Source organism: Xenopus tropicalis, chromosome 6, assembly GCF_000004195.4.
Source record: "Xenopus tropicalis strain Nigerian chromosome 6, UCB_Xtro_10.0, whole genome shotgun sequence".
Classification (NCBI taxonomy): domain Eukaryota; kingdom Metazoa; phylum Chordata; class Amphibia; order Anura; family Pipidae; genus Xenopus; species Xenopus tropicalis.
The window spans coordinates 54,806,055-54,871,435 of NC_030682.2; the positions used below are offsets into that span (position 1 = coordinate 54,806,055).

The 65,381-nt window shown below is 37.7% G+C and overlaps 1 protein-coding gene across 1 annotated transcript; it reads left to right on the plus strand.

The window, feature by feature from the left end:
- Window positions 1–220: 220 nt before the first annotated feature.
- Window positions 221–49,059, plus strand: LOC116411739 (transmembrane channel like 2). The gene is made up of 18 exons (XM_031904576.1): window positions 221–547; window positions 5,992–6,138; window positions 12,489–12,579; window positions 20,879–20,960; window positions 24,296–24,402; window positions 25,482–25,580; window positions 26,195–26,337; window positions 26,804–26,951; window positions 27,233–27,421; window positions 28,585–28,764; window positions 29,962–30,117; window positions 30,872–31,000; window positions 33,958–34,025; window positions 38,290–38,529; window positions 40,866–40,991; window positions 43,481–43,559; window positions 44,801–44,924; window positions 48,911–49,059. The coding sequence occupies exons 1-18, from the start codon at window positions 366–368 to the stop codon at window positions 49,057–49,059; spliced, it is 2,439 nt and encodes an 812-aa protein (XP_031760436.1). The 5' UTR covers window positions 221–365.
- Window positions 49,060–65,381: the final 16,322 nt, after the last annotated feature.

Consider the following 65,381-nt stretch of genomic DNA (forward strand, 5'->3'; position numbering starts at 1 on the left):
TGTTCCTTTTTGGTGATGCCTGTAGAAAATTGTTTAAGCATAGAAAAGACTTATTCAAATGTTTAATCCCCACATGCTATTTGCATCTGAAATTATTGATCCCAATGTGTTAAGGTTCAGCACTGACTTTGAGCTCAAGCACCCCACTGGAAAAAAATCACTTGTTGATGTTTAATATATTTACTGTATTCCTGGTAAACTATTTCATAGAGGATGAGGATGAGGATGAAGACATAAAGAGAAAAAGAAAGAGAGGCAAAAGACCAAACCAAAGAGGATCCAGAGGGCATAATGACAGTGAAGAAGACATTAGTGATGAGGAATCAACAATTCAAGTCAAGAGAAAAGGAAGAAACAGATCTAAAATGAGAAAAAAAGATGACAGCGACGATGATGACGACGATGATGATGAAAGTGGTAAAAATAAGAGAAATGTCAATAGAAATAGAGGGAGGAATACAGGCAACAGAGGACAAAGGGAAGCAAAGAAAACAGGAAAGAAGAATGAGCAGAAGAAAGATGCCCAGAAAAAGAAAAAAAGCAGCAGGTAAAACTTTTACATGGGGTATAGCTTGCTGATTGACTGATGTGCTTGAATGGGGGTGCAGAGAATACTTATGTTTCCCCCATTGGGAGTATGTCAGCCCACAAATCCATTAGGAGAAACAATTTTTAAGTGACAGGTGACCTTTAAGAACTCCACATAAATACAGTATATTACCCCTATTTTCATTGGAAATTTCATTATTTTCCTTTCATATTTAATAGATCCAATCAGAGGAGAAGGGAGCCACATAAGACCAGTAGGCTGATCTACACATCAAAATCTGGTCATATATATATTTATCTTTTTAGCACTAAATCTGATTTCATGAGATCTTATGGAATGCTACAAGATTGTTTCAGGCCCATTGTAAAAATTAATGAGACAAATAAGTATTTCTTTTGCACATAAATGTGACACTAAAGCCACCCAACTTCATCTTTAATATGCTACATTCTGTGCATACTCTGCACTTGCTTCCAACAGTTGAGTTGTGTCATATAGAAAACTTCTCAGACTCATTTACAAAGATGTAGCATCTTACTTGGATGCTACACAGTTGTGCCCACTTTGTCTGTTTCAGGCCTGTTTCTGTGCATTGCCAGCATGGGCACAGATTCAGTGATCATTTGCTCATCACCAGAATCAGCAAATATTCTAGTTTTAAGATAATACTAGATAATATTAGATATTATTTATTTTACCTTATACTTTAGGTATTCAATAAGGTGTTTTGCACAAGGTAAATGCCGGAGCTCTTCCCTTTTCTTCCCCTCTGCAGCCTAAAGTACAATGCTTGAGCACATATGGACATGACTGAAGACCCTTAACGTCGATATCTTATCAATTCAATTCCCAGTTGTATGTTAGTTATTATCATAAGTACTTGGTATGAGTGCAACAAAGCGTCTGAAAATGCTTCAGTTCACATTCTACTTATCTAGGCCTCAAGCAGCCACTGGATCTCCTGTCTCTATTCTTACATCTGTTGTGGATTAGACATATAGATTTATCAGTGGCTGAAGCCTTAGCAGCAAAGTATTTTGTGGCAAAGAGTCTTTTCACACATAAATTGTCCCAGATTGTGATTTTATAGACTTAAAAATGTTGTTTGTCTGTTTTATTCATTGTGCAGAATAAAAAAAATCATATAATGTGCAACATAAATGGCTAACTTTAGTTCATAAGAAACCAAGTACTGTGCTACCCTTGGGGTATGCCAAGTTCCCTTTGTAATAATACATTATTGATTTAAGAGTACAATTGCTTTTTATAGGTAGATTTAAAGGGATGTTTATGATAAATGTTCTCCATTGTGTTTGCACTTTTGGTTGTAATCATTAATGGTTCTCTCAGGCATTTTCCACATAGTAAGAATTTATCCAGATCTTTTATCCCCCTGTATAATAAAAATCCATTACCAGTGTGAGAGGCAAGGTCAGCTTGGCACCGATACTAAAAGCTATTTTATATAATCTTATAAGGAAGAGCAGGCCATACCCTATACAAATATACCCTTAGCACAGTCTGTGTCTGAGTTCAAAGTCAGTGCTTTCAAGTGCATTCTACTGCGATACCAAGACTGCTTGCTCAGAGGCTACTGTACAGTAGTGTATAAATCCAATGATGCCAGCCTTTTGAAGCTTAATAATAGAGCCAATTTTCTAGTCACTGTCCACAGGTTTTGTTTTTTCTTAAAGCCTCCCAAACCTATCAATAGCAATCAGATGCAATAATCCATAGCAGGGCTACTTTGATACTCTTGCTGTTGTTACAACTGATTCAGACATCAGAATGATAGCAGTATTACAGAGGTATACAGGGCTTGTAAAATTTGTTTTAAAGCTTCCAGTTGCAATCATAGGAATCTAGGTGTTGTCATGTTTTTAATGTATTGTTTGATATGATAGACTATTACAAAAGGTTGTAATCCAGATTTATAACTGTAAGATTTTTGTGCAAGTGAGGTAAAGGTTAGCTTGTGGAGGTGAGGGAGGGTGGTATTGTTGCTACTTACCTTATCCATGCTATGTCAGTCAGAGTTGTTGCTAAACTGCAACTTACCAATGCAGGATCTATATTCTTAAAGGGATCTGCATTCTTAAATTTTCTATTGACACTGCTGTGGAAGGTATATGTCCACTTTGAGCATGACTGCTTAGTAAAACTTGTTCAGCAGGTCCGGACTTGGATTCAAAATAGGCCTTCTAATTACATAGAGGCCCAAATAGCCCCCCTTCAGCCAAATTAATAGTGACTGTCTATTGCATTTTACAGCAGCCCTTCTGACATTTGTCCATGAGTCCACAGATTCCCAGACCGGGGCGTGAGTGCCAGGGACCCAAATGATTCAAGAGTACCTTCCAATGAAAATCCTGCCGGCCGTATTTACACCTAACTCTCTGTTCTTGGTGTCATGCAATTGTCACCAAAGGCCATGTTTTTTAGTCTTTAGTAGGAGATTATTGTACCTGGAGAATACTCTTATTTCAAGGTGCCTTATTTGGAAGGCTGAGGGGGACCAAAGTGTCAGTTCTAGAGAAAGTTACACCTCTTTTAAGAAACCCAATCATCATTCCTTTTTGGTGCTAGTCAGAAACCGTGTTGGTAGCCAAGAGTAAGCCTTAAACACTTGTGTGTAAGGTGGTTTATCATAAAAAGGTGGTAACAAGTTTAAGTACAAATTCATTTTTATAATTTTAATACACTTCTTAATCTTTGAATTAAGGGTTAATTTTAGGAAGTCTTTGGTTGCCCTTAAAAAGACTAGACTTGGTTTTAGAACCTAAAGAAGTGTACTATTCTTATGCAACCAAATGGACAGAACACAGAAATATAAAGCAAATCTTGGTTCTGTATAGATCTAGGATCGGAAAATGATACGCTCAAAATACCTTTTATTTAAAAAAGGAAGCATATTTACTTGTATACCTATTTATTGCATTATTGAAATCATGACATTGTGTCTTTGTCCCTGTTGAATATACAAATGGAACATATTATAAAATTCAGACTTTCCTAGTATTTTTGCATCAGCAACCTAGGTCAGAGTAAGCATTGTAACTTAGCAACAGGTTTTTTTTTTGTCAAGAATGCGTCTAGCAAATTCTAATTACGCGTTGGTGTGATAATGAAATGAATATTCCATTTAATGACTAAAAAGTATATTTTCTACTTTGCTTTTGGTTTATTAAAAATATACAAGCTATAGCAATAATTTTTCTTTGCCTATTAAGGAAAGACTGCAGTTAGACATATCCAATTATATTTGAGCACATTTAACTATCTTTAAAGGAGTAATACTGCCTTTTGTACATTGCACTGCATTTGTAAGTTACTCTTTTTGTTTTAGCACCAAACACCTAGCGCATCAAGCACTATGTCTAGGCACCATGGGCAAGTCAAAAACCTATCTTAAAAGTACTTAATGTTTCAAGTGATGATCTGTGGATCCAAGAAAAAGAGTAAGACAGATAGAATTCATATAAGATTCTCATTGGCAGATTCTCTTGCATGCATAGAGCCACTGGTTGGTTGTGAAGAGCTAGTTCAATGGGAGAGTTGTGTTTGATGTTTTCTTTCATGTGGAGTAAAGTATTAATAAAGCATGTTATCCAGCTTATGCCATCATGAATAGGGTGTATGAGTGGTGCACCATTAAATATTCTATATATAGAATGATGACAAACTGAGCAAAGGCAAGACAAGGAGAAAAAACACTATAGGATTACTATATACATGTAACATGTTTTATTTATCAGGACAAGGAATCACATTTTAAAGGACATGTAAACCCCACACACAAAAATTTAATCAGTGAACAGCCTCTCTGAAATCCTTCCACCTACCACACTGGTTGTCCAGAGGTTAATAGTAAGGTTGCAACATCTCCTTAATCACTTAGATTTCCTTCTCCTCCTGTAACCCACTTGGCCCCTCCCTCCTCTCCTGAGCTCAGCGCAAACAAAGCAGAACTTTTATCAAAGACAGTTCTGCCTGTGTGAGCCTGTATTCTTGATGAAATGTATGCTGAATAAGGGGCTTTGGGGCCAATTCACTAAAGTCTGAAAAATCGAGCGTTATTTTTAGCATGCGCTAAAATATTATCACTTCTTATATTTGGAGAATTAACTATCAATTCACAAAAAGGACGCTTGTCTGAATTAAGAAGCAATTTTATTGTCATTGTTTATGGGGTGATTACATATTTTTGAGCCATATTTTACAGCATGCGATATATTTATGCGTTATTTCGTAGCATTCGATATTGGTGCTATTACGCACGTAAGCAAGGCAACGTGAAATGTGGGCGGTGACACTCCACCATCTATCCCTCCAACTTTCTGAAAACTTCCTGTGCCAAAAAAATGCAGGGAACACAGAAGTTTGACTATGCCAGGAACAGCATGGCTTCTGGGTGTTAGTGGCTGCAGATAAGGTTACAGTACCTCATACAGGCCTTAGATTGCTGCTCTATTTAACCTATAGCGCCTCACTATTTCCTCCTCTGATAATCCCTCTAGAGTTGATCTTTCCCTGAAAACTCGAGGATGCATCACTCTAGGACAATCACATACTTGATTCTCATCTTCACAATAAGTGTTAATGACCTTTTGTGAATCGGCCCCTTTGTGTGTGTATGCTGTTTGCAGATTTAAATGTATCTGATTATGTATCAGAGGAAAAATGGCCGCCGGGTGAAAGTTGCTATTTGCTTTAGGAAAATGTGATGGTGCTGGCAAGCGGAGGGATATATGCAGTACAAATGATGCCGATTGAATGGGGGAGACGTGCCCAACTGATATACATTGCAGGTAAATATAGGCTTTACATGTCTTTTAAGGGTGGAAAGGTAACAATAGCAACAATTTCTTTACTGAGAAGATTCTCAAACTTGCCATAAAATACACAAGTATTTCTTGAACTTAAAATGTAATTTAAGGATACATTTAATAGTAGATAGCTTGCTTGGCTGGTTGCCATTGTCATTATCTTACATATTATTATTGCTTCTACTCTGTGCTTAAAAATGATCCTTCCTGTCTGAAATTGGATATATGTCGAATGGTGGGTAAAATATAGTAGCATCTCTATGGACTTAAACATTTGCTTATTTTCTAGGTCGGGTGCTCAGGACAGTTGGAGAGCACATACTAATGATGCCTCCTGGTCACCTATTTTGTTGTTCCAGAAATTGCTCTGAGATATATTTTTTTGTCTTTTTTGATTGCATCATTTGATGAATGTATGATACTCGTATTCCACATCATTTCAGATATGGTGGAATTTATTTTATCTTATTATTGAGAACAACAAGTGCCATAACTAGTGAGTTAATACTTGATACTAGATACTTGCAGGGTGCTAATACACTTTCAGAAGAATTATGTCATTATAGAAGGCCTCCAATCTCCAAAAAACATTTATCAATGTCATGTTTTTTACAGCGATTCTTCATCCACTTCTTCTGATGAAGAATCTCTGAATGAAGAGGAAATGGCAAAATTGATGGAAAATGTGGAGGAAAAGAAGAAACTGATATCTACCATTAGAAACAAACCATGGCGTATGAAGAAAAAGCTCTTAGTCTTAAGGTAACACTTAGGGGCACATTTACTAAGCAATTTTCAGAAAAAGTTTTTTTTTTCCTTCTCCAAATGGGTTTTTGCCAGTACTCAAGTTTTCTGATATTGTTTCTCGAAAAATTTGAAAAAATTGAGTTTTTCTAAAATAACTCCCATAATTCGTGATTTATTAATGTTTAGCTAACTATTTTTGTCGAAACAAAAATCAGCAGGTTTGATCTGTTGAGTACCATTGAGTCCTGTGGAGGGTAGAAGATGGTAGAAGAATAGAATAGTCAGTGACAGTCTGACCTTGACACATTTTCATGGAGAAGTTAATCCCGTCATCAGTGTCTGACTGGGAACCCAGGGGCCCACCAGAAAACCTTAAACCCTAGGCCCGCTTTCCAAACTTTTTTTCCTCCTTTCGTTACCCAACCTCTTTATTCTCCTAGGGGCACATTTACTAACCCACGAACGGGCCGAATGCGTCCGATTGCGTTTTTTTCGTAATGATCGGTAATTTTGCGATTTTTTTCGGCGTCTTTACGATTTTTGTGTAAAAACGCGAGTTTTTCGGCGTCTTTACGATTTTTGTGTAAAAACGCGAGTTTTTCGGCGTCTTTACGAAAGTTGCGCAAAGTCGCGATTTTTTCGTAGCGTTAAAACTTGCGCGAAACATTGCGCCTTTTAAGTTTTAACGCTACGAAAAAGGCGCGACTTTGCGCGCAAGTGTTACCGCTACGAAAAAATCGTGACTTTGCGCAACTTTCGTAAAGACGCCGAAAAACTAGCGTTTTTACGCAAAAATCGTAAAGATGTCGAAAAAATCGAGTTTTTACGCAAAAATCTTAAAGACGCCGAAAAAATCACAAAAAATACGAAAAAGTCGCAAAATGTTCGTTTCCAATCGGAATTTTTCCAATTCGGATTCGAAATCGTGTCTTAGTAAATCAGCCCCCTAGTCTTTTTTATTTAAATGCTAGCATCTATTCTTCCATATATTGCTCCTCTTTTTTCCCATTCAGAAATAGGGAATGGCCATGAAACAGGCCAAATGGTCCAGTTTCCATCCAGTTTCAAGGAGAAGTTAATCCTCTCATTGTTTTCTATTCCAAGCAGTTTCGAGGGGAATAATGCCCTCGTTGTTTTCTATTTCACACATTTTCAAGGGGAAGTTAATCCCATCACTGATTTCTATTTCACTCAGTTTGAGTTTTCAAATGTAAACTCAAAATTCTCATACAAACAATTCAAGCATTATTGTGACATTATAGACATTTTATAAATACAACAATGATCGAGTTTAATTCAAATTTATACCATGTCGAGTTTATACTACTTTCAAGGCAGGAAGAAAATGAATTTTAGTAAATCAGTCCCTTAAATGTAAGGTTTGACTCACTAGAGTGTCTGAATTTGCTGTGTGAATAAAAAGACATAGGCTAGCAGTAGGGTACTTTTGGCAGTCCCTGTCTGTAATTGATTCAAATCCCCTGTTTTACTAGCTTCATATTTGCAGGAGGTAGAGTCATTTTTTAATTTTCCCCTACACCATGTGCAATGTAGTATAGAGTTATATAATATGGGGCTTTTTGGTCTACAGTAATTTAAGGGGTTGTTCACCTTTCAATTACCTGTTAGTTTTAGTATGTTGCAGAGAGTGCTATTCTGAAATAATTTGCAATTTGTGGTTTTTAAATTATTTAGACTTGTATTCAGCAACTGTTTTGAATGTTACCATCTACCCTAGCAACCAGGCAGTAGTTTGGAATGAGAAACTGGAGTATGACTAAGAGTGGATGGAAATAGAAAGATAAGTACTAAAAAGCAACAATAACAATGAAATTGTAGCCTCAAAGAACAATATTTTTTTAACTGCTGGGATCAGTGGCCCCCTTTTGAAAGCTGGAAATCAAATACTTCAAAAACAATACAAATAAAAAAATGAAGACCAGTTGGAAAATTGCTAAAAACTGACCATTCTATAACATACTAAAAGTTAACCTAAAGGTAAAGTACCTCTTTAATTCTTGTAGGACCAATCCACTGCCTGAAGTACACAGTTTAGCTTTTAACATGAACTTGCATGTTCTAAATTATTATGGGTATTGGGTTGCATAACCACAATTCTCCATATCCCTCCACCAGTTCAACCAAGGGAGGAATGCTGTGATTGTGAAATCAAGTATCTATAATACCAAAGGTCTTCTGTCCCTGTTCCACACAGCATTAATTCATGTTTTCTTTTAAATTTGTGTCAGTTCTGCATGTGAGTCTTCTACAGACAGAAAACAAATCCCAACCCCAGCATTACAGTGCCAGTTAGAATAACAGAGAAAAGCTGTGGCTGTGCTGTGTAACCAGAGATCTGGCATGTCAAGTAGCTGTGTTGCTGATAGAATTAGATTGAGTTTACAATTTTAATTAAGGGACAGGCAAATGCAGTATTGTTATCTAATCACTTCTACACTATTCCATATACCCCATACATTTATAAAACACTGTGTGATAATTTACCTTGAACCAGATGTCAGATAACCTTGATTTTAAATAGTGAAGTTTCTTCATTGTACAAACAGCACAGAATTTTGAAAGTGTGTCTTTGTGTGTGATGCTAAAAGCTATCTGCATGGATCTCCATGGTTATTAGTTACTCATGCTTTTTATATTATGTGCAAGGAATACTACCGTTAACAGAAAGGAAGCTGCATATGATGAACCCAGAGAACAAATTCAGCTGCTATTAATACAGAAACCATTAACCTACCATTAGAATAGGCTATACATCCTTTTCATCCTTTCACAATAGAGGTAGCAAAACAAATGCAGACGTTTAGTTTGGTTATTTTTTAAGAATATTACATTGTTATGGTTTATTTTATAGTCATTCAGCTAGTCTGCGTATTGAAATACACTGCGGCTTTGCAATAGGAATGTGATATATACTGTAGATACCACAAACTTAAAGGAGAAGGAAAAGAAAATAACCTTTATAAGAAAGGTCTATGTAAATAAAGCCATAAGCACTCACAGAAACGCTGTACTCTAGCAAAAGAAGGATTTCTTGTGTACACATGTTCTTCTGTGTCAGACTTCCTGCTCTCAGAAAAATCCTTCAGGGCACCCTCCTTCCCCTCCCATCATCTTTCGCTCCCCATCCCAACTGTGCTGTGTAACCTGAGCTACCAGCAGTAAAGGTGTCCATACACCTTAAGATCCACTGGCTTGGCGATGTCGCCAAGCGAGCAGATCTTCTCCCAATATCCCCCACCTACAGGGCCAAACGATCTAATTATTATGGTGGGTATAGGCAAAGTCGGTCCAGGGACCGCATCAACGAGCCGATGCGGTCCCCAATCCGACTAGATTTTTTAACCTGCCCGATCGAGATCTGGACGATTTCAGGCCAGATATCGGTCGGACGGGCCCATCGGTAGTGCCCATACAGGGGCCGATTAGCTGCCGAATCAGTCTAAGGGACCGATATCGGTAGCTAGAATCGGCCCTTGTATGGGGACCTTTAGGGGCTGATTTACTAACCCACGAATCCGACCCGAATTGGAAAAGTTCCGACTTGAAAACGAATATTTTGCGACTTTTTCGTATGTTTTGCGATTTTTTCGGATTCTGTACGAATTTTTCGGATCCAATACGATTTTTGCGTAAAAACGCGAGTTTTTCGTATCCATTACGAAAGTTGCGTAAAAAGTTGCGCATTTTGCGTAGCGTTAAAACTTACGCGAAAAGTTGCGCATTTTTCGCGTAAGTTTTAACGCTACGCAAAATGCGCAACTTTTTACGCAACTTTCGTAATGGATAGGAAAACTCGCGTTTTTACGCAAAAATCGTATTGGATCCGAAAAATTCGTAAAGAATCCGAAAAAATCGCAAAACATACGAAAAAATCGCAAAGTACCGATCATTACGAAAAAAACGCAATCGGACTCCATTCGACCCGTTCATGGGTAAGTAAATCAGCCCCTTAGAGTTGCAGCACAGAAGCTACTTTTTTTCTACAGATTGAATATAGTGATCTAGCTTGCACTATAGTGACTAATCTATTGGCAATAAAATGCCAAAGTACCTTGCCTTCTAAGGGCTAATTTACAAGAACAAGTGCACAAGCTAAATGTACAAAGCTACATTTTGAAAGTGAGTCAGCATTTTTTTATGCCCAATGCTGTGTTTTTTCACAAAATTCCAATGTAATTGCAGCCGTGAGGGGGACATGCATCCAATGCAACAAGATGTGTACAATAACACTTGTTCTTAGATAACAAATTGGACACAACTGCACTGAAAATTTTGGGAGCTGGTATTTGATCATTTCCAGCATTCCACATAAAAAGTTATTCCTGCACGTGATTCTTTAGGCATAAGTGCACTGTGTCTATTGATCTTGGAACAGGAGGCAGGACTGCCACAGCAACTGCAGACATATTTGCACAGCTTCATCTACAGTTGCCCTTTACTGATACATCTGCTGCACACATTGCATTGAGAAAAACACTAATATGTATCTTAAAGCTATTCAATTGAACACAGAGCCACGGAATTCCCCCCTAGTGCTCTGTATCTCCCTTTGATAAACATGTCCCTATGAGTGTCTTTGAAGACCTTCTTTTAAATAAAGCCAATTATGCCATGGTTCTCTGTTTTAACATTTATTTATCAAAAATTAACATCATAATTAAAATAGAATAAGGGTCAAAATATCAGAATGAATGTATGTAACACCGAGGAAAAAAATCTTAACACAGACAGGATATCCATACCTCAAAGGATAGCACACAGATTTATTTCTGGCATTTTGCATGATTTTTTTTCATATTAAAAAATGGCTTGTAATTGGCAGAAACTATACGAATTATAAAAAACATTGCAAAATAGTGTTGTACAAGGTATAGGAAGGGTTCTTAAAATGTCTCTTTGAATTAAAACAAATGCTTAATACCATTATTCAGCTCTCATCATAGCCATTCTTTAGCTTCTAGACAATGTTGGTTGTAACAAATTGCCCTATATTTATATAAAATGGCTTAAAAAACTTCTAGCTTCAGTGAGTGAGGCTAGAGTTCGGATACCCATTAATGGTTATATTAACATGTAATTAACAGGGGTTTTACTAAATCATATCATTTACTTCATTTACTGTAGATTGCTACAGGGAAATCTACTCTTAATATAATATATATGTTTACTTTGTCCCTTATCATTCATTAAGCTCTAACAGTATAATTAAAAAGACTGGAGAAGTAAATTACTGTATTTAGATGCTGAATTTGTTTTATAATATGTGTAGTCATGGAGACATTATAAATGTGTTGGTCATTCTGTTGTAAGGATTGTTTTAAAATAGGTTATAATTACAGAAACAGGATCAGACAATAAAGTCTTTGGATGATTATGCACCAAAAAGCTTTCTAGAGGAAAGACACAAAGGTGTCTCTTGAATATATTATATAAAAAAAGGGTCTTTTACATGGCGACATTCCATGTAAATCAATCTCTGAAGCAATTCCACTGGCAGATGCAACAAATGGGTTTAATAAGAAGATGAACAGCCAAACAAGTTTTTTTTTCTAAGGCTGATGCCACACGTTTTTACGCTGCGTATTTTCTAATTCTCTCAGCGGTTGAAAAACGCCCGATATCATCATCCATAGAAATAACTTGAAAAGACTCGAAGCAAACCACACAATGCAGAAATATGCTAGAAAACGCCTCAGCATGGATTTTTCAAGCGTTGGCCGAAATACGCCATTGTTTGCACAGCAACCTATTCCTGTGTATACACAAAGGCAGCTGCCAGACCTAGCGGAAATACGCGGTGTTTTTTACTATTTTGCTATATTAGCACCATGGAAACGGGATTTGCTACATCACCAGTACTAGGCTGAAAAACGCCATAGTCAGGGGCTGTGTGGCTTGTGCGGCGTTTTTAGGCTGAGAAAATACGCAGCGTAAAATTGCCACGTGTGGCATCAGCCTAATAAGAAAATATCCACATCTCCACAATGACCAACAGGGCACACTGCTACGCACCTTTTGTGGGGGTCTGCTGTTTAATTAGCTCCTGCATTTTAGATTTTGACACCCATTCAGCATATGAATAAAGTAGGGTTTGCATTTAGAAACAAATTATAATTGTACAGTAATAGGATCTGAAATGCTTGGGACCTGGAGTTTTCTGGATAAGGGATCTTTCCATAATTTGGATCAATACACCTTAATCTACAAAACATCATTCAAATGTTAAAGAAACCCTAGCTTTCTGAATAATGGGTTTCTGCATAAGGATATGTAACGCTGAAACAAAGCAGAAGTAACACAAAATATTTTACAATGTAGCTTTTACTATTATTTTTTATTTTCAGGGATGCTCAGAAGTTTGTGGAGAAGTTTGAAGGGGCTTTGGGAAAGGGGAAAGGAAAAAAATTCTATGCATATAAAGTAATGATGTTAAAGGTAAGTAATACTAATTTTTTTTTTAATAAGAAGATTCCACAAGGCTTCATATCTCTGAAAGGAAAAGATTTCAGCAAAATATATTTGTATTTGTTTCCACAATAACCATGGCAATATGCTGCTGTGTTATTTATTTAATTAGGTTTCAAAAGGTGGAAAATATTCTGCATTAGAAAATATCACTTACTGTACATGTTCAAGGATATCTAGGTTTCGTGACTGGGAAGGCCTTGGGAGGTGTATGTGACCTCATTGTATCCTTGGATTATATAGAAATAATGTTTGCAGTGTACACAACCCCAACCACAGCATACAGCTCAAATAGAGCTTTCCAAAGGTAATCATTTGTTCTTGAGGGTTGCTTGCACAAATACAATACCTTCATAGCTAGGAATCTGTACAATACTCAACTATACCTCGGCAAACAGGCATACTGTGCTGGTCAAAACATAGAGCATATAAATGCAGCTATTCAGTCCCATACATTCTGTACTATATATCATATATATCTGTACTATGTTAGCTCTTGGTAACCCAAGGATTAAACCTCACCAAACAAGCAAATCTTACCATGTATGGCCACCTTTAGTCTTATCTCTTTCCTTTCCTTTATCTTCAAGCCTTTAAGTATCACTTTTGAGTGATAAATGTTTGAACTTCTTTCCCTTTATTGATATTTTTCTTCATTTTACCTGGCTTTCTCACTGTCTTTCCAGTTTATTAACCTTTGTTATACTACACTGTTCACATACCTCCCAACATTTGAAAAATGAAAAGAGGGACAAAAAGATTTGGTGTGCGCAGCGCAGAAATTTTTTTGACCACGCCCACCTTTGTGGCCATGCCCCAATTAACACACCCCATTTTTTTCTAAAAATACTCCAAGTATATAGTTTAAATAATGAGATCAGATGCAAATGTGCTATACCCTCATACTGTATTACCTAAGGAAAACAATATAGCAACTCCTACATATAAAATACGTTGTACAAATATAGAGATAAGGCAGTCAGTTATAAGTGAGTTATAACTATGTACCAGATTTTCCCCCCATACACAGTGCTCCCAATGGCCCAATAGACAGTACCCCCCATACACAGTACCGCAATACACAGTGCCCTTCTTACACGGTGCCCCCCCAATACACAGTACCCTTCATACAGCGCCCCCCAATACACAGTGCCCCCCAATACATAGTACCCTTCATACAGTGCCCCCCAATACACAGTGCCCCCCCCAATACACAGTACCCTTCATACAGCGCCTCCCAATACACAGTGCCCTTCATACACAGTACCAATACAGAGTGCCCCCAATAAACAGTGCCCCCCAATACACAGTACCACCCATACACCGAGCCCCCCATACAGTGCCCTTCATACACAGTACCAATACACAGTGCCCCCCAATACACAGTGCCCCCAATACACAGTTCCCCCAATACACAGTACCCTTCATACAGTGCCCCCAATACACAGTGCCCTCCCAATACACAGTACCCTTCATACAGCGCCCCCCAATACACAGTGCCCTTCATACACAGTACCAATACACAGTGCCCCCCAATACACAGTACCACCCATACACAGAGCCCCCCATACACAGTGCCCTTCATACACAGTACCAATACACAGTGCCCCCCAATACACAGAGCCCCCCCATACACAGTACCCTTCATACACAGAGCTCCCCCCAATACACAGAGCCCCCCCAATACACAGAGCCCCCCAATACACAGAGCCCCCCATACACAGTACCCTTCATACACAGAGCTCCCCCAATACACAGAGCCCCCCCCATACACAGTACCCTTCATACACAGAGCTCCCCCAATACACAGAGCTCCCCCCAATACACAGAGCCCCCCCCCAATACACAGAGCTCCCCCCCAATACATGCTCCTACTTCTTCTTCGCTTCCTCTCCTTATGCGGCTCCATGTGCGGCGGTGCCAGACCCTTTTATAAGGTTGCGCTGTGTGACGTCAGTACGCACGGGGCGCAACCTTATAAAAGGGCCTGGCACCGCCGGAGAAGCCGCCACATAAGGAGAGAAGCCGCGCAAGGAGCAGGAGCGCTCGGCTTCAGCAGGTGCATCCTGCTATCGCGGATCGTTCCATGAATGTTACAGAAATGCGGGACATTCATGGAACGATCCGGGACAGCGGGATACACTATAAAAAGCGGGACTGTCCCGCCCAAAGCGGGACTGTCCCGCCCAAAGCGGGACAGTTGGGGGGTATGTGTTCAGCCTTCCCTCCATTTAAACTTTAATGGTTATGGTGCATAGGGATATTTATCGCTAGTGAGTAAATTTGCACTACCACGGACAACAAATCTCCTAAAAAAGCTTTCCCACCAGTAATAATGTAAATCTCTGTTGGGAAAACATGTCCAAAGTCTTTTGAAACTTCCACGGGAGTTATTAACATTACTGCCATTGCAAAGCATTTTCAGTGCTTTATTTTATATTTAATAAAAGGCACTAAGTTTGCCAAGGTGTAGTAACCCATAACAACCAATTAGAAGGGAGAATTTACTAGTCTAAAACTGGTTTAAAAGCAAACATCTTATTGGTTGCCATTACATTTGGGGGTTAGAGTCTACAATAGAACATCAAAACTCTTCAGATTTCTTCCCCCCACTTTTCTGGAATACATTTCCCCTCTTTTAAACTTTCTCGTAATTCTGAAGAATTCAAAAATTGCATAAAACATACTTCTTTCCTTGATATTTTTCCCAGCCCCAAACCTTTGAGGTCACTTATGACCTGGAAGACAGGGTGAAAAGTGCAAAATAGGTCACAATCCACCATTCAGACGTGCAAGTTTGCCCTAAGGCAAGTTGTAAGGACAGAGCTGGCCTGTGCTAACCAACACTGTGTTCTACACCTTGCACCATACCTCCCAACTGTCCTGATTTTTAGGATAGTCCCGATTTCAACAGCTTAGCCCGCAGTCCTGGAGTCATTTTTTCCCTTTGATCTCCTGCACTGAACCCCAAAAAAGATACAAAGTTTCTCAAACTTAATTAGATAAGTAGGCTTTTGGCAGAAAGCCCAGAATACTCAATGCCTGCACACAGATACAACTGTAACTAATAAGATAAACGGGTATCTTGGGGGAACTGAGACTTGGCTCTTAAAGTGCAAAGTTTGTAAAATAGGGGGTGTGGCCACAAACAGCCCATTTGTTTTTATGCCACTTTACATTTTTTAAATGTTGGAAGCTATGCTTACACTGGATTTTTAACCAATGCAATATGCAGGTTGCAGCTAACACAAATACTCCCTGCATGAAAACTATATTATTATGTACTCTATACTGTATGCTTTGCTGTATTTACACTTTACTTCTTATTAATAATAATATGCAAATACTGTTCTTTGCTGCAGTTCTACACTCCATGAACATAGATGCACCGTAGATGTAGCAAAAAGACTGAAATATAATTAATTAGGCCATTTTACTTTTAGTGCTCAAAAATGAGGCCCACAAATTGTGCTTTGCTTCTCCACCACAAATTACAGTTTTCTAAAGCTCATAACAATCAGTCTCTGTTGAGGCTAATTCTCTCTGGTTATTTCATATTTAGCAGTTATGTCATAAGCACTCCCATTTATGCCTCCCTGGGAACCCTGTACCATGCATCCCCCCAGTATACAGATTTTGTATTTTGAGTACGCTGTCAGGATTTTTGACAATGGACACATACAGTGACCCCAACATCTGTTCTAACAACAAAAAAGCAGATGGCACTCAGAACTACAAACAAGGGTAAAACCCTTTTTTTTAAAGTTTATTGCGGAAGTGCAACGTTTCGGGGCAATATGACCCCTTTATATTGCCCCGAAACGTTGCACTTCCGCAATAAACTTTAAACAAAAAGGGTTTTACCCTTGTTTGTAGTCCTGAGTGCCATCTGCTTTTTTGTTGTTACAGTGTTTTTGGGGGGTGCCGATCCCCTCAGCAGTGTGCACCGGACATAGAATTTTGGAGCGCTAGGGTGTGCGGATAAGGTCTCTGTGGCCCAACATCTGTTCTGTCATCACTATACATTTTTTTCAATCTAAATATCTATTATATGCAGTAATATATTAGCATTATTGCTGAATATATGTAGCGTGCAATTAAATCACTTTAAAATTGACTGCCTTTTTTTCTCAGCTGGGCTTATATTTTCAGTATTTGTGCACTTGTACATCTAGCAAGCTTTTTACTTGCAGTGACTAGGTTATTGACTTGTCTATGTGTAGCTGAATTTCCCAGCAGGCATATTACTGGGATGTGACCATGCTCTAAATTTAACGTACGCCATTCTTAAAATATACATAGCAATATATAGGTAGTTGTGTTTTGTTTCTCAGATGTAATAACATTTAAAGGAATGCTAGAATGTTACCAGTCTATACTGTATTTTGTATTCAAAGCATGGACTTAAGGCCCTGAAGTATAGAGGAGATTACATTATAAGTTATATGCAGTCAATACTGTAATAAATTAACAAAACTTTAATGGTTGCTTGGTATTTAATCACTGCCTAACATACATTTGAAAGGGAAGTCAATATCTATGCAGTCAGTGAACTCATTATTTATTTTAAGTTGTATCGTCTGTAGTGTAATTTATTCCATTTCAGCACTGAGGCCACGCAGGCCTAACGGAAGTAAAAACTGAGAAAGCAACCAAATCAATTTCATTAGTCTTTAGAGTGGGAAGGCAGTGGTAGAAGGGAATAGAAATCATCATAACATGAAAACAAAGACAAATAAATAATAAAAACACATTCGAAATATTTGACATCGTCAAAAATATATATTTTGCCAGTATTGACTCTTTAAATTACAAATAGTACAAGAAATATCAGGGTTTGAGTATGTAGTGGCCTCAGATAAAATTATAGTAGCCAGAAAAAAATGTATGATGTCATTGATGATGTCACTTCAATAATGTCACCTGTTCTGGAAAATCAGATGCAATGCAGTCCAATTCAGATGAGTTTAGAAACATGCTATAATTCCTAACTAGGAAAAACGCTCCAACAATAGTAGAACCAACATGCTTACAAGATTAAACAGTTATATATATATCCAGGGGTAAGGAGTGTTAATACAAACTGCTTTGTTTCACTCTGCTTGGGCATTTGGTTATAGATTATTTTACACTAGAAAGCTTATTGTAATGCCATGATAAAAAAAATTAATAAAATAAATAAAACTGTTTTTTGATGTTAATGCGTTTCAGCACAATACATTGCAACAAATATCTGGAACATTCTGCCACAAAATGTGTCAGACATTTGGAAGAGGGTCACCATTTAGGAACGCCATGAAGGATTATACAGTATAAAAGAATTTGTAAAATGTACAACAGATATTCTGTTGAAAACAATGGCTCAGTAAATTCTTCTTGCTGATTGGTTGCTATGGGTACTAGACCTGGAACAACCTTTTTTGTTACATACCCTGACTGAATGATATCAGGTGTGTTTAAGGATAAGGTATTTAAGACAAACCTGGAGAAAAAAAACATAGTTCAATCTAATCTAATAATAATAATGGGATAATGGTATGGTTATGCAGTAATACAGTATCTTTTCTCTTAAAAGTATGTATGGGGGGTGGAATGTACAAAAACACATGATAAATATCATGGTTCCATTCCAACTTCATTGTCACCATTGTTTACATTGTAACCACATTTTCAACATAATCAGTACCTTTTCAGACAAATTCACAAAATGTAATGCCATTAACAGTTTTCTATTTGGCTTCTTGGCAAATTGATTTGTTTCATTTATTTACTTCCGTTAGCTGCTAATGTCAGTCAGCTTCACAGTCTGGCACTGTAAAAGCAGTAATGGCATGAGATAACTACAGGACATGTGGTAATTGATTGCTCTTTGTTCTGTGTGTACTTGTAGCATGAGTACCATCATTACTTAAATAGTGTAGAAAAGTGCATCACCTTAGTATTTGTCCCTCATTCACCTGGAACATCAATACCCAACATTTGATTGGGTTAGTGTCTGACCACTGCTGTCATCAATAAGCACCACCTTTTATCTAGTCAACACACACAGGAGAAAAATTGAATGGACTAAGAGTTTCCTAAAAGTTAAAATATGCTAACCAATTATGGGTTAAGAAACCCTTGTACCAATCAGATAGTGTGATATACCCTTTAATGCATGATGGTTGCTTTAGTTCATCATCATTGCTGGTGACCTAATGAATGCAAAGGATCATCCAAGGAGTGTCCTGCTGCCTGCACACCCTGCTTACAATCATCATTGCAGGTATTCACAACACATTTCTTTCTAGCACTATTAGGGTAAAGGCAGACAAGAAGATTTGTAACCTGCAAGAAATCTGTGATACCCATGGGCAACAAATCTCTGAAAATACCTTAGCATTGGTGTCAGTGTGAATCGCTGGCTGTAAAACATATGATTCATATTAGAAGTGTCAGAAATTGCCTTCTCCTGCATTTTTCAACAGTTATGTATTTTATATGTCTTACTGCCAGTGAATCACACTGACACCAATGCTAAGGTATTTTCAAGATAATTGTCTCCCTTTTTGCCGTTCCACTGTAACAGCAGCAAGCCAAAATTGCCCAGCAGGCTCCCAGTGTTTACGGACAAATATGCCTGAAAGAATGCTTATGCTTTTGTTTGGTCATCTTACTTTGGGAAAAATGGAGGCATTTATGGGATGTTTACAACCTGTTAAAATATATACTTTATAGGTAAACCAGTATGGCTGCCCCCATTCAAATAAGAAATGTGTAAATAAATAACATTAGTCACACACAGGGTTTATTTTGGTAGGATGTAAATGCATTGACCGTGCATATTATAAGACAAAGAGTGATTGCCAGATGGCATGGCAGAAGTGTTGATAGGGCAGGTCCATGCAATTTAGATCAACTATGTCCCCCACACATGCTATTGGTTAATCAGGCACATTTCTGGTTTTAAGGAGACGCACATGCACAGATGATCCTGTAGTTCATTTAGAACTTGACCAAACAGAAAAAATTGTGAGTATCCTGCACTTTTAAAGGAGAAATAAATCCTAACTAAAGAAATAGGCTAGAAATGTCATACATTATGTTTGGGGCTTCTGTACCAGCCCAAGGCAACACAGCCCTTTAGCAGTGACGATCTGTGCCCCCAAAGATGCCCCAGTAGCTCCTCATCTTCTTTTCTGCTGATTCACTGCACATGCTCTGTGCTGCTGTCACTTACCTGAGCTTAGGGGCCCACTCACAATATACAACATATAAAGAATATAAAAGAAGTCACAATACAAGGCTGATTAGTAGTAATGAGAGAAATTTTTTGCCAGGCTTGGATCCGTGGCCAAATTCCACATTTCGCTTCTGCAAATTTGTTCATGAAATTGCAACGAAAAATTGCTGCACCAAAAAACGCTTATTGATTTTAATGTATCTGGAGTGAGAAAAAAGTTGCATGCATAAGAAAAAATTGTCGCACATAAGAAGAAATTGTTGACCCCCAGTGTATGACTTTAAGGCCTGGGACATTACTGTTATGGAGATTCTGAGACTGTAGACTGGTGCGTATGTTACATAGTTACATAGTTACATAGGGTTGAAAAAAGACCATTGTCCATCAAGTTCAACCCATCCGAGTAAACCCAGCACACAACCTATACTAACCAATCTATACACTCACATACATAAACTATATATACAACCAGTAATACTAACTGTAGATATTAGTATCACAATAGCCTTGGATATTCTGCTTGTTCAAAAACTCATCCAGGCCCCTCTTAAAGGCATTAACAGAGTCTGCCATTACCACATCACTAGGAAGGGCATTCCACAGCCTCACTGCCCTCACCGTGAAAAACCACCTACGCTGCTTGTTCAGTATATAAAATATGGCATTTCTAAACCATATTGTTTTTATGGTTTAGTTCTCCATTAACCTATGCTGGCATCCTAGAGGTGATACTGAATTGATACATGGAAATCTGGCCTGTTCAGCAACCTCTCTGCTCTATATCAAAGCTGTGTGGCAGTTGTGAGAACGCCATAAGAACTCTGGAAATATTACTGTTCCAACTACAAATTGAAAAATATATATATATAAGACAAATGACATTCTCTATTAGTGTATAAATAAACAATTATTACAAATTAAACATAGGGTATAACAGAGGATTGTTTTTGGTTATGTTAATTTGTCTAAAGGTTTAATTAAAAGTTACTTATTGAAAAAATATTGTCAAACATACAGTATATATCTTTCAAAAATGTCATTTTTCAGAAATGGATCAAATTTAAAAGGGATTTTGAGAATTTTAAAACGGCCTGTATACCTTGGGAGATGAAGATTAAAGAAGTGGAAAGTAAGTGGCATCTACAGAACGATATCAATGAATATTCACAAATCTAAATTAAGTATTACAAATATTTTAAAGGTATAATGTTATAAATGTCATAAACATTGCACCAGGTCCAGTAACGCATAACAACACAAAAGCAGGTAACATGTACTGGTCAACTGTTTAGGAGCTAACATCTGTTGGCAATGGCTCACTAGACCTGAGCTTTTATTACATTACCTCATAATTAGATTGTAAGCTCCTCTGAGCAGGACCCACATTACCTCTTGTATCCTATCACCCTTCAACCCATAGTGCAAGATATTTATAAGGTGATTATTATCTAGCAAGAGAGTTAATATATACAATTTGTCTATAAACTGTGAATGAAGCACAGGCAAACATGTGTGTTATTATATACTGAAGAGTTACAGAAAGCTTAATATTAATGAATAATACTCATTCATGTGCATAGCCGTATTAAGGATTATTTATAACGTATTGTATGTACAAGACAGGGTGCCATGTTTTTGCACTTTTCAGCCTGTGCAGAGACCTGCATTTGGCAGCACTGTATTTATGAGGGGTGGGTTGGCATGTAGGGACTTTTCAGTTTCTTTGTGCTTTTGCAATTCTTAATGCTGTTGCACATCTACATGTATGCCACACATAGCGTTGCATATACGCCAAAAAACGCAAGACTTCATATGTTCAGTAGATATCGGCTACATGTGCCTGCACCCAAGCGTATTTCATTCATTCAGGTGCAGGCACAGGTAGGAGCGTATGGCGTTTTTCTGCTTGCCGAAAATATACGCCATACGCTATGGGCACATTCATGAAAACTCGAGTGCGAATCCCGAATGGGACAAATTCGGATTGGATATGAAAATTTCGGAAGATCGCAAATATCACGAAAATGATTACGAAAAAATCATATTAGTCACGATAATATCGTATTGGCGATCCGAAAGTCACAAAATTTTCGTACCGAACGATTGTAAACAGCGATTTTCCATGTTTTTCACACAAGCATACGAAAAAGTCGCACAGGCGTCGAAAAAGTCACGCAAGACACGAAAAATTCAGCGAAAATACACTTGGAGTGTTCTAATGTTTTGAGCGTTCGTGTCTTAATAAATCTGCCCCTATGTGTTGCATCAGCCTTAAATGCTAGATAAATTAGGGTTCGTTTGTTTCTCATTAGTGGCCAGGAAAATGTACAGGTAAATGCAAGATGTAGTTTCTGCAGTTCACTTTCACTCAGCTAGAACAGTTTGTTAGCAGATTCAAGAATGAAACTAGAAACGTAGGTCTGTCCTAAGATCTGTCTCTTTCCCACTTTGTGCCAAGTAAATAAGCAGGACATTAGCTTGCATGAAGTCACAGAACACCAGATTACCTCAAGAAACAGCAATACAAGATGATCACTGTAAGCTGAACTCTGCATGGATTCAGGCCAAACAATCGTAGTGGATTTCTTTAGATGATCAGCGGATGCTTAGGATGCTTTATTATGTTGTTTGAAGCAGTGAAATATTTTTGCTGGCGATGTTAAAATACTTACACAAATAAAATTACTTAAAATATATATTGCAGGAAGTGACAATAAATGGCAGTTTGACTTTAAATAGCTTATTGAAAGCAAAGAAATGTAGTTATAAAGGAAAAATAAAGCTTGCTTGATTTAGGAAAAAAAACCAAGGGCATTATATAAGCTTTCAGTTTCTAGCTTTGCAGTTCATCAAATATTGTGCCATGTAAGCATAACCAAAGTAAACTGAAGCCATTTATTATTATTCTAAGGACAATGGCTCATAGGAAGATTTCCAGTACTTTGCCACTTGTGTGTTCGTGGGTGGGCAATTATCGCTCAGAAATGCTCACTGCTGCAAATGCAGCCTGAACTATGAATGCAACAAGGACCAGGTGACAATGTTGCCAGTAATTCCCAATGTTTTGCTGCCAGGATGAAAAATGCACAGACAGGAAAATGCTTGGAATCTCTGTGTTCCATTGCCATAAAATGTTAATAAACATGACAGGTGCAGCGTCGAGTCTGCAACCCTTACCCCTCCCCCCGTCTTAACCCCCTAACCTTTTCCCCGAACAACACACTCGGACACCGTAGCTGGGAAGAGAAGGCCGCAGTTATTTATTTATTAACAATAACTTAACATTAGTTAACATTTGTAACATTATTAACTTGACAAAACCGTTTGTATAACAAACATTTTAAGTAACCAACAATTTACATAAACAACAATCCCTTACTCGCCTCCAAGGGGCTGGCCCTGCGCCCGAATTTAACGCCTGGTTCCTGCCTCCTTTTCGCCCGACCTAAACCGAGGCTAACTGCCGCTCAGGACCCCAGGCCAACCGGGCTACACTCTCCTTGCTTGACAAGTACCCCCCTTTAAACTTCCCCCTGGGGGCACGGAGTAAGGTACCCTCCGCTAACTGCGACGACAACAACCCCCTATTAAAGGGAGGGAGGGTGGGACGTTGCGAGCTGTTGATCCTCCTGCTGCCTGGAACCGAATGGCAGGTAAGCTGTCCTCGCTCGCTCCTCCCCTTGCTAAGCCCGGGAAACATCCAGTAGTCTCATTGGCCAGATCAAACAAAAACCCAAACAGGAGGGGGGGAGGGGGGAAGGGCTGCCCTCCTAGCCCCGTCATGCCCTGCTTCCCTATACTGCGTTCCGGTTCATTGGGCCCCATTCCAGGAAAGTTAGGTTGCATTTCCTGTGGAGAGGTAGTTTTGGCAAGTCAGGAACCTATATGATTTACCTAATCAAAAATATTTTTCATCTTCTCTTCATTTTACCTTTTTGTAGCTGCATGAAAGATAAATAGCATTATACGGTCTGCCTGCTTCTTTCCTACTGTCTAATACTAAGGTTTCAAAAACTAGTATTTGTATTCTCTAAAATGATAATATGCACATAGAGGAGGAAACAGTCTGAATATGTGGAGGATCAAGAAAGTGCTTTATTATGGATTTTGTATGACTACATGATCATGGTTTACTTGTCTTTTATGGTGTTGAAGGAACATGTTTAGTGGTGCACATATTATAAAGTATGGAAGAGCTTTATCATCTTAATTTGGAATCCATTTGATGGAAACTGTAAAGGGAAACAATATATACTACATGAGCAGAAAAATACATTTTAACACAATTTCTTTTTATTAAATAAAAGTATTGATTGCTCAGTGAGAAATGAAATAGAATAAAATAGAAAAATTGTTCCATTGCAAGAGTTTCTATTTCTTCTTTGTGCTTTGCTCTGCTAACCTTAAGTACTGTATGTACCAGCACATTTGTTTTCTTTATTTCAATATATTTTTCTTTTTAAGGTCATTTTGGTTCATCTGTTGCTTCATACTTTATTTTCTTGAGGTGGATGTACGGGGTAAATCTGGTGCTCTTTGGCCTAATTTTTGGACTTGTTGTAATACCAGAGGTAAGAATTTCTTTTTTTATGATTCCTGATAAGCACTAGAATAAAACAAAACAAAAAATGTTTATATATTTATTTTTATATATATGTATTTATTTATTTATGTATTTATTAAATATTTATATATATTATATTTCCCTATGGGACCAAATTGTAAATTATATTGTTATAAATGGTGCTTAGTGATATCAGCAGTTATATTTGGAGCTTAGGGATGTAATTTCTGTCACATGACTTACTAAAATTTATAATACATAAAGTACCCCCTGTTAAAATATTTGGATATATATTATGTCACCTGGCCTTCAGCTTTATGCTTTTATATGGTCCTGGAGCTCCTCAGTGACTTATAAAGCAAGTACTCAGCAAGTCTAGTCGCTCAATATTTACTTCTACTGGATAAAAGCTGCCTATTTTCAAGAGAAGACAATGGGAATTGTCTCAAGCAACTTTATTTTATTTACTACATTCAAGATTCTCAGCCCTATTGAAAATAAATGGAACAATGTAATACTCACTTCCATTCAACTTTTTTTCTGTGAAAAAACACACCTGTGTCTATTCTGTCTGATTTTTTTCTTAAAGTTAGTGATTGAGAAAGAAAACGTAACCTAAGAAAAAAGTTGAGCATTTTGTTGTGGGTTTTTTTCTCCACAATCGCAGTTTTGACCTTGAAAATGTATAAATATGTCCCTTAGACTGCACAAAGAAATTGTTGTAAAAACACAAAGGTTGCCATTCTGGATTATTTAAAACCTAACTTGCACAACCGAATGGCAAATACAGATCTGGGTACTCCACTTTGCACCCTGCACTTAGTAAATTGCTGCAATAATTTAGTACTTATTGTGAGGCACACAAATTTGTGTCAGTCCGCACAAAAGATAATTTTTCACTTACATGGTTTTAAAAGTGTGCACATGGCCAAAAGGAAATAAGACTTAACACTGGGTGGTACTATACAATGAACCATAAATGGTGGCTGTATGTAAGGGCAGGCAAAAAATGGTGACCCAAAACAACCAAAAAGGTATATTCAAGAAGTAATGCCAATTTAAATCATTTCTATTTGTGCAAAGCAGATATTAATGGGCTTGCCATATGGGAGTTTGCCACGAAAGACTGTGCCTAGGAATGAAGAGAAAACAGCCATGGATTTCTCGGTGCTTTGGGATTTTGAGGTACATAATTGCAGGTTCTGTACACATACAGTGGTATGTTCTGCACTAATGCGGTTCCTTTACATTACAGTTAAAAAAGTGTTATTTCAGAAATAAGTGTTATTGCATTTAGAACGGGTGGGCGATATCGGGTGAATCCAGGCTAATTCGATTGTTTGGCCTCAGACGGGTATAGGAAAAGTCGGTCTGGGGACCGCATCAACAAGCCGTTGTGGTCCCCGATCCGACTAGATTTTTTAACCTGCCCGATCAAGATATGGGCGATTTCAGGCCAGATATCGGTTGGGCAGGTCCGCCAGTAGTGCCCAAACACGGCCCGATTAGCTGCGGAATCAGTCTAAGGGACCGATATCGGCAGCTAGAATCGGCCCGTGTATGGGGACCTTAATTGATACTGCAAATTAAGATGTGTAGGTCCAGCTAATAGTTTTACAAAGAAAATATTCTGTAGCTGGGGTTCTGTAAATGAGTTTCTAAAATACAATATACTGTACACTGTGCAGTGCTTCTACAGCTTCATCAATACTTGAGGGACAATACAGTACAAATGTTGCTGTTGAAACATAGTTCCAATAAGCCATTTTAATCTAGTTGTGCAAAATCTTATTTTTCAGGGTTATGCCAAATATTCTGTCCTGTTTTATGGCTATTACAACGACCAGCGCACAATCGGCTGGTTAAAATTCAGACTGCCATTGTCATATTTTATGGTCGGGGTTGGTGTGTTTGGATACAGCCTAATGGTTGTCATTAGAACGTAAGTAATATTTCACATTTTTTTCAAAAGAAGTATAAAAGCTAAAATGATAAAAGATAAAATGAGTTTATGGTACCAGCCCAGAGGGTCAGCAGCCCTACAATAGTAATAATCTGTGTTTTTAACATTGACCATGGCAGATCACAAAGTTGATCATTTTGGCCATTTTTTGTTTCATTTAAAAGCTCTGTTTAGGAGTTGTCAAAAAGTATCAAAACAATAGCAGAAAGTGAGATTACTTCTGTCATTAAAGCTGACAGCACAGTGCTCATTAATCATTTCATGCACTGTTTTTTAAAAGATACTGATTAATTAGGAAAATACTTTACAAATGTAGTAAATACTATTAGTAGAACTGATTGTTGAGCTGAGTGTAGGCTTCTTGTGTATTGGGTTGCTAATGGCAGGTATAAAAGGGGCATTAGAAAATTTTATAGTTTAACACATGTTTATAATTTTATCTCAGCATGGCAAGCAATGCTAACGAAAACACAAATGATGGGGATGATGGAAATTTCAATTTCAGCTTTAAAATGTTTACGAGTTGGGATTATCTGATTGGAAACCCAGAAACTGCAGACAACAAATTTGCATCAATAACAACAAGCTTTAAGGTGCGCAGCCTTTTACTCACATAATGTGCAGGGTGAATGTAAACATGAACACAACAGTAGTGACCTGATATTACACAAATATTTCACTATTTACCTTGATACAGAAACTCCCTTATACTATACTTGAATTGTTCTTCATAGAAAACATGGCAAATGTTGTCTTTAATGTAATGTTAGACTACACATAGCTATGGAGAGAACTACTTTTCAAAAAGAAATTAAGGGTTTTCTATTTCTTTAAAAAATAGTAATATATTGTAGTTATTGGGTCTTTATTTCAGGAATCCATTGTAGATGAGGAAGAAAGTAACAAAGATGAAAATATCCATCTAACTAGATTTCTTCGGGTCCTGGCCAATGTCATGATAACATGCTGCTTGTGTGGGAGTGGTTATCTCATCTACTTTGTGGTGAAACGTTCACAGACATTTTCCAAAATGCAGAATGTGGGATGGTATGAAAGAAACGAGGTATTTTAAAAGTGTAAATTAATTTAACAGTATGAATCTTCACATGTTATTTCAGCACTGTATCGGCATTCATATGTAAAAAGGTTTATCAGCATTTAAATCTAATAAAGAAGAAGTTCACAAGTTGTTTTGGCTCAAAATAATGTATTTTTCACAAAAAAACACATAAACTGTTTTCACTTGGTGGTTGAACTGCTATATGTTTGCAAAACATATATTAACTATGCTTGACTGGTATTTATAAGCAAGTTTGTGCGATCTTCCAACCTTTACAATTTAATGGAACAGGCAAAAGGCATTCAACAAATTCTTAAAGACTACATTGCCTCGCATATGTCAAGAACCAAAATGTGGCTTAGTGTGCAAGAATAAAGGTGGCCATACACGCACCGATAATATCGTACGAAGCTGCTGATATCGGCCGACTCGCCGATCGGACCAGTTTGAAAATTTTGATCGGGCGCCATAGAAGGCGCCTGACCAAAATCTCCCTTCAGCGCTGAATCAGCAGAAGGAGGTAGAAATCCTATTGTTTCTACCTCCTTACCTGCCGATTCAGCCCTGAATGGTGTGTGGCGAATCTGACGATGTTTCGTGCGACCGAACATCGTCAGATCGCCACGTGTATGGTCAGCTTTAGGGTAAATGACTAATAATTGCTATTGTGATTGATGACAGCCCATGCTTGTCAATATCATTTCTAGTCTAAAGCCTGAATACAGGACCCAAGCACAAAAGACAAAAAATCATGGTTTATAATGCTCATCCAGTAAGCCTTAGATAAGGCTGTCATTTGCACCCTGCTCCCACTAACACTTTTTAACTTATGTGTTGAATAATGTGCAAGTTAGCAGACAAGATGGGGGACACAGACATATGTGACCCAACCCCCCCTCATGAATACAGTGCTGCTGAATGACAGTAGTGCTGTATCGGTAAGGGAAGTCAAGGTCTTTGAGTGCCCATAGAGCAAAGTGAGGGACAGGGTACAAAAAAATGGAAGTTTGCTCCCTGTTTTTAGCACTTTGCACTTGGCCCTGCACTTTATAAATGAGGCCCTTAATCTCTTTGTTGCTGTCTAGAGATATTTTACTTTTATCTTGCAGTTTTCTTATCAAGCTGATTTAGGGGGTTGAGTGTTTAACATCCTTTTCATTTTACAGGTTGAGATAGTGATGTCCTTGCTGGGAATGTTTTGCCCTCCATTATTTGAAACAATTGCAAACTTAGAAGATTATCACCCACGTGTGGCACTTAAGTGGCAACTGGGAAGAATCTTTGCTCTGTTCCTTGGTAATCTATACACTTTCCTACTTGCTTTGATGGATGATGTCAATGAGAAGGTATGAAGAAAAAAGGAGTATGTGCTCATCTTGTCAGTCAGTTTATCTTGCATAGCTGATGTTTTTTAATATCCGTAACAGTTTTTCAGAAAGCCCTGAAATACAGTCTAATTTCAAAAACCAATTCTAATCCTAATTTCCTTTTTTTCTGTAATAATACAGAGTGCCTTATATGTGATAACTAGGCTATTATAAATTCAAATCCTGTTGTTCAGTTTTAAGTTTAAATGTTTTAGTAACCTTAAGGTTTGGTGATCTATATTACAGAGATAGCCCTTATCCATAACACAAGGTCTTGAGCATTCCATATTGTAGATATGACATCTGTAATACCCTTTTCTTTGGTTGTTGGCATTTTGTGTTGCCAATTGCAATTGTGTTGCAATTGCTCTCCAATGACCTCTAGAAGAAGCACCTGAAATAGCCAGCACAGTGCTTTTTATTTTACTGAAGACAAGCATGGCCACATTTGCAGACAAAGATCATATCACAATATCATTTTTTACTTGAATTGTACAAATAAAAAATGGAGCAGGAAAAAGTATTACTTCTCCTTGTATTAATGTCCTAAACCCTTTCTCTCTGTTGTTGTTTTTAATGCATTTTATTTTATTATGTCATCCTTATTCTTGTAATTATTTATATAGATCAGCCCTTACAATTCTAATGATGTGTCTTCATATATTAGAAAAATGGCAAACGTGTGCAAAACTACATGTCAGCACCAACAGTTGCAAAAGACAGACAGATATATTTACAAGTTACTTTAAAATCATTAAAAAGGTGCTTTTAATCTATATTAGAAAGTTGCTTTTAGTATGCAAACGTTTATATAATATATATAACAACTCCCCTAAAGTGCCCCCGCTGGCCGCTTCCCCTGCATCTCCCACTGGGGCCCCCGCTGCTCCCCCCTAACCCCCTGCCCTACATCTTCCCCTGAACATGTAAGTGAAACGCGCCAGGAAAGGACACAGGCAGCTGGGGGTGCAGTGACAGGAATCAAGTCTGGGCCGCTGGGGCCCACCGGGTTTTTTCCCGGTATCCCGGCGGCCCAGTCTGACCCTGTAATAATTATAGTATAAGACTCTATTTAAGACGATTAAGGGAACAAATATACCAGCAGAAGAAAACAAGGGATGAGAAATGTATTTTGTGTAAATGAACAAACCCCATATTTTATTCTCTTTATAATAGCTTGCTCAGGAAGATGTTATAAAGAATATTACATACTGGACGCTGTACAACCACTATAACTCATCTACCTTTCTTAATGATACTGACACCACCCCACCTCCACTGCATCCAGCTGATGTACCTCGAGGGCCATGCTGGGAGACCAACGTTGGAGTTGTAAGTAGGAAAGTTGTTATTGGGCCAAAAGGCTCGGTTTTAATATATCTTTCCTTTATTCTAGTGAATACAGATTATTTCACATAGGAGGAGAAACATCCGAGTAAATACAAAATGTTTTTATAGAGGACAAGGAAAAGTTTGGTTGCACATGATTCCAGTGCTTGCAGGGACAGTCAAACCTAATATCCACTCATTTGCTTTAAGGAAGCAGTGTGCCTGCAAGCCTTCACATTCAATTATATGCAAGCAGCTGTAACGACTGCTATTGCATATACAAAACATACTGTATGTGCTGGAAACCTAGGGGTACTGAGGTATACATTTGCAGAGCTTTAAAAATCTAAATTGTTCTAACCTGTTTAGCAGTTTGGCCTGTACTGGAATGGGATCTGTTATTAGAAACCCATTATCCAGAAAGTTCCAAATTGCCTATCTACCATAGACTTCATTCTAAGCAAATAATTCTGATTTCTCTTCTCTGTAATAATAAAACAGTACCTTGTATTTGATCACAACAAGATATACAGTAATTAACCCTTATTGGTGGCAAAATAATCCTATTGGGTTTAATTAATGTTCAAGTTATCATTTAGTTCATTTAGTAGACTTAAGGTATGGTGATCCAAATTATGGAAAGATCCCTTATCCAGAAAACCCCAGGTCCTGAGCATCCTGCATAATAGATCCCATACCTGTATAAAGTTTTATAATAAATTGCATTTTTTTTTAAACAACATCCATTTCTTTTCAGGAATTTGTGAGGCTGACTGTGTCTGACATACTAGTCACATATGTCACTATCCTGGTTGGAGATTTTCTCCGAGCATGTTTTGTACGATTTATGAATTACTGCTGGTGCTGGGATTTGGAAGCTGGATTTGTAAGTTATTTTGTATGTTTTGTTTTGTTTTGTTTTTTAATTGCTCACCTATTAACATCCATATAATGCATGAAAACGATCAACATCATTCATAAATAAATAATCATAAATCATTAGTAATATCCCAAGGGCTTGTCCCCAACTCCAGCTAAACCTAAAAACACATTACCTGTAGTATGCTGGCATACTGATTAGAAGCACAGGGGGTAAACTATTCTCTATGCAACCCCAATCACAGACCATCCCCTCTATTTATGAATAAAGAATATTTTAGTGGTCTTCAAACAAAAATTATAGCCAGTTGGCATTTTATCATTCAGGTAACCATGCAGTTCATTGAATGAGCTGCAAAAATATCTTCCTTTTTAAGAAAAACCAGTATAATGTATAAAACAGCTATGCTTTGCTACTGGCAATGCATGAAGCCTACAAGCATACAAGATAAGAGAGTAATTGGTTTGTACTTCAAACTGTCTATATAAAACTCCAACTAAATAATGTTTACCCTATATTCACTTTTGATGTAAAGCCCTGCTTCTTTTCCTATGTTAAACAAACAACTATAATAATTATTGTATTCTAAAAACAGCTGGAAATAATCTATGGAGAACAGTGCTGTGTAGTAAATACTTGATGACTGTTGAGCAGCAGTTAAAATACAATGTATATTTGGGCTTTTATGCTATAAAGAGTCATTTGCTTCACAGTAGACACAACCTTCCATAAAACTGGGTCTTTTACACCCGCTAGCTCTCCAAAGTAGCCATGCCTGTGTAATTACAGGGGAATTCAGAATCATCTGTTCAGTGCTATTTCGGTTATCTTGTTTATATTTTTTACCTCAATATTTTATATTAATAGTATATTTGTTATCTATTTTTAGTTTTTTCTATTTATAGGTTTTTAGAGGCCAAATAAGCAACATTCTGATTTTAGTGCCTTTCTGATTTTTGAAACCATGAATAAACTCATTTTCTCTTAAAACCACAAATGCCAAGTGATTTATTAAAACAGCCTTTTTAAAAAAAAGTATGAAATACAAAATAGTGGAAAAAAATTTAAAGCATTTTTTGTTGTTTTGTCAGGTGCCATTGACTTGGGCAGATTTTAGGTAGCTTTTTTTTACTTTAGAATTTGTTGTTGTTTTGACACATAACAAATGACAACTTTTTGCCACGAAAACTCATATATTTGCACAGAAAAATAGGAATCGTGAAAACCCCCCACAACCTTTAGTTAATGGGCCCCTTAGGGTCATATGATGGGAAGCCTGTAGCATTATAATTAATAATGACTGAAGTAGATGCAGCTCAAACTACAGTTTCCAGCATGTCATGGGTTAGCAACTTTCCAAAGTTTCAAGGTGTCAGAGGAACCCCAAAAGTAATGCCAGTATCCCTTTTAACTTTTTGAAAATGCTACTGTGCAACTTAAAAAATGACATAACCCTTAGGATCAAATTAAATTGATTTATACATGTATGTATATTGCTGTCTCTTTGCTAGTCTATTGGTAAGCTAATAGTACATATTTGAGCTACAAGGTGGTTAAGTTAGGTCTGTTTTAAAGGTAGATAATGGACAAGCAGGCAGGGTAATTCCTTAGAACACATCGTTCAATACTGGGTTGGTTCCTAGATGTTGCACAACTAGCATACAATAAAAGCATGCTTTGAGTGGTGTTTAGGAGTATAAAGTAGAGCATGGCTCTATTAGTTGACAGCAGACTACACAAGTACAATTACAAGTAACATGATGCCTTTGTGCTATGTTATTGCGGTCCTGAGGTCTTGTAGATTCACTAATACTATGGGGTTGCCTCTAACATATTCCCAGAGGATTTCCTTAGTATCTTCTACAGAGCAGTGTGTCTGTCCCAGTAGAATCCTTAATCCCATTCTGTACATCTTTCCTCTGCATTGAATGATTGATGGGAGGCTGCCCAGTATAACATTAACATAACATTAACATTGCCTTTCCCAGGCAGGTCAGCGATATGTCCATTTGCATGTCATTTTACTAATGAGTGCAAATATTTGCAGCTTCACTATCTTGATCAATATTTAACATTTAAATATTTTTGACTTTGGCAGGACAACTACACTGGCATTCTGGAAAAGAACATCATAGTATATGCCAATTTTTTGCACTTTCCACTGCATTAGGAGTGCTATGTCATTCTCAATCAGGCTCAAACGTTTATGTCCATTAAAATGTATAACCAGTACATTGTGGACTAAACTTACCACCAAACACGTGGGTTCAAATGCAAATGCCCAGGACCATCAGTTTTAGGCAGGTAACTTGTACTTTTTTCAGAAACAGCAGGCTGGCACAAACCACACCACCTAAATTTAACTGATGCAATTCCAAAGAAAGTTTATTTAAAGAAAACACATCCCAGTAAACAATCCTTACATGTGTCATGCCTTAGGGTGCACTTAATCATAAACTATTTGAAGGAAAGGTAATAAAAATCAGTAATGGATAAATATTTGTAATGAGTAAATTTATTTATACACATCCACCAGTATAAGAATGGTTGTGAATGATTGTGTATGTAATAAAGTTTATTGAAAAATATTGTAATGCTAAAATAGTATGTCAGCTTTAAGCATACCTTAAAAGTGTGCTTGTATGCACTTAAAATTTGCAATGCAATAGCTAACAAAGAATATTCCATTGTGAAATTTGTATTTTTATTCTTATTTATGCAATTATTTTACATTTACAGCCTTTATTGCATAACTTTTTATTAATTATTAATTTATTTATTAATTTTTTATGAATGACGGATGGGGCCAAAAGTGGCACCATTGTGCATTGTTGGCAGAAACATTCCACCTTGCACCTGTTTTTTTCCTTTTTTCCCTTTCCCCCACATTAGTAAATACGCCCTATTGTTTAATTGTGGCTGACTCTATTGAACATTTTAAAAGGTTACTTTTTTCTACACAGCCTTCCTATGCAGAATTTGACATCAGTGGCAATGTGTTAGGGCTGGTCTTCAATCAAGGGATGATATGGTAATAAAATGTGTGATTTATAGTATATGTTCTGTCCTATATTGTTCTGACAAATGTATGACGGTGAGGTGCAATAAAGAAATACGTATGGTATCATATGTGAAAGTGTTTTATATGAGTTTGCTTTTGTTGCTTAAATTCCTTAATATACTGTCAGTACAGGTAGATTATTTGAACATTAGGCTAATGTCAGACGCGGCATATGGCGTATATTTTCGGCAAGCAAAAAGTGCTTGCCAAAAATACCGCCATACGCCTCCTACATGTGCCTGCACCAGAGCGTATCTCATTCATTCCGGTGCAGGTACAGGTAGGTGGCGGATGGTGGTATTTTTGGCAAGCACTTTTCCGCTTGCTGAAAATATATGCTAAAAGCCTCGTCTGACATTAGCCTTAAATGAACTCAAAAGGATTGTTTGGCCTCGAATTAGGATTAATTGTATCTTAGTTGGGATCAAGTACAAGGTACTGTTTTATAATTACAGAGAAAAAGTAAATTGTTTTCAAAAATTTTTTTCTTCCTGTAATTTGGAGCTTTCTGGATAAAAGGTTTCCAAATAATAGATCTGATACTTGTATTGGCTCTTTAGGCTTAAATGAAGTTTATTAATGTTTAATAACATTAATTAAGAAATAGGAAATTAAAAATAATACCAAAACTTCCAAGTTTTAAAAAAGGAATGCAGAAAAGTGTTCCCATAAGAATGCAGTAACATGTCACATGATTCTGCACTATTTGCTGTCAATGGCTACGTCCACCTTACTCTTACAACCAGTTGTAACACCATAATCAACCCCATAACTAAATACCCTAAATCTCATACACCCTGAAAAAACACAACTCATGGGAGCACATATAACACGCCTATGCATTTTTTTCTGTTGTATACCCTAATTCCCTGGCATGTGCCAGCTAAAGTCCACACATGGGGCTTGTCATAGTTGCATTTGGATAGTTGCCCCTCCAATGATACCAGGCAATGCCCAACTATAAGAGGATTATGAGACTGACAGAGGCATTTTTAAAAATAAAAGGATTGTCATGGTTAAAGGAAATATGGACTAAGGAAAAGACAAGACAATGCATGATCTAAAATCAGCCAGTAACACCTTTATAGAAATAAGGGAATTCCTGCAATAGAAATATAACTATAAATCCATTTGATATGTTTTCATTAGCTAAATAAGCTAAGGATAAAATACAGAGAAAGGTTTAGTTTCCATGTAGCATATTATTGTAACAGGAGAGTCCAACTATTTGTATTTGGAGGCTCTAGAAGAGACTGCATTCATTATGTTCCTTTCTCCCAAAACACTTGCAATTATCAGGTTTTCCCATACATATCCAGGTAAGTATCATATCGAGAGTGAGCAGAGTAAGCAGAGTAAAAAACAAATATGAGGTACACTGTAGTTACAGGTACAGGACTATAGGGTTCATATACTGTTTGCTGAGATTGCACCCTCGCATAGGGAAAATATCCAGCATGAGGAGCAGACCACAGTCCCAGCAAGCTGACTAATGATCAAAATATCTGTAGCTACCTGCTGCCCCTTGCCCACCCTTCTTGTATAGAGGTCTCTACTTAAGTCTCTGTGCCCTGAAAAAGAGTGCAAAGGCCTGTGGCAGATTGTATAGAGCAGAACAAAGTGTGCCAAGTGCAAACATTGCAGATTGCACCTTTTTTTTGGTTGTTTTATTTTTTGCACTTTACACACTGTGTTCTGTTAGCTCATCTACTCCTTAAGTTTTTCATCAGTGTTGAAATCTATTAATATACCACAGCATTTAAACATCCCAAATACCCAAATCCATCATATAAAGGACTTATTTAATATGAGGAAATACTCAACACCGGATTTCTAATTAAGGCACCCAGTGGCCACCCCCGCCCCTTCCCTCGCTGAGGATCGCACGCATGCGCATCCATTTATTTCATATACGGAGCACTGGGGACAGGACACACTGAAGTTTTCTGCATGTATCTGGGTCTGGAAATACTTATTAATACTTATTAATACTAACTGATATTATAATTAATATTCTAATATAATATAAAAATTATATTCTATGGACCTTAGCATCATAAACATTTTCAGAAAAAAAAACTGGTAGCTATGATTTCGATCTTTTTAGGAAAATCGTTATTTAGCAAAATAACAGCTGCAGGAAGGTCTGTTAGTCTGCATGAACATTATTATGTAATAGTAACTGAAGGACTAATTCACCTTTAAGTTAACTATTAGTAATTTATAGTATGTCATATTCTTAGCAATTCTTCATTTGATCTTTATTTTTAATAGTTTTAGAATCATTGCGCTCCACTTCTCTCTTTTTCCTACTTGCAAATGACAGACAATGACCCAGACACCCAAGAACTATTTCTCTGTGAGGCTAAAAATGTTATTGTTATTGTTACCTTTTCTATTCAGGCCCTCTGCTACACCTGCTATCTTCCTTTCCATTATTCAAACCACTGTTTGGTTGTTAGGGTAAATTGGATCCCTTAGAGAGGCAGCTACAGACAGAGGAGCAAGAGTACATTTACTAAGCCTAGGACAGCAGCCTTGTTGGTAGCAAGCTATACTGCACATTTATATACAGTACATTATATTTAAAATAATTTCAACACTCTGTTAATTGTAAGCTTGTTAGAAGAGACATCTGTGGTACCAGAATGGATGGGGAGTATAGATTTAACTAAGGCCAGAGGGTGCCATCTTGTGTAAAGGCCTGAGGCTAAAAAATGTGAAAGCAGGAGCTGCGAATGAGAGCTGATCCACTTCTCTATGCCTACAAAACACAAGTAGAGAGAAGCACAAGCTATAAACACACCACTTGAGAGGAAAAAGGAAGAACAAGAGGGAACTGCTAATTAAAGTAGTAAATATTGTCAGAATCTAAGTAGACCATGAGTATATTACAGAAGTGCTTCAAAGACAGTAGGAGACAATAATGAAGTTACATGTTTTGTATGTCTACAGATTAGAATTTCGGGAAAAATATATCAGAAAAATCACTAAACAAATATTAATGTAGATAATCTGTTGTGGGAACACAACAGGAGCCCTGTTTTATTTCCATTTTATTCTTTGGGAAATAAAACTTTATGTTTGTGTCTGTAAATTGCAAATAATTAAGGATGCTTATGCTGGCACCCTTCATTGTGGAGAAAAACGTTGTTCTATTTGTATCCTACAAACTCTCAATACAATGAAGATTTCAATTATGCAGAAATGAGTTTTGTTATTGTCCAGGAGCAGTAAGCTTCAGCTGTGGCATTTATAATGATGTCTATTCCTTTACTCTCATTTACAATAGGGTTTTAGTCAACATTTTGCATCTATCATATGTTATGTGCATTGACAAAGGCCTCTAATACATTTCCACATGACAATTAGTTAATTAAAATATGTTCCCGCCCAGCAGAAAGAATATACAATCTCATTATATACATTAGATAAATTAGAATTGATGCTCACAAAAGTTCGAGTTTAACAGTCATTTATTGTTTCTTCACTGGTGCTAGTGCCAGTTGTGCCAGTGTTTCACCAAAGATCATAAAAGGGCTTTCTATGTATTTTTATATAATGCACTTGTATGAACTGCGTTAAAAGGGAAAATTCACCTTTAAAATTTAATGGTGTTTGGTTAATAAAAAGAGCAAAGTTTGCTACAGGCCTAGTCATCTATAGCAACCAATCAGCAGGCAGCATTTACTGCATTTAATGTTTCCTTTCTTATACATATGGGGTGAAGTATGGGAAGTATTATTGATAAACCTATTCCAAGCACCTTTGCAACTGTCCTTCATTTACTATTATTTATGGTTTTTACATTAATAGCCTTTCTTTTCTACCTTTTTTGGCCCACAACTGAAAATGCTTTGTGGCTGTTGAGGTCACTACCCCAGATACCCAACAGAATGAATGTGATCAGTTTTTTTATATTTTAAATATTTTGTATTGCTTATATTCCTATTTAGGCCCCTATTTTCATATATTTAATTCTGACATTGTCACGCCTGAATGGTTGCTAGGCTAATTAAGCCCTAGATTGATGTTAAAAACTTTATGCCTCAAAGCTATCCACAAAAATATAAATAAATCAAAAACTATAGAAATTAAAAAATCAAGTGCACCAAAGCTTAATTGCAGATTTCCTTAGCATCCCACTGCCTACCTAATACTAAAAGTTAATTTTAAGGTGATCTTCTCCTCTCTGTTTAACATGTAATGCGTATTTTACCATTTTGTTTCACAGGATGGGTTCATTCTATGCTCCTGGATTAATTGGAATTAATGTCCTCCGTTTACTAACCTCCATGTATTTCCAGTGCTGGGCAGTCATGAGCAGTAATGTTCCACATGAACGTGTCTTTAAAGCATCGAAATCAAATAACTTTTACATGGGTTTACTTTTGCTTATTCTCTTTCTGAGTTTACTGCCTGTTGCCTACACAATCATGTCTCTTCCACCATCATTTGACTGCGGACCATTCAGGTATAGTGTTTTATGTCGTGTAAATGTGCTGCAATCTACAACAACACCCTTTTTCTAATGTTTTCATGTACATAGTAAGCCTAATGTTTTTATTAGGTCCAATGTTAGGCTACTGCCATATGGAACTGTGTAAAAGCAGGCTGCAAATCAGCCAATCGATGGGCTTCCACTTACTCCTGTGTCTATGTTGGCCTGGGTGCACCATGCAGTGCAAATTTCAGCTTAAAAATGCATACACACCCATTTCCCCAAATCAACCCTGTGTGGCTGTAGCCTTAGACATATCAAAGTAGCCTTTATATATCACAAAAGTTTAGTTGAAGTGGCCCTATCATGTGATTTTGATATACCTATTTATCTGTTTCATATTTGTGCATTTTACTTTTGGCTTACTTTTGCTGATATTTATCTAATTTGCTGTAAGCTCTTGTTGCCTTAGTTTTACAGAGGGGGGCAGCTGCTCTACATGCTCTAATTTTCCTGCAAAAAGTGCAACTCTCAAGTTTGGCAGTTAAGATTTTTTCTAGTGAGGCTGCGGGTACTTTTTATAATATCCAATCCTCTGCATTACTTACTCTGTCTGTCTGTGCAAGGAGTGGGAGTGTAGTCCCTGCCCCGGGGAGTTCTACAGGAAGGAAGGCTGGAAGGAGAAGTGCTGGAAGGAGATACAGGCAGAGTTGAGTGATTCTGTAAGGTACCTAGTTCAATCCATGTTAATAGGGAACCTCAGTGGCTCTTTACAGGGAGTGAGCCCTGTCAGGGTTAAAAGAAAAATCAAAACTTTTTTCGCAGCTTTTTATCACTTCTCTGGTTTTTGGCTAAGAACAAGTGCAATATCTATCCTTAGGGAGTGAGTCTGGCTGCTTCCCTGATCATAAACAAACTCTGGGCGCCTGGGGAAAAAGGCCATGATAACATGAAAGCCAGAATGTGCTGTGCCCCAGCAGTTGCGACACTGGGGTGCATGAACAGGCTTAGTAAGGTGATGGCTCACAGAGTAATCATATAACCTTGATAATTAGTTAAAGGATGGTTGAGCAGTGCAGTAGTGTTTAGATGCTCTTTAATATGGGTCAAAAGCTGAGCATTATTCACACAGGGTGAAAACTGTCTAAATCAGGAAGATACATAATAGGCTTTCTCAAGTCTGCAGGTGGGTAGTTAATCCATTTACAACCTTATAAAGCATGAAATAGCTCAGATGCTGACTTTGGTTAAAAGAAAATTGTGCCTTTTGTATGGTGAGATGGTAGGAATAATAATTGACTAGCAAGAAGACTAAAAGGTGGTTATACAAGATGGATGAATGTAACAATAAATATCAGTAAAAATAACTAAATAAAAATATATAAAAATGTATATATAGGTTATAAAAGAAGTGACTATAAAAGAAATTGAGTTTCCTGAATATGAATTCAAATAAGAACCTCAGCCAATGAATAATAATGCTACTTTATAAAAGAGACTGCAAAAGATGTGCAAAATGTGAAAGAGAACTAGATTTTTTTCCCTGGACAATAAACTTTGTGTTTCAAGACAACTTTAATAATAATGAAGTTTACCATACTATTGTCCCTATTACCAAGTTACAGTTCAACACAGACTAATCACATCTCATTCAAATGCAATCTTTGCTAAAATGTTATGTTTTGTTGAAGTCTTTGTAATGTAAATGTGAAGAAAGGCAGTTGCTTATTGTAGGACCAGATGATTTAATTTTGATCATCCATTCCTTTAGTTACGGGCAAACAAAATAGCCATAATAGTTAGTATTGCAAAAATGACACAAATATCCCTATACTTATGTGAGTTTCCTTCAGGTGATCTGGCTCACAGAGTTCAAAAATTCACTGGCAGGTTTATTGAATCCTGATAAAAACCATGTGAGTGTGAGACTACAGTAGTTTAGCCATGACAAAATTTTATTAGTTGTGACAACTTAAATAATGTACATTAAGAGGGGAATTTAGCAAAATTTGAGTTTAGAGCTTAATATAAACCCACCCATGTTCTATTCATTCCTATGGGATTTTTTTAACTATATTTATCAAATGGTGAACTCTAGCTTTCATCCATTAGTAAATATGCTTCTTAAAATCCCAATTTTGGGAATGAATAGAACCTGGGTACGTTTTATGCATTAAGCCCTAAATTCGCATCTGCCCCAATGCTTTAAACTACAGCACTTTATTTTGTTCTACATATCATTTTGTTCTTAGTATAAAATAGCAGTATCTGCTAGGACTACTTTCAATCAATGAATTTGATAAGAAAATGTTATGATTATTGAAATACACATTGACATTGCCTGTGTGTAATATTTTTTGTATTTGCAGTGGGAAGAACAGAATGTTTGATGTTATTCAAGAAACAATGCAAAACGATTTCCCTCCGTTTGTTGGAAAAATTATAAGTTCTATTGCAAACCCTGGGCTAATTATTCCAGCTATTCTTCTTATGGTGTAAGTGGTTGGGTTTTTATTTTCACTTTAACGCCATATTAGTAAAGTGATGTTATCTCCCTTTTGGTTAAAGGAATCTCACTCCTACATAAAACTGTTCTTCTGCACTCCCCTAGTTATCTATAGTAGTTGAATACAAAATTAGTGATTCATCAGAGAGAATTCACCAATGATCATGTTGGTTAGCAGCTCCCTTTCAGTCATCTTGCCGTTATCTTGATACAGGGATTTTTGTGTAATGTTTGGTTTAATTTTATTACATTGTAATCATGAGAAGGGACATTGTACTGCTTTTAGTGTTCCTATAATAGAAAACAGTGTTTAATGCTGTTATCTCTATATGCAAGGACCAAGAACATGTCATCTGATTTATAGAAAAATTAAACCCATTTTGAGTGTTTTAGACAATTATGGTGTTACGTGTTTGGTCACCCAACTTAAACTGCCATATTAATACTTGCTAAATATTTCTCAGTCCCTATTTTGAAGCTTTTAAAGTACATGAGAACTTTCTGTCATACATCGTTCCCTTTATGGCGGCTTTACCATGCATGTACACTGTGCATGTCAGTGATGGGGCTAACTGAAGTTGGGGGAGAAAAAAAGTTACATGACATATATGTTTTGGAAAAAAGAATTTGGCAGGATAAAACTTGCAGTACACTGCAAATAAAAAGGTATAGTATGAGAAGTGCTAATACTAGTCTAAATGCAACAACAGAACATTGTCTAAAAGAAGTGTTTTTAAATCCTTTACTGAATTTCAAAAATATGAATATATTTGTACACTATATCACAGTAGCACTATAACAGATGCTTGCCATCCCAATATGAGCAATTTCTGAATGTGCCTGTGGGTGCTCCAAATGGACAACTAGAGATTGCATATTGAGGTACATATTAAGGTTCTTGCGTCAGTAAGCATTCCTATACATCAGGGGTCCCCAACCTTTCTTACTTGTGAGCCACAGTCAAATGTAAAAAGGCTTGGGGAGCAACACAAGTATCATCATGGGAATGCTAAATTGAAAAAGGGAACGAGAGGTTCCCAAAACGTCTGTATCCTTCTCACTGATTTCTCCAATAAACCTGCATGGAGGCAGTTTTTTTGCACCTACTGAATCGTGAGTGACTTCCTTTTTTTATATTTTGCACTTAATATGTTTATAGCCGGAAGCCATGGCTAGGAATATGCACTCCAAGTTAACTTTATTATAGATTCTATTTTGGATAGCACAACCAATCTTTTCTTTTTGCAACACAAGCATCATAAAAGTTCATGGAGGAGCCAAATAAGGGCTGTGATTGGCTATTAGGCAGCCTCTATGCACACTATCAGCTTACAAGAGGCTTTATTTGGTAGTAAATCTTGTTTTTATTCAACCAAAACTACTACTATTCAAAAATAACTACCTGGTTTGGGGGCACTGAGAGCAACATCCAAGAGGTTGGTGAGCAACATGTTGCCCCTGAGCCACTGGTTGGGGATTTTTGCTATACATCCACATGAAAGGTAGGCCTAGGGTTTCCAGTGGGTTACAGCAATAGGTGCCTATGGACTTGCACCCAAGACCTGTTCCCAGTTATTCAGTTCCAAACGCTGTTTTAAATGCAAAGTGATGCAATCCCACTCTAGTAAAGCTGGATGCAATTTGCACTGATGCAACAAATAGTTGTGTCCAATTTTACACATAGGTGCTAATGCCTGAGTGCCTGAATCTGCATTATGGATAAAAACATGGCGATTTGCATTCAAAATTGTGCTTTAAATGTTTTGCACACTTCACTTGCTAAAAATTTACATTTAATGTAATCATTAATTAATAGCATGTCGCACTCTTAGCCCTTATCAGGATCTGCTAGAATAATCACTGTTTCTGTGCATCTAGGCATTCCACCATTCCTAAACGGCACATTTAAAATTCAGGAGTTCCTTATAGCTGCAGGTTTGGGTGTAACTATCAGAATTCCTAGTATAAGAAGTAAGGATCACGTTTTTTAGTATCTTCAAACCCTTGAAATAATATAGAACTATCCTCAACACACTTAGAGCAGTGATCAAAAAACTTAAGGGGAACTAATATGGAAACAAAATAAAGAAGACATAACCTACGCCCATGGATTCCAAGCAATCTGACTCCCTCACATTGTACTGGTAATTCTAAAATTATCCACTGATTTCTTATAATTTACCATACATACTATACCTAACAATTTCATTCTAAGCAAATTTTTCAATATACAGAACATTAATTACAAAATTCACATAGTTTTACTATTATTTGGTTCATTTAATGATAAATGTTCAGGAAATGATAGATGCTCTGAAAATACTGTACATTTAACATTTGGAAAGCAGTAGTATCTGATTTTATAGTTGCAAAAATTGCTATCACAAACACACAGCTGTTACAGCTGTCAATTGTACTTTATTTTGTGTCAAGGTGCAAAAATCCCAAATCTGAATGACTTTGCCATGTTTCTTTCAGATTAGCCATTTATTACCTCAATGCAGTTTCCAAAGCTTATCAACAGGCCAACATAGACTTGAAGAAAAAAATGCACATGGTAAGTCAGTTTATGAAATTGTGAGAAACTGAATTCCCGGTAGTGCTTCTGAAGCAAAGCAATACTGTATAAGAATAAAGTAAAGCAATTTGCATTGTCATTCTGCTACGAGCAAGATGTTTTAATGCTGCAATGAATGATTATTCCTTCCGAACATGATTATCCAAGTGCTTTTAACAGTCAAAGAATGAAAAGTTATACTTTATGGTAAATGACTACAGGCAACCAATATTAACTATGCTGGATTATTCAAGGATTTCTATTTTGCACATTACATGGTCTTTGACTGCTGTACTTATGAATATATATAACGTTTCAATTTTCTATGTCCCTGCCATCTTCACATAGACCATGTTTGTCTGTTTCACAATCCTCAGTTCTTTGTTGGAGTTAAAAGAAAATACAGTGAATGGAAAGTATTGTGGAAATTATAAAGTGTTGAGGGCATAAAGAACTAAAAGGGAGTATATGAGGAGCTATAGCAGTAATATTTTAAAAATATGGATTAAAATAAAAATATAGACACATTTGTAATGTGTGCACATAATAAATTAAAGTAGCAGGAAAATTAAGAAGATTTGGTTGCCCTTTTTTGTTTGTACTTTTGTGAGCTGTGTGTGTTTATGGAAGCTTGCATGTGCTGGGTCCTCTTAGCTACAGGGAATGCCTGTGTCTGTAAGGCATTTCAGCCCTGGCTTTTAGTGAAGGGCACAAGCACATGCATCATATTAATGTAAATGTGACGGTGGTGCTTTAGGAATTTATAACAATAGGGTCCTGATTCCAAATGTGGTACCAGTCTACTGTACTTGCTACTGTGTTTATGAATATTGTATTACAGTGTTTGCCCTTTAGTCTGACTGAACCTACTTGTGTAACCCCCAACCTCACCCTATTGTGTCTCACCTCACTTACATCTTATCCCCATTACTTCTTATTATGTTTGCTTGGAGAGTAGTTTCCACATTGATGGCTCAGCATGATGTTCAGGGCCCCAAAAGGCTGTTGGTGAAGACCAGAGCCAGAGTTATTATTCATGCTTTTTTTATATTACGTCAGTAGTATATAAAGCAATCAGTAATAGATATTTATTTTGTATTCCTCTATTTAACTTTTTAACTAACTGATAGTATTGTGCAAGACTGACAGGTGTAAATGAAATTGTTTAACATTTGATAGAGACATGTGTAGGAATTACAAGGCTGTTAATGGCTAATTTGTATGATTTTTGGTTTGTTCAGCAAAGAGAAGAGGAGAAAAATAAAAGAAACAATAATACTCAGGCAAACTCAGTAATGAGAGACCTTGAAGAGTTATTGCCTCCAAGCGCAAGGAATGCTTTGAAACTTCAGTCAGCTGCAAATGGTAATATTTTTTGTTATGTGTTTCAATCAGTTCCAATGTACATAGTGTAACCCTTTCTTGGCACTCAATTAACAGGAGAATTTTTAGTACTCTTTGCAAATGGGAAAGATACTGGGAACTGGGATTTAGCGCAGTGCCTCCACCTAGTGGATGCTGAGGAGCACACCTCAAGGGGATTTCCACTAGGAAAAATATTTAGTACATATTTTGCAGCAAGGATAACTTTATATAACCATTGAAATAGGATAAAGAAACAACTTTATGGATAACTGATTATCCTGCCCTGAGGAACCCATGCAGTCTATCCACTCTTGGCACAGTATCTTTAGATGCCCATTGCCAACTTGGATCCGGATAGACCACAAACCCTTTTATTCAGTTTGGTCCCTTCCCCAAGAGCTCTTAAGTCCCCCCAGGTAGCGCGACCTGCCCCAGAGTACCTACCCCTTTGGAAAGGTGGCTGCTCCCATGTAGCAGGCAATCGAGCAATACCTGTCCTCACCAGGGGACACACAGAGATTCCACAGAGGACTTTGTAATCCCCAGCAGCCCAGCAGACTGGGCTTTTGCAGTCTGAACTGCAATTGGCACTGGCTACTCACTCTAGATCTCTCTTCCAAAAGCTGTCAAAACAACAGGGGCTCCCTTTATAAACTGCTGGGCCACCCCTGATTTTTGACTCCAAACCTAGACACGCATTCTCTCTCCCAACTATGCACTGGGGCATCCAGCCAATCGTGTTTCTCCCCAGTCTGTAGCTGGGCTGGATGATGTCACAGATAGAGAAACAGGGGAAAGAGTTCTCTGATCCCCTACAATAGGCTTTAGCTGTGAGATAATTATCAGCAGAGCATGTTGAAGACCACTGGGAAACAAAAGTGTGCAGTTTGTAAGTTATAAATATAATGATAGGCATGGATATTTCTGCCATGACCTGAGCTGAGAAGCTTACCTTCGGCAGTAAACCTACTGGGTCAGCAAATCACGGAGGGGTAAGTTGGTTGATGAGAACGGGGAAAAAGCTGAAATTTTTAACTCTTATTTTTCATCTGTCTATACATCTGAGGAGCCAGATAATGAAGGCTTCCTTTTTAATATGCCCAGTTCTAGTAATTTAGCTACTGACGCATGGGTCACTCAGGAGGAAATTCAAAAGAGACTTGAACATGTAAAGGTAAACAAAGGTTCAGGGCCGGATGGGATTCATCCCAGGGTATTAAATGAGTTGAGCGCTGTGATTGCCAAACCTCTTCACTTAATTTTTCAGGATTCATTGAGGTCTGGCATGGTGCCGAGAGACTGGCGGATTGCTAATGTGGTGCCGTTATTTAAAAAGGGATCCCGTTCTCAGTCTGAAAACTATAGGCCTGTTAGTCTGACATCAGTAGTAGGAAAACTTTTGGAAGGTGTAATAAGGGATAGGGTACTTGAATACATTGCAGTTCACAATACTATTAGTTTGTGCCAGCATGGTTTTATGCGTAACAGATCTTGCCAGACTAATTTAGTCGCCTTTTATGAGGAGGTGAGTAGGAACCTCGATGCTGGAATGGCAGTTGATGTCATCTACTTGGACTTTGCTAAAGCGTTTGATACAGTACCTCACAGAAGGTTAATAATCAAATTAAGGAATATTGGCCTAGAACATAATATTTGTAATTGGATAGAGAACTGGCTGAAGGATAGAGTACAAAGAGTGGTGGTAAATGGAACATTTTCTAATTGGACCAGTGTGGTTAGTGTACCGCAGGGGTCAGTCCTTGGTCCTTTGTTTTTTAACTTGTTTATCAATGACCTGGAGGAGGGCATAGAGAGTACTGTTTCTATTTTTGCTGATGACACAAAATTGCGCAAAACTATAAGTTCCATGCAGGATGCTGCCGCTTTGCAGAGCGATTTGACAAAATTAGAAAACTGGGCAGCAAACTGGAAAATGAGGTTCAATGTTGATAAGTGCAAAGTTATGCACTTTGGTAGAAATAATATAAACACGAGCTATCTACTAAATGGTAGTGTGTTGGGGGTATCTAGGGTAAAGGATCTAGGGGTTTTTGTTGATAACAAGTTGTCTAATTCCAGGCAGTGTCATTCTGTGGCTACTAAAGCAAATAAAGTGCTGTCTTGTATAAAAAAGGGCATTGACTCAAGGGATGAGAACATAATTTTGCCTCTTTATAGGTCCCTGGTAAGGCCTCACCTTGAGTATGCAGTGCAGTTTTGGGCTCCAGTCCTTAAGAGGGATATTAATAAGCTGGAGAGAGTGCAGAGACGTGCAACTAAACTGGTAAAGGGGATGGAAGATTTAAACTATGAGGTGAGACTGTCGAGGTTGAGGTTGTTTTCTCTGGAAAAGAGGCACTTGCGAGGGGACATGATTACTCTGTACAAGTACATTAGAGGGGATTATAGGCAGATGGGGGATGTTCTTTTTTCCCATAAAAACAATCAACGCACCAGAGGTCACCCCTTTAGATTAGAGGAATGGAGCTTCCATTTGAAGCAGCATAGGTGGTTTTTCATGGTGAGGGCAGTGAGGTTGTGGAATGCCCTTCCTAGTGATGTGGTAATGGCAGATTCTGTTAATGCCTTTAAGAGGGGCCTGGATGAGTTCTTGAACAATCAGAATATCCAAGGCTATTGTGATACTATTATCTACAGTTAGTACTAGTGGTTGTATTTATAGTTTATGTATATGAGTGTATAGATTGGTAGGTGTGGGTTAGGTGTGCTGGGTTTACTTGGATGGGTTGAACTTGATGGACACTGGTCTTTTTTCAACCCTATGTAACTATGTAACTATGTAACTAAATTACTACCATGCATTTCACACTGAGCATGTAGAAGTGATATAAGTAACTGCACTGCTATACATAAAATGCCTGCACCTTGTTACTCAAGCATTCAGTATCAATGCAAGGAAACTGTAAGACTTTCTTAATACACTGCCTAAGAATAAGATCACATTCCTTTGAACCTGGCACTTTTACCATCTGGCAAACGTGGAACCCTCTGCAGAAATTTGTAAGAGCTTGGGGAACAGGGATCTTACAATGCAGTGTCTCCACCTAGTGGGTATCAAGGGATATACCTCAATAAAATACACAGATCTGCAGCTATAATAAACTTTATATAGAATGAGAAAAAATGCAAAAGGCATTTAATACATTCAGTCATGTTTACATTGGGGCACATGGGTGTCTGACTTGCTAGCAGAAATGCAATCTGACTGTCTAACGCACTCCTTTGAAAAAAGAAGTCCCACTGCTATGTGTCAAAGTAATTTAAATATAATATACTGTTGCTCCACACTGGTAAAATGTGTGTGTTTCCCTTAGGAACACTACTATAGTTTATATAAACAATTGCTATTGTGTAGCCATGGGGATAGCTGTTCTAAGAAAAATTCTAATTGAAATAGGCTAAATGTCACAGGTTTATAACAGATAATGGACACCATCTGTAAAACACATCTGTTATCTGCAATGTAACCTGTGCCTTTACTCCATTTTCCACCTTGAATAGCTGCCCCCTATGGCTACACAGGAGCTTATTTATATAAAATATAAGAGTACTTTTGAAGCACACTCACCAGTTTACCAGTGTAGGACTACTGCACATTATGTTTTAATTATTTTTAATTTAATTAATTATAAGTTAGGCTCCTGCCACATGGGGTGGATACTTGGTCTACGGATAAACACAAACCAGGAATTCACCCCATGCTTTAAAAAGCATGTGCCTGAACCCAGAGCTATTGCTTCTGTCCATTTTTACCTTGCCTGGAAACAGTAACACAGAGCCTTGGAGCTCTTGAAATTGTTTAGTAAGTGAAAAAAAAGTGTTTTAATTACAGTTTTATATTCTTCTATATGGACTGAAATTTGAAGAGATTGGAAAACAGCTGGTGAAGTGAATTTGTATAGTAGAACTGTGACACTGTAGAAGGCAATGTCTATTTATTAATAAATGTCTCTTCTCTTTCTTAGAGAACCAGAGCAGTGGAACTACCAGTAATGCACCAAACAATGCAAAGAGGGAGGCCTCTGCAATACAGGCTCCACGCATAGCAATAACAAGTCCTCCTGCACCTAGACCAGGAGGAACACCTGTGGGTCGCCCACATCCTAAGCACTAAAATTACATACAATCTTGAAATACGAGTCTGTTGTCTTCCAATAACCACTTCTATGGCTAACAAATTCAGGACTAAATAAAAGTAATTTTGAAAAAACTTGGCAAAACAAATCCAGAAACCATGTCCCTATTTCATACAGCCTCTGTAAGAGACATGCACAGAAGAATCGGAATTACCGTACACTGCAGCAGTATTAATGTGCGTGAAGCAAAAAAAGTTTTGAATGGTAAATATACTTTTCTTGATGTATATATATTTTATTAATTCTTATTAAAAGCCATGGCTTTTATAAATTCCTAAACCAGTGTACCAGTGTATGTTTATGTTGGATGTTGAAGATTGTATTAGTGTACCTTACTCTATACCATGCTAAGAACCACAGTGTTTGTATTACCGTATATACTTGAGTATAAGCCAAGTTTTTGCAGCACCAAAAATGTGGCTTATACTCGAGTCGATATACGTTGTGCTGACATTCGTTGTACCCCCCCCAGTGCGCGTGTGTCGGCGTACGCATGTACTTGATACTTATTATGCCAGCTTCGTTGGGAGCACACACAGCAGGATGGCATAAACTTAAAGCAGAGAAATCCTGTTACAGGTAATCAGTTCCCCACTTTTAGAGGACCTGGCTGGAAGAGAAGCCCAGGTGGGCTGAGAATATATAGCAAAGAAGAAGGTGGTGTCCTCAATGGTTTCATTCCATCACTCTAGAATGTGCATTCCGCCCATTACAGATTCCTTAGCCTCCCCAAACTTGCCTGACTTGGTAACAGATAAAACAATGTAAACTATGAGGCAAACTTTTCTCACCCCCATCCAGAGGCCTGTTACTCTGAAGGATCTTTACCCAGAACTTCTGACAAGCAGCAGTTGAGAACACTGCTCATGATAAAACCTGCTTTTGTCTGCAGCTGTGGCATTTTTCTTTCCCTCAATTTATCAGCAGTGCCGTAACTCTTCAAGGCAGGAGGGTCAAAGGGTCCTCCACCTTTCCCTAATCACCTTTCCCTAATCTGCAGCTGCCAACATTATATATTTATGAAGAGTTCACAGGGGGTCACACTGTGTGTCCTTTTATTAATTAGGTAAACAAAAAAACACACAAGAGTCAATATATTTATCCTATGACTGGAAGAAGATGTCTCTCACACATACACTATTATGGCCAACTGTATGAAGACATCTGCCTGTATAACAGCTCATTCAGAATCCAATGGTATTAATATGAAGTGGATCATTCCTTTGTTGCTTTAACAGCCTCTGTCTTTTCCACTACATGTTGAAATAGTTTTTGTGGGGTTTCCAGCCATTCAGCCACAAGAGGTTTTTGGCACTAATGTTGAACAGGCTTAGATCACAGTTAGTATTCCAATGCATTCCACATACCTGCTAACTGTCCCCATTTTTGCAGGATAGTCCCAATTTTAACAACTCAGTCTGCAGTTCCAGATTCTTATTGAAAAGTGGGTGTGGGCAAAACAATTTTACTGCACTAGGCGCAGCATTTCTTTTTGTCCCTCTTTGCATTTTTCAAATGTATGGGTATATAGTTGGGATGATACCAGAGGTGCATAGTCACGTTTATTCCTCCTCAAGTATATAGCTTGAGTGCGCTCAGGGCACTGAGATACTTCACTTCCATCTAAGTTCATCAATTCTCTGCGGTCCTCCTTAGAGGAAACTATACCCCTGAACATTACATGTCTCTATAAAAATATATCATATTAAACAGCCCACATGTAAAACACTGCTTCATCTAATTACACTATTTTCATAAAAATATAAATTTCCAGTAGTATGCACCTCTGGATAATCCTAAATATAAAAACTGCTTACACACAAACTAAGGGCACACGTACATCAGCTAGCAAATGGACCGGCCTCTTGATTCACTTGATTTCCTTCTCCACCAAACTTTACAGTCAGCATTACACAGGTAGCGGCCTCCTGGCATTCACATAAAGCCATACTTTTGGTTCTATTGACTGGCAGATGGTGTTTTAGTGTCTCCACTGCTCCAGAGTCCAGTGTTAATGACTTAAGTATTACTCCAACTAACATGATGTTAGGCTTGTGTGTGTCTCTAACTTTACTTTTAACCAGTTTAAAGCCCAGTTGTGAGTGTTGCACCTGAGGAAATTTTTAGATTCTGTCAGAATACTTACCTCTAGGGTTTTTTTTTTCATGATATACTTTGTATAATGTATTTAGCGTATTTGTAGTTTAGTTGATGGGTTCAAGGACAATAACTAACTTCCTAAATGTATTCTGCTTCTCTTTAATAGAAAACATTGACCAGGCAGATCCATTAACCATTTTACATAAAATGAACATCTAACTAGGCGGGGTAGCCACTTAACTATTCTTAATTCCATTAGAATTCTCAGGATTTATGTTTGGGCTGATTAGGTCCTAACATGTGGTTAACTTACCTTTAATTCAAGTGATTCTGCAAGTTCCTATTCATTACTCCAATATAGGTATAGGATCTATTATCCAGAAACTTGTACAGGTATCGGACCCCTTATCCGGAAACCCGTTATCCAGAAAGCTCCGAATTACGGAAAGCCCGTCTCCCATAGACTCCATTATAAGCAAATAATTCAGAATTTTAAAACTGATTTTCTTTTTTTATGTAGAAATAAAACAGAACCTTGTAATTGATCCCAACTAAGATATAAATAATCCTTATTGGATGCAAAACAATCCTATTGGGTTTAATTAATGTTTTATTAATTTTTTAGTAGACTTAAGGTGTGGAGATCCAAATTATGGAAAGACCCTTTATCCGGAATACCCTTGGTCCCGAGCATTCTGGATAATGGGTCCTATACCTGTATCCAGAAAGCTCCAAATTAAGGGAAGGCCATCTCCCATAGACTCTATTTTAAGCAAATAAGTAGTGATGAGTGAATTTTTTTCACCAGGCATGGATTCGCTGCAAAATTCCACATTTTTTCGCAAAACTGTTGCAAAAATTTGCTGCAACAAGAAAATGAACTGAGAAAAATGCCAACTGACTTTAATATATTTGGATTAAGAAATTTGCAGGTGTGTCAAAAAAGTCGCAATTTTTTTAGCAGTTTTGCAATTTTTTTTGGCAAAGTGATATTGGAATAGATTTGCTCATCACTTCTAATAACGCACATTTTTAAAAAATGATTTTCTTTTTATCTGTAATAATCACATTGTACCCTGTACTTGATCTCAACTAAGATATTATTAATTCTTATTGGAGGCAAAACAATCCTATTGGGTTTATTTCATGTTTAAATTAATTTCTAGCAGATGATGTATTGTGATCCAAATTACAAAAAGATCCCTTATACAAAAAGCCCCAGGTCCTAAGGGTTCAGGATAACAGGTCCGATACTTGTATTTTGTTAAAGCCAGAGTATAACTGACGGGAGATGGGAACATACAGCTTTTACTTACTCTTCCCATTGAATATAAGCTATTTTTTTATTTTTGTTATATTTACTATTTATCTTTTACATAACATGAAATGCTTTGCTATTTCTATACTGTAATGTTGTCTGTACAAATAGGCTAATGATAAGGTAAAGCCACAAATCTAATGAGCATACAACCAAGATATATGGGTTACTTTCATTAAACAGAAAACCTATTTAGATTTAGCTAGATGATTATTTTGCATCCTTTCGATTATGTAAAAAATGGTTACATCAATTGAAATAGTCAATTCATTTCTTAAGCTTGTCGCAGGTGTGGCGTTGCCCAGGCAGTAGCCTAGCTGTATATTTACAGGACCATTTAAACCAGGACAGGGGGCCCACCATCTTTAAACTAAAGCATCCCCCAGAGTTCTACAATATAAAAATGTTTATTTCTTTTGTATGAACACATTTTATAGGGTATATTTTGTGGAGATGTTTTTTTTTCTTGTGGTATTATGCACCTTCAGGGCTTTTGGTTCAGAGAGGAGCACCTAGACCCCACATCTACAGTATTTCACTAAGCCAGACCAATACGTTATTGTCTGCATTATTATTGTCACAAGTTGTCACAAGCCACCTTTCATGCATGAACCTGCAAAATCATTGCACTTCATGTATCTCTTTCTCCACCCCCATGGTATCCTTGTCTGAGAGCCACTTTCCTACCAGGTACCAACTCCTTTACTCTCTCAAGGTCATCTAACCTCCTTCTGCCATTGGTTACTGCAGACTGCCTCACATATATTGCTAAAGAATCTCTTATTCGCTTGCATCTCACTTGAGCCCATTTGGGTTGGCATACACATTTGGGTTGCTGTCTTATAGTATTCCACTACTATACAATTGCCATTGTCTTCTGCTTGGATGGCAAAGGTTGTGCCCCTGTTAAAAGAACAAACACCTTAATGCTATGGCATTAATATATATAAAAAAAATCTCTGCCCCTATGATTTAGGGCGCATTTGTCCAAAACGCGTCAGGCTTTTGTTTTTATTATTTTGATTCAATCAATTTGAATCAACTACCTGCTAACTAGTTACTGTCTATGGTAAGTTATAGCAGCCCCTCTGTGATCCCAACCTCCCCTGTCCAATGCACTAAATAAATGACACCCATTCGCCCCTGCTATGCCTGTGTGGAAAGAAAATAATTATATGGAATTTTCATTGATTCTGGAACTGTTTCCAAGAACACAGAATAAATGGATGCATTTATAGAATGAAGGACAGCAATAAAACAATATTCTATATTCTGTTGAATTATTGAACACTTTGTGTTGCTACATATGGTGGTACATTCGAACTACTATATATTTCTAAGTACTTACAGGTTTTCTTTGAAAATAGCACCCCTAATTTACCTAAACTGCATCGTAACTGAGTTCAGGAGAGCCTCTGGGCTTTTGTCCTAAGCCCCACCCACCACCCACACCATATTGGCACAATACATAAATAAGCACTTATGTTTTCCTACATAAGTAAGAGAAGGTATCAAGGAGCTCTGCTATGCTATAATCAAAAAGAAGCAATAGATGGATGATTTGTTTTATTTCTTATTTTGCACATTCTCTTTGTGTAGACTCCCACGGTGAATGCATTAGATACACCATGCAATTTCATATGTACAAAACTAACAATTTCTATTGTTGCTAAGTGACAACTTGCCCATGAATCGTTCTGCCTTCAGGTGACTGCTTTACATAGCAGAGGCTTGGAATGCAGGATTTTCTTCTGAGAATGTATTACTAACATTGATCGCTGTCTAGGAGGGTGGCAAGGGTGTTTAAGGGTTAGCGTGGCTGTCTTTCTCTCAGTGCTAGGGTTGTGAACTTACTGTAGTTCTGACTTTAAAACTTTGTACAGTATGTTTTCATAGATGCCAACCTCTTGTCTAGGAGGAATCCTGTGGCGTTCTGGGCTCAAATTTTGTTGTGAAGGCCGGAAATGACATCACTTCTGTAGGCATAGTATGACATCTTCAATTGCTTACTGCTCATGAATGCCAAAGAAATCTAGTGAAACTTTGGGAGAATGGGCAAAAACCAGGAGAATGCCATGGGGTGAAGGGAGACCAGGATAGAGGAGCCCCCTGGGGTTTCCTACTACACTCTAAAGATATACTGCCAGGTTAATCATCTTCTGATTAAATTAACCCTAGATTGTAAGCTCCACAGGAGAAGGAATTGATGTAAATGATGAACAGTCTGAGTAGACTAAACAAAGGGTGATTATATATTTTGCATGTGTCTCTGTGCATTGCTTATAAATCTCACTGCCTGGCCAGTTTTTCTTTTATTCTCTCTCTCTCTCGCTCTCTCTCTCTCTCTCTCTCTCTCTCGCTCTATGAAGGGATGGCTCACATGTCTTAATGTTTGCATTGTTTCACTGCATAACAAGCTGCAGGCCACAGTTTTGCTCATATGTCTCTCTGCTTACGAAGGTTTTTTTAAAATGGTGTGAATTTTATCTCTATCTCTGCCTTTTTGGTTGTACAGGTATAGAACCTGTTATTCAGAATGCTCCGGAAAAGGGATCTTTTTGTAATTTGCATCTCCATGACTTAAGTCTGCTAAAAATCATTTAAAAATTGAATAAACCCAATAGGCTTGTTTTGCCTCCAATAAGGATTAATTATATCTTAGTTTCGATCAAGTATAAGGTTCTGTTTTATTATTATAGAGAAAAAGGAAATCATTTTTAAGAATTAGAATCATGTGCTTATTATGGAGTCTATGGGAGATAGCTATTCCGTAATTTTGAACTTTCTAGATAATGTGTTTCCAGATAAGTGACCCTATACCTGTTCTTCTTTTGAACTGGGATTGCTCACTATTGAAAGGATCAACCTTTCATTCAACAGAAATTATTTTAGAACTTCATCATGTCTATGTTCCATCAGTTTGCATCTGCAGTGGTTCTAGAGCAGAGTTTCATCATTCCACCTATTATCCACCTATTATCCATCTCTGAAACTAGCATGTAGGTGGGATTTCCTAAGAAAAATGGTTGAATTTGATGGATATTTTTTTTCCAACCATAACTACTATGATTTACACATTATTTTACAGAAAAGCAGGGGTGTAACTATAGAGAAAAAAAACCTGCAATAAATATAGGCACCCAGTGGGACCGGAAAGCAGTCAATACATGTTTTGAGGAAACACCTGTTCCCAAAGTTCAGAGGCCCAATGATCTGGCTGTGGGGCCAATAACCAGTCATTGCTGTTTATATAAGTGACACTCAAATCATTTAGCAAAATTATCCCAGTATAAACAGCTGGTGTTACTCTGTAATAAGTATGTCATATTAACAAAAGTGGAAAATATATTTAGATTCACTGGGTGACAATAGAAGACATAGATTCATGGTTTAAGTAAACTTACAACATAGAGGTAGAGACTATGATGTTATTATCCAAAACCCATTCACATTATTTACCTTCAATTGGATCTTGATTAAGAGCTCTTACAGAGATTGTCGATTACAGAGATACTACAAGAGAAACAGATCAAGGTTTATCATAACTAGTTTACTTATGTTCATTTAAAATGTACAATGTTATCATTCTGTGAACCTACATATCAGCATCCTGTTAAAAAGTCGTATTTATGGTAAAACGCATTAAAGGGAATTTGAAAATAAATGATTTCATATTTATAATTGCATGAATTAATTTGCTCAGTTCATAGAGGGCAGTGGAGTTTTTCCCAACTTTAAACCCTACCCACCTACCTGTCCCATCACACTGCTCAGTGTAGTTATTGCTTGATATGGACTTACATACATTTTTGCGTAAGTTACTTGGTTACGTTTAGGATCCCAGTGATCTTGCTCTAGGGCCCAGTAACTAGTCAGTAGTAGTTCATAGAAATAGTAAAAATAAATAATAAATGTGCGAATAAAGTTAGTCAGTTCATTGATGGTCAGTCTAAGTTTCTAGGCCAGTCATGGAAGTTACGTAGTGTTTTAATGTAAGCTTATTTGTTAATTACACAAATTACATATCATTGTGCTATGCTGTCCCCCATTTGGATCAAGAATTGACTGGCCCCACTAGTACCGCCCATCTGTTCTACTTCCTGCAGGGGAGCCAGCTGCAGTACACAGCACTGTAGGATAGGAACCAAACAGCAAGTAGGCGGACCTGATAGGGAACTGAAGCATGTCTTTGGTTGTGTGAATGCAAAGCTGTGATTGGCTATCCCCCTCCTGTTGTGCTTTGGCAGGGACCGTTAGGACACTCCCACCCCTCATTTGAAACACAGACAGAGAACTGATAGGATCTATAGGGAGCTCCAATAAAGGGGCCATACAGATAGGATTAATGATTAGCCCAAAGTGAAACTAGCACCATATATTATTCATAATTGCCTACAAAATTAGGTTTTTTCCATTTATCCAATATGTCTCCTTTTAAATGATTTATTATATATTTTTTATGTCAGGTCTACATTTGGATGTATTATCTTGGTAAACAAGTTTAAGAGAATTGTATTCCCAACTTAACCCAAAATGTAAATCTTTTTCTCCCTTGTGTTTATATTTTTTAATGTTTTCCCAGTATACAAGATAACCACCATTTTAATACAAAGTGAATTATGAGCATGTGACCTCTAGATTAAAAGTGAATATGGAGAATAAATCTGGAACAACATCTGTAAGAGCTTTACCCAGGAGAACATATTAGATTTATATCAGTGTCACATGGACTCAGTTCAGAACATTTAATGTGATGAAAGCACCAAGAGAGGAATACATAATTCTGCAATGCAGCCCTTTTCCTACTAGAATTGTCATTCTATTTATATTTGTAATGAATATTCATATTCTGGTGTCACTGCATCAAAGACATAACCACTTTGTAAGTGTTAGCAATCAGAATTGTGCCTCGTTATGTTTTACATTAGCTTTACTCAAAGATCTTGGCAAGATCAAGCTTTTGTTCTGCAGACCAGGAAGTTCATTTTCCTTATTTAATTTTACTTTCCCAGACCCATTATTCAAAATACTGAATTTTGTTTAAAATGCCTGTAGTCAAAAAGTGTCTGGACTAGCAGAGCAGAATTTCAGTTTTAAAAACAGAAATTTGGCTTTTAAAGTTACCAGATTCTGCTTTTTTGCCGCTCCTGTTATCTGGCCGCTCACTGCTGCTTGGGGCAATGTGCTCACCTTGTGCCAAGACAGGAGCAGCCCTGCTAAATACTATACTTTGCACTAGTGAACATTTTAAAAAAACACAGAGTAATTTACAACCACAAGTGCAGGAGTGTTTTCTCAAAATTCTCAGCAGTCAGTTGTTGGGAAAAACCCCATTCATTAAAAGTTCTCTTGTCAAAACGTGCTCCTTGTACTTCTGTATAGTTGCACATACAACCACTGCCTTCCTACTGCCTCCTGTTACAAATCAAGTGCTGGCACCTGTTGACACAGGGGGTTCTCTTAGCACCATGGGTTAAACACAGCACAATTACATCTTATGGATAAGGTGCACAAGGCACTTTCACACCAAACACCAGAAATGATGCCACAATTGTGTCAGGCACAACTCCCCCTGGTGAGTACAACAGTGCTAGAATTTTGAGAAAAATTGCTGCATTATGGGGAAAAATATGGCAATTTTACATAAAACTGCACGTTGCTCACTGCACCTGTGATCAGAAATTACTCCTATAGCCTCTTTAGGCCCTACCTTTGATCTGAGAAACCCACACCCAAATGTCACCTAAAACCTTACTAACCATTACTTACTAATAACTGCACGTAAAATAAGCTCGACAGCAAAAATTGATTTTCCTGTTGAAATGAGAAGTTAATTCTTCCTACCATATGCCTGGTTCTAATTTAATTGCATTTTAAAAAGTATTGTAATAGCACTTTAGTGTTCTGCATTGGCTTATTGTGCACAACATATTTGGCATAAAGGCACCCCCTAGTGGTCACTTTCTAGACTGTAAAGAACATTTTTAATTATGTATGTAGCCTTGGAACAAACTGAAGGCACTGAGAAATAATGGAATACCTAAAGTACTGCAGTGTCCTGTGTCCTTACTGCTAGGTCAGTTACTGAAGGATAAATCCCCCAAGTGCTACACAAAATTTTAACGGGGAGTCATGTGTGAAAGTACCTTTATACATTAATACATCCAACTTCCTTGTATCACCCAACCTTTCAAAACTTTATTTATTCATTTTACCTGAAAGGTGACAGAGGCATTGTCGAGACTTGTCCTGACCTTGTTTTTTTCCCGGTGTCCCGGCAGCCCAGTCCGACCCTGTATGGGAGGTTTGTTTCAAGCATTAGAGAATTCTCAGGTTCTTAAAGTTAACCCACAGCTACAAGATATTTGTTGATACTCTATCACTTCCTATGGCAGTAGAATATTGGTGCAAAAGAAAACCACGACAATCAACCAATCATTAATTAATAAGTTATAGCACACATTAAAGGTAAGCATAATTTGCATAAACAAGGATATTAAAAGCAGCACCAAGGTTCCTGTGAGTTTTAGGTCCAAATACATTTGGGAATAAATCCAGATGGTATAGCAAACATACAAATCTCTGTGTTGGTTACAGTATGTATTAAAGAATAACATGTGCCTTTAATGCCTATATAATTGCTGCTATAAATCCATACAAGTTTCTTTGTGACTTTTATCATGTATATAAACATATTCAAACTAATCCAGATGAAATATACATACAAGAAAGACACTGTGTGGGTTATACAAGTCTCCTTGTGGCATTTTTAGTCAAATATGTATCTGTGATATAAAGTACAGATTACTATATTATCTAGATTTACTGTAATTTGTAGCCATGCATATGATATTACTGCAGCATTTATTTGGACTTTAAAGGCATATGAACTTTATTGCCACTTCCAATATTCTTGTTTATTCTAATTATGCTTACATTTTATTGGTGTGTATTAATCCATGCAATCTCTCGATTTTGTATTATTGTCTTCATCATATAGAGAGCTTGACTATTTTGATGTGACTGTGACTTTTTCTACATCCATGCTTGGCAAAAACATTTGCTCATCACTACTTAAACGTTCACATGGCCCTATCTATTTAGGCCATTATTACTTGTAAAGGCTAACTGCTGTGTTTCTAAACAATGCACCAGACCTGTGAGTACAAGTAATGTCAGTGGAACTTAATGAGGTCTGGGACTTTTTCTATACAAATATTAACAGACAAGAACTTCCATAATATCCTGCAGAAGAATAGCATGAAATGTGAAAAAGAACAATAAAATGAACAAAAAGATCAAACACGGCAAAAACTGTAGGGTGGGTGCTGGGGTGGGGGTAGGTGCACTAAGAATGTTGCCACTGATACATTGCAAGATAATATATTAACTTGGGGATACAGTCACACTCATATATGTACAGAAAAATCAATTCGGAATCAAATATATTTGAAGAAAAGTATAATTATTATTATTATAATCCCCAAATACCTTTGCAATGTTTCATGGATAAAATTACCTTCCCTACTTTAAGGTGGCCATACATGGGCTCAGCAGGACAGAGAGGGTATGAAGGGCCACACACACAGCATGGAAAAGTGAAGAGGAGATGCCTGATATCAAAGATATTGAATAGGACATTGGTGTCCATAGGGAAGGGGGGGCATTTGCCCCCCAACTGGAGTATAGATAAAACTTATCACATTCATGACTTTGCTGAAGATGCAACAACAGAGTCTTGTAGACTAAGCAACTGATATTTTATTTAGGTTAACCCAAGGGCACAGCCAACTTTAGCAGAGTGCAGGAAACAGGAGAACCCCAAGAAAATGGTGGTTGTTTTTAATAAGAAATGCATGATAAATAAATGCCCTGATATTACACTTACTAACACAATATAGCAATGGGTTGTTGTGCTGCATGTATAAAAAAATGAACCATTAATTAAAGAGAAACAACCTATAAAGGGGTCTCACTACTGGTGGTTTAAATGTAAAAAAACACACTTTATTTAGTCATATATTAGAATGAAAATGAGATACGAATAAAAAACCTTGATTGTAATTGAATATGGCCAAGTCTTTACTGAGGTGCATACAGTTATATCTTTAGCCCCCTAGACTTTGTACCTGGGTGCTAACCATAGGAAATCAAATTCTTCCATAACTTTACACTGAATTAAATACACAGCTCAGCAGTGGCAATCCCACAACGTACACCAATGTAAACCAAATCAATCAAATACCGATAGGCATATATATATGCAAATATATAAATATATATATAATATGCAGCAGAGGCCGGCACTCTCGTGTAGAGCAAATATAGATGCCTGGGTTCAGTTCCACTGGTATGTTCACAAATACTCGGAGGAAGGTACCGCTCACGCAAGTCTTAGGTTCAATTTTGTAAATTTATTGAAAAGGCAAGGGAACTGACGTTTCGGCTGCAACACCAGCCTTTGTCAAAGTTACAAATACAAGTGAGAAAAAACCTTATAAACAGTGTTTGGCGGGAACACCAACGGACAATAACGTTATATTTGTAAATATATATATAAATATATATATGCAGTCCATATGGTCCTCACCTCATTGTCTACGGCCACATGTGCTGTTGTGCTACAGCATGTTAGACAACACAGTACTGCCATACAAGCAGGGTCGGACTGGGCCGCCGGGACACCGGGAAAAATCCCGGTGGGCCCCGGCCCTAGTGGGCCCCAGCGGCCCAGTCCGACCTTTGCCGGCGCTCCCAGCTACTGACTGTTCCTCCCCGACGCGTTCAATTTATAGGCGCTCGGGGAGGACGTCAGGCGGGGGCCCTTCGGGGGGGTTAGGGGGGCCCTTGGGGGGGTTAGGGGACGCGGCTGGGGCACCTGCAGGGCCCCTGGGGCGGGAGCCCCGGTGGGCCCTCCACCCCCCAGTCCGACCCTGCATACAAGTACAGTATAGTCATGAGATGTGCACCAAAACATGGTAGATAACATGGTGCCACAATGCCACTACAGTATCTGTATAAAGTGCAGTGTTTATGTGCAATGTTTGTTTCTTTTCCTCTGATGCACACACAGCTATCAGCACCAATGGGTATAGCAAGCACTCCATGCCAAATTGACATATGCTTCATCACCAATTTGTACCAAGCAAATAGACTGATTTATAAGAAGGCTAAATGATAACAAACAAGATGATAATGATATTGGTTCTTTTGTTGTAATTATAGCCAAAAAATATATATTTGTATCATTATGAAATAATAATACATTTTTTTCTTTACCACAGGGTGGTGCTAAATTTCAAAAGGTGAAAAATCCAGTTATTCTTATCACTAGAGCCCTTGGAACAAATATATTTAACTAATAAAGATGCAGCACACAGTATGTTAATGCTTTTAACTATTGGAACCATTTTGGAGGGGGCCGTGGTTAGGGAAAATAGAACAAACCCCATGTCTTACTGCCTTTATTATAAGTTCAAAGTAAAATCTAGTCCTTTCCTTCAGTGATACTACTGTAGGCCCTGCAACTAATTCCAAAATGCAACTGAACTCAAGTATGGCCTTAAATAGGGCATTGCTTTGTATTAAAAGAGATTCTGTCATGATTTATATGGTATACTTTTTTTTAACTGGAGTCCAAAGCCGGACTTGCATTTCTTACTATTGAGTGCTATTCTGATATCTACCACTGGTGTCAGATAACTGCTACCTTGCTACTGGGAACTGCTATCTTTCTATCCTCCCATTGTTCTGCTCAGTGTCGGACTGGGGGTGCAGGGCCCACCAGGGCTCCCGCCCCAGGGGCCCTGCAGGTGCCCCCGCTGGCCGCGTCCCCTAACCCCCCCAGGAACAGTCAGGCAAGGGGAGAGCCGGCAAGGGTTGGACTGGGCCGCTGGGGCCCACAGAGATTTTTCCCCGTGTCCCGGCGGCCCAGTCCGACCCTGTAGCCTTACAGAGCGATAGTTTTTTGGCTGCTGGGGTCAATGACCCCCATTTAAAAGCTGAAAAGAGTCAGAAGAGGAAGGCAAATACGGTAATTCAAAAACTTTAAAAAAAAATAATATCATTTGAAAAGTTGCATAGAATTGCATCTATAAGATATAAAGATTAATATAAAGGTATCCAACTCCATTAACATTATAGAAAGTGATATCACAGAAAGTAATAAAAAAAACATTAGCTTGCACTCTAGTTTCGAAGACATGTATATGTAATTGCATTTGTTTAGACACAGTGCCACAATTATGGCAGGCACAACTTACTGGGCAGCTGAATTATGCTGGATTTCTAGGAAAAAACTTTGTGTTGTGGGTAAAAAACATGGGGAGTTTCATCCAAAAATTGCACTTTGCATTTATAAATGAGCCTTCATATTGCTTGAATGATATATGTATAAGGATATGGACATTTCCATATTTATTTTCCTTGCACTGGAATAAGAAGGGTTAAACAAAGGATTTGACACTGTTCACACAATGAGCAGGCTTCTTACAGTGACAGCGTTTTTTACAGCAATAAAAAACAAAAGATTAATGTAAAAAAAATCTGGGGATTTGAGTCAGGTAATTTACTATCACTATCACTATTTCCTGGTGCATATTTACAATCACATAGATTTCTTTTTTTAGTCTGTATGTGTAAATTTACCACAGGGAACAACAGATTAACAGCTCGATTTGTTTAAATTAATTTCTTACTGTAAAATATTATGCTTATTTTTCTTTATAATCCCTGGAAGATGTGAACTAAAGTCATAGACAAAAGAGACTAGTCAAGGGCAGCAGTGGGAGGGGAGAAGAACAAAGAAGTCTGTAACTGTCTGTAATCAATTAATGGTAGCAGCCACTGCCTTCGGACCAGCCAAACACCACTATAAACCTCAGCTGTTTATATGATCCTCTATCTACACTGCTTTACACTTGTAGTGAGTACAATGTTATATTGATCAGTATAAAAAGACACAGATTACTAACATACACTATGATGTTTTTTCAAAACTGGAACATGATAACAAAAACAAATCAGCAATTGTATCTTAACTTGCAGAAGCAGAGAGGCATGATGGGAAATTCAGAGGCAAATTAGGTAAGTGATGCATTCAATTCCTGCTCCGTTGACGAGATGCTAGCATAAACATTAACTCCCCCAGCCCCAGTTCAGCTGGAAAAACACAATAATGCAACATCGCATTTCCTGATGATAAATTTAGATTTATTTTCCTTTATCCTCTAACTGCAGGGATAAATAAGTCTAAAGCAGGAAGTCCCCCACCACACTGAGCCTGCAGCTTCCCTGGCAGTTTTTGTGTGTGAGAAAGAAGGGAAGCAGACACTGGAATTAACCCTATACAGTGCTACAAGTGAAAAGCAGTGCTTGCATGGAAACGGACCTGATTTTGTTTCAATTATAAATTTTATGCATTTGAATTTTGGAATTATATAATATCTTAAAGGCAAACTAGGACTTTTTACACATGAGAAATATGTGAGAAATGTATTTACATCCCAGTAGTTTTTTTGTACAGTAGTAGATGCCACGTTTTGTGAACTTGCTGACCTTTTTCTAATTCCTACTACGGAAGCATGAGTCTCACACACAGATAAACAGAGGTTGCCAGACATAACATCTCTAGCAGCATTAGCAATAAAGCAATAAGGCACTGCTGCTTTATTGGACAAACCTAGGACCTCTCTATGGGGGCTAGTCACTACCCTAAATCTACACACTAAGCCACTGCTGCGATGATATCCTTCAGGGCACTAACCCACTTAGATTTGTCAGGGTTTTTTAGCTGCCCAGCTATTTTTCTTTATCACATGCTACTGTTGTACCTCCTTCAACAGGACCATATCCTTCATTCCTGACTACTATGTCCTTAATGGGGCCCCCTTCCTGAATAATTGATACTGACCATATGGATTACCTACAGCATTGCTGTCTGATTTATTACATGTAATGGGCCAGATTAAAGTGGTGATAAAGTCTATGGAACCTTTGAAGAAACTGGGGACCATAAAAATCCTTTGGAGGGTACCCTAATGCTACTAGGCCACACAGCAAATTCAATTTAGGGCCCCAGAATATTGGTAAATGACCTATTCTACCAAAATATACTGAAATTGCTCATTAATTAGGGCATTGCTGGGCCCCCTACAATCCTGAGCCCCCCCCCCCCCCCCGCAACTGCAGCATCTGCTTACTGCAGCATCTGTACTTACGCCCCTGGCCCTAACCTACAGGGCTATGCACTTAACCCCCAATGAGGCCCACGCTGCCTTTGTTAAACAGTAGCAAGTAGCTTATTTTGAGTTATTACAGTGCATAAATAGTGCCATGTATCAGTGGCAAACTGTACATATTTTGTGTGTGTATGTAAAGAGGATGCAGTAACCAGTTGCCTATGTCCTAGAGATTATTGGACTGGTCAGCCCAAATTGTCTTGTTATATTGGTTTCTTATCATTTCCAGCACTGAATTGTAAGCATGGTTTATCAAGAGTGCACAGTTCATAGCAATCTGTATATATATATATCAAGAAAGGCTTCACAGTAAAGACAACAATAGTATAAAATGACAAGTTTTGAAATGCCATCCAGAAGCACTTGATGTGGGCACTGAGATAGGGGCTTATTCTGATTGGGTACTATTAATGATTAATATTGGCTGGGTAACATTATTAGATTATCAAAATGAGCATTCTTGCGTTTATCCTCTTGCACACACAGACCGTTGCCTTGAGCCGCGACTTCCTCTCAAGGCAACTTCAGCAGATCGCTGTGCCGCGTGTGCCGTCCCGTTGGCAATTTGCATTCTGGCCGGAGGGGTGGCGTTGCGGGGGGATTGGTCGCCCGCGGCAGTGGAGATCTGTTGCGGCGCAGCTGG

Excerpts from the sequence above, each read along its gene's own strand:
- LOC116411739 (XM_031904576.1), top strand. The coding sequence starts at position 366 with ATGAGAAAAAAAGATGACAGCGACGATGATGACGACGATGATGATGAA. Across the intron at positions 20,961-24,295 it reads GAAGATTAAAGAAGTGGAAA|GTCATTTTGGTTCATCTGTT; the intron begins GTAAGTGGCATC and ends TTTCTTTTTAAG. Across the intron at positions 43,560-44,800 it reads TGAAGAAAAAAATGCACATG|CAAAGAGAAGAGGAGAAAAA; the intron begins GTAAGTCAGTTT and ends TGGTTTGTTCAG.